This window comes from Bos taurus, chromosome 16, assembly GCF_002263795.3.
Source record: "Bos taurus isolate L1 Dominette 01449 registration number 42190680 breed Hereford chromosome 16, ARS-UCD2.0, whole genome shotgun sequence".
NCBI lineage: Eukaryota > Metazoa > Chordata > Mammalia > Artiodactyla > Bovidae > Bos > Bos taurus.
The window spans coordinates 40,781,721-40,853,809 of NC_037343.1; the positions used below are offsets into that span (position 1 = coordinate 40,781,721).

At 39.9% G+C, this 72,089-nt stretch overlaps 1 protein-coding gene and 1 long non-coding RNA gene across 3 annotated transcripts; one reads left to right on the forward strand and one right to left on the reverse strand.

Moving 5' to 3' along the window:
- Nucleotides 1–21,635: 21,635 nt before the first annotated feature.
- LOC112441832 (uncharacterized) lies at nucleotides 21,636–39,509 on the forward strand. The gene is made up of 3 exons (XR_003029727.2): nucleotides 21,636–21,770; nucleotides 33,513–33,671; nucleotides 37,769–39,509. It is a non-coding gene; the product is annotated as an uncharacterized lncRNA (long non-coding RNA).
- TNFSF4 (TNF superfamily member 4) lies at nucleotides 35,620–56,457 on the reverse strand. 2 transcript variants are annotated; one of them, XM_010813221.4, is made up of 3 exons: nucleotides 54,524–55,302; nucleotides 39,036–39,084; nucleotides 35,620–37,294 (listed from the first exon to the last, which is right to left on the reverse strand). In XM_010813221.4, exons 1-3 carry the CDS (start codon nucleotides 54,542–54,544, stop codon nucleotides 36,945–36,947), a joined length of 420 nt encoding a protein of 139 aa, XP_010811523.1. In that variant the 5' UTR covers nucleotides 54,545–55,302; the 3' UTR covers nucleotides 35,620–36,944. The 2 variants fall into 2 exon arrangements, with proteins under 2 accessions (XP_010811523.1, NP_001192644.1); NM_001205715.1 differs by lacking the exon at nucleotides 54,524–55,302 and adding an exon at nucleotides 56,308–56,457 and having other exon boundaries at nucleotides 36,945–37,294.
- Between the last annotated feature and the right edge of the window lie 15,632 nt (nucleotides 56,458–72,089).

The window sequence follows — 72,089 nt, forward strand, 5'->3', positions numbered from 1 at the left end:
CCTGCATGGCAGGCAGATTCTTTGCCATCTGAGCCACCAAGGAAGCCCCCTACTTGGTATATATCTCTATAAAAATTTATATCATATGTATTAATCTATTTAAATATACACATATTTAATACATTTAAAATATATTTATACTTACAAATATATTTAAACATAAGTTTAAAGGAGCCTATAGCTCTAAGATTTTCTTGTAAGCATCTGTGGGTGATTGTTTACAAGCTTGCATTTAAGAGTCACTGTCCAAAATCAAGATTTCAGGAAACATTGATGGGGAAAAAATAAGGTCAAAGGACCCACAATCATATCACTGGTGTCAACAGTTCCTCAACTTAATAACACTTGCATCATGTCTGCAGGAGAATATAAGAATATGAGCTATTTTTAGAATTTTGTTTCTCATGTTCTGACAAAAACCCTTCCCTTTTCTCTCTCTCTCTCTTTTTTTTTCCAAGTCAATGGTTTTGAGTGGAAAACACCCTAGAGCAGTAAGAGGAGGAAGGAAGCTCCAGACAGTCTCAGTGATGAGAACAGGAGTTCCAGTTTTTACAGGAATCCTGTGTGGCTCTGTGCATGTGTATGCATGTGTTTTTTGACGATGGAATAGAAAACAAAGAGGGTGGAGTGCAGAGGGCTTTATCCTTCTCTCTTAATTCTCAACACACCCAGGACAGGGGAAAACTTCAGGAAGGACATAAGAAAACATGGGAGGTCAGATACAAGCTGAGGCCCAATATGAAAACCTATATAAGACCCCCTGGCCTTAAACCAACAAGAAAGTAAAGGTCAGCCAGCGGTCAGGTTTGAAAGTCTCTGTTCACCTCAGACAGTGGACTTTATGCTGGAAATCACCAGGCCTTTATTCAGAAAGAAGAGAAGGATAGCCTACGGGGAGAAAATCTTTCTAAGCAGATGTCTACTCCTAATAGTCTCAAGTCCAGATGTGAAAACATAAGTTGAGACTCACGAACCACATTCTACATACTTGAGAGTTCAGAGTAGAGGCTTTTACATTAAATATGTTTTATCATCTTATGAGGATTAGAATAGTTTGGAAAACCAGTTCAAAATCCAGATTTTCAGACTCTGCTCAGTTTTACTCTTGAATGTGGTAGCATGACAGAGCTGGTCCCTGGACCACAGTCAGCTCCCCCATTCCACCTCTGGTTCTGTTCCACAAGGTGATGAGCCATGAGCACATGTGAGGACTCCAGCCTGCCTACACAGCTCTCTCTGTACCCACTACGAATAACGATTCTCTGCCTAGCCCTTGGGCCTAGGCTTCAGTCATCCCTTGGGTGAATTTTAGAGAGAGAAAGAGGGAGGAAGAGGATGAGCCACAGCACAAGGTACTGTGCCTGTGAAGAGAAGTGTCAGGGGAGAATGAGTGCCCAAGGGACACTATGTTTTAATTAAATTTAGGGTGAGAATACTTTCTTTGATTCAGCCTTGGATTTTACACATGACCAGATGAAACAAGAGGATGAAACAAGAGGAAGTCCAGGATAAACAGTTGTTTTTAGTAAGGATGAGTCAAGCTCCATGAGAGTTGAAAGAACTTTACTATGGAAACTCAGAACACTGAATTGTGGTCCCACATCTATCACTCATCACAGGTCCATCCCCCAGATTTGTGGCGTCATGGGAAAGAGTAAAAATGATGATCCTCACACTACACATCTAGTTATGTGAAACTTAAACTCAAGTAACAATTTAACTGTTAAATATGTCCTATCCTATCAGTCTGACAAATATGCCTTCATAATTATCTGGAAGGCCAGGCACAAATTCAGAATTCTTGGCCTCTTCAAATTTGGTGTGGAAAATAATGGTGCCCAGAGCCGCCCCTTGTCCTGTACCCTTACCCTTGCTCTTTCACCCCTAGGCTCCTTCCTACACATTGAGGGATCTCACACACATGTGTTGACACCTTAAATTACACATCTGAGATATGTCCACACATCCCCCCACCGCAACACTTCCTACCTGTTCCCATCCTTGATGCAAACTGCTGCCCTGATCACTCAGAGACCTAAAAAAGGCACACCACCAGCATGGTTCACTCACTGGAGGACTAGTCCAGGGAAAAGCCTAGGCAAGTAAGCCTGGAAGCAGGTATAGTCCACAGGCTCTAGGTAGACATATCCACTTGGCCCTGCCAGCTCCTCACCAGGAAAGGGTGCAGCCAAGGAAAGGCTAGCACATGGCCCCTGACCTGTCAGTACTACTACACATGTACCTGGCTCCCAGGAACAACCTACCCTCCGTGGCCCGTGTCAGGCATCTGAACTATATCATTGACCCCAAGGAGCAGCATCTGAATGAAATGTTGCTTTTTGAGTCACTACTATTCAGGATTCATGACCTTCTTATACCCTGAAAATTCATCTAGTGGGACAGGAAACTGGACACTGAAAAGCTTGACCAATTCAGACTATCTGCTGAGGCAACAGCCATCAGCTATTGAGAAGACATGATCGTCTAAATCTCAGGGCTGTAGCTCTTTATCTTGGGACAAGAGGTTATAGCTGTGGCATTTAATAGCAAATAGTGGAAATGAAAGAAATTTTTCCAGCTTCTATTAATAAAAAACAAATTTTGTATTGGGATAAGGATAGATGAATGGCACATAATAGAAAGCCCAGAAGTAGACCCACATGATACAGCCGTCTGACCTCTGACAAAGGCAGAAGTGGTACAATGGAATAAAGATGGTACCTTCAACAAATGGTGGGGAAACAACTGGACATCCACATGCCTCCACCCCCCAAAAAATAAAATATAAACGCAGACATTACACTCTTCACAAAAATTAACTAAAAGTGGACCACAGATCTAAATGATAAAGGAACAACTGTTAAACTCCTAGAAGATAACAGAAAACACAAGAGAAATGACCTCAGATTTGGTGATGACTTTTTAGGTACCACACCAAAGGCATGATCCAGGAAAGAACTGAAAAACTGGACTTCATTAAAACCAGAATTTTCTGCTTTGTGAAAAATACTGTCAAGATAATGAAAAGATAGATCACAGACTGGGAAAAAAAATATTTGCAAAAGTTATGTCTGACAAAGGACTATTATCTGAAATATACGAAGAACTCAAAATTTAACAATAAGAAAACAAACCCAATTTAAAACTAGGCCATTTAACAGATACCTCAATGGCAACCCACTCCAGTATCCTTGCCTGGAAAATCCGATGGACGGAGAAGCCTGGTAGGCTACAGTCCATGGGGTTGCAAAGAGTCGGACACAACTGAGCGACTTCACTTCACTTCAACAGATACCTCACCAAATAAGATATACAGATGGCAAATAGGTACATGGAAAAATGTTTCATATTACATCAGGAAAACACAATTCTTTTTTAAATGAGTATGACACACCTATGAGAAATGACCAAAATTCAGAAAAACTGACATCAAATGTTCACGAGGATGTGAAGAAACAGGAACTCTCATTTACTGTGGCTGGAAATACAAAATGGTACAGCCACTTTGACATACAATTTGGCAGTTTCTTACAAAATTAAACATACTCTTGCCATCAGTTCAGTTTAGTTTAGTCACTCAGTCGTGTCCAACTCTTTGTGACTGCAGCACACCAGGCCTCCCCGTCCATCACCAACCCCCAGAGTTTACTCAGACTCATGTCCATTGAGTCAGTGATGCCATCCAACAATCTCATCCTACACTTTCCCTTTCTCCTCCCACCTTCAATCTTTCCCAGCATCAGGATCTTTTCAAATGAATCAGTTCTTTACATCAGGTGGTCAAAGTGTTGGAGTTTCAGCTTCAGTATCAGTCCTTCCAATGAATATTCAGGACTGATTTCCTTTAGGATCGACTGGTTGGATCTCCTTGCTGTTCAAGGCAATTGCACTCCTTGGTATTTTCTTGCCAAAACTGAAAAGTTATATCCATACAAAAACCTACACATGCATGCCTATAGTAGCTTTGTTCATGACTGCCAAAATGTGGAAGTAACCAAGATACCTTCCAGGAAGATGATGAATAAATAAACTGTAGTACATTCAGACAATGGAATATTATTCAACACTAAAAGACATGAGGTATCACACCATGAAAAGACATGGAGGAAACTTAAATGCACATTACCAAGTCAGATAAGCAATCTTAAAAAGTTACATAATGTATGGTCTCAACATTTTGGAAAAATCAAAACTAAAGAGATAATCACCCCGAAATCATAGTATACATAAGATTGGGCTTCCCTTGTAGCTCAGCTGGTAAAGAATCCACCTGCAATGTGGGAGACCTGGGTTTGATCCCTGGGTTGGGAAGATCCCCTGGAGAAGGGAAAGGCTACCCACTCCAGTATTCTGGCCTAGAGAATTCCATGGACTGTATAGTCCATAGGGTCACAAAGAGTCGGACACGACTAAGAGACTTTCACTTCACTTCACTTCATAGAGATAACAAACAGGTCAGTGGTTTCCAGGGGTTAGTGGGGAACAAAGGATTTTAGGACAATGAAGCTACTTTGTGTCTGTATTTTTTTTTTTTTGGTCGTGTCACATGGCATGCAGAATCTTGGTTCCCCAATCAGGGACTAAACCATGCCCCCTGTAGTAGAAGCGTAGAGTCTTAATCACTGGATCTCCAGGGAAGTCCTGAAACTACTCTGTACACTTCAGTTATTACAAAGGATTCATAAAATATACAACACCAAGAGCAAGCTCTTATGTATACTATGATTTTGAGGTGATTATGATATTTCAGTGTAAGTTCATCAATTATAACAAATGTATCACTCTGGTGAGGGTTGTTAATAATGGTTGACACTACGCATATGTAGGGGTAGATAGAATATAGGAATATATAGAAATCTCCTTCCAAGTATGCTGTGAACATAAGACTGCTCTAAAAAGTAGTCTATAATTTAAAAGTATCTAGACAAAAGAGAAGCCAAAAAAATTTTTTTGATCTGCCATGCTAGAAAAAGATTGAATTGTCCTTCTATTCTCTCTATAGAGAGTACTATCAATAATACTTAGCAGAAAGAGATGATAGAGTATGCATCTCATGTAGAGATACTAATGGAGGAATGTAAGACAGACACTGTTTCAATCTCATGTTTAAAGAGATATTGCTATATACTGATTTGTGTCCCCTCAAAATTCACATGCTGAAATCTTAAGCTTGGATGTGATGGTATTAGGAGGTGGGGCCTTTGGGAGATGATTAGGTCGTGAGGGTGGAGCCCTCATGAACAGGATTGGTGCACTAATAAAAGAGACCCCCCCACCCCTCCAAGAGTTCCCTCAGGCTTCCCAGGTGGCAGTAGTGATAAAGAACCTGCCTGCCAATGCAGAAGACAAAAGAGACATGGGTTTGATCCCTGGGTCAGGAGGATCCCTTGGAGAAGGGTATGGCAACCCACTCCAGTATTCTTGCCTGGAGAATCCCATGGACAGAGGAGCCTGGTGGGCTACAGTCCATGGGGTCACAAAGAGTCTGACATGACTGAAGCGATTTAGCACACACAAGAGTTCCCTCACCCCTTCTACTATGTGAAGACACAGAGAAGACAGCTGTCTGTGAACCAGAAATCCATACAAAACACGAAATCTGCCAGTGCCACAATCTTGAACTCCCCAGCCTCCAGAACTGTGAGATATAAATGTCTGTCATTTACAAGCCTCGCGGTTTATAGTTTTCTGTTATAGGAGTCCGAACAGACTAAGGAAGAAATCTTAGTACGATTTATTAGGAATAAAAAAATAAAAATAAAACACCCACTCCTACCAGTTTCTGTATGCTGCTGCTACTGCTGCTAAGTCACTTCAATCATGTCTGACTCTGTGCGACCCCATAGACGGCAGCCCACCAGACTCCCCCATCCCTGGGATTCTCCAGGCAAGAACACTGAAGTGGGTTGCCATTTCCTTCTCCAATGCATGAAAGTGAAATGTGAAAGTAAAGTCACTCAGTCGTGTCCAACTCTTAGCAACCCCATGGACTGCAGCCTACCAGGCACCTCTGTCCATGGGATTTTCCAGGCAAAAGTACTGGAGTGGGTTGCCATTGCCTTCTCTTAGTTTCTGTATAATAACTGTTAATAGTTTTTAAGTGTTCCCTATTTGAACTGTGGTGTTGGAGAAGACTCTTGAGAGTCCCTTGGACTGCAAGGAGATCCAACCAGTCCATTCTGAAGGAGATCAGCCCTGGGATTTCTTTGGAAGGAATGATGCTAAAGCTGAAACTCCAGGACTTTGGCCACCTCATGCAAAGAGCTGACTCATTGGAAAAGACTCTGATGCTGGGAGGGATTGGGGGCAGGAGGAGAAGGGGACGACAGAGGATGAGATGGCTGGATGGCATCACTGACTCGATGGACGTGAGTCTGAGTGAACTCCGGGAGTTGGTGATGGACAAGGAGGCCTGGCGTGCTGCGATTCATGGGGTCGCAAGGAGTCAGACACGACTGAGCGACTGATTTAATCTGATCTGATCTGATCTGATATTCCAGATATTAGCGTACTTGCTCTATAAATTACCTCATGCAATCTTCTTGATCCCCATTTCAGAGATGGGGCAGGAAGTGGTTAAAGAATGTACCAGAAGGCACACAGGTAGTACTTGATGGTACCAGGACTTGAACCCAGCTGCCTGGTTCTTTAGGACACAGTCTTAAGCACTGGGCCACTCTGTCTTCCTGGATCCTCACTGGGCATGGAAAGAAAAGGCTGTATCCTAAGCCTATCTTCTAGTCCTGCAATTCTGGGCTGATGTATTTAACCTTTGTCCTCATTTATAAAACAGAGGAAAGAGTACCACTCCTAGGGCTGTTCTAAGAACTGGAGGAAATAAAATAGGATAAGTCTCCAGCACATGACAGCATTGCTAGGTATCCAGTAAGTGCTGGTTCCTCTCTTCCCTCTTTCCTTCTGTTGGGCTACACTCCTCAGGCCTATAAAGCTGGTACCTGCCAAGCTTTAAAACTACAGAAAGCCTAGAGACAACAACAGAGACATCAATGGTTTCATGGATGGCGGAACTTACACATTTAAAGCAAAACCTTGGAGCAACCTCCCCCAGCGACCAGCAGGACATGGCAGCAGGCTTCTTTCCTGAGAAGAAGGGGAGACTGCCAGTTATAGTGAAATTGAGGTCAGGTTGGCTCATCAGTTACCAGGGAAACTAGCAGAGGAGCAGGCCCCTCACTTACCCCTTTGATAAGAACAATTATCAGCTGGGGTCTGAGGTAAGCATGTATCAACAGGAAGGTCAGTCATGTGAGTCGGATGTAAGTGAAGCAGGACTAGTCTGTGGGGGATGTACAGAGAGCAAGAGAGCAACCATCTTGAGTGGCCTGAACATATACCTTCCTTCCTTCTTTCTTTGGCTATTTGGCTATTTTCTTTGACCGCTTTCTTTTAGCTCCCTGAATGTGCAATTCACGGAAATAATATTGACTTTCCTTTTGGCATTTTTACCAACCAAACATGTCTTTCTACCTGTCTTATCTTGTTTCTACTGTGATCATTGGAGGTGAACATGGATGGGTCATTTTATTAGCTTTTGTAATTAGTAGGTGACCAAAGATTTTTTTTCCAAGAGGGAAGAGAAGGCAGGATGTGATTTATAAGTTAAGGAAAGGAAAGTATGAGGCCCCATGGTCCATCGTAACTGTCATCACTACTGGAAATGATCTTGCAAAGTGCGTGTCCTTTTCACCGAAGTCAGCAGTTCTGTTTTGACACAGAAGGACAGAGTAAACCCCTGAGGAAGTCTGTTCTTCAGTTCCTGCACAAGCAGTTTAAGGGCTGGCATTTGTTTAGTCTGGGCTGTCTACTTTCTGTAACTATGAGCCTCTTGTGAGCTGCAGCATCCCTGCTTTCCAGGTGGGTCACAAATCAGGCACGTGAAATAAAGGTGATGGCACAGATCCAGAGGATCAATTTTCTTCCCTGAGGAGAAAAAGCGATTTTATCCTTTGCTTAAGGTGGTTAAAAAAAATAAATCTTCCATAGAGTGGGGGGGGGGCGGAAATCTACTCCTTAAAGTCAGAGGAGCAGAGTGGATTCATCCCCTGCAGCTGTGTCTCCATTCAGTGGGTGTTCAAGAAAGCAAAAGTCTGAATGCTTACTCCTCCCCTGGACAAGGATGCCACTTTTTTCTTTCTGAAAGGAAAGACGGTTCCACCCACCAGAGATTCCTTGTGGGCTGGCCCAAGCTATTTGCATCACAGCTGCTCTGTCTCAGCCCCAGTTGCATCATTGAAGCAGAAGCCCCGGAGGGATCTTATCGCTGCCAGTTTCTCTAAGTTGTTATTACTTCAAAAAGTGAAACCAAATATCTGCTTCCTTCACTTAGCACATTCTAGAGGAGCTGCAGCTACTTGCTAGAAGAACCAGGGTGAGGCAGGAGCCTCAGGCTCAGAGCATGGCCAGACTCCTCCATTCATGCTTCAGAGCTCAGTCCTGTCTCAAACTTTCATTTACCTGCCTCTATCCCCTCCACTGCCAGGTTCTTCAGATGTCCCATGAGGTCCTGCCTCCTTAATACCTGAATAAGGAGATTGAGCCTTGTTCCTGGAGAGATTGAGGGGCTGGAAGTAGACCCCAGGGTTTTGGTGTCAGGGTGATTCCAGCACCTTGAGGACTTGGAATAATGATCCCTGAAATCATGCAAAATAGGCCAGTGGAACACTGACTTGAGCCTAATTAAAGGCAAGAGACTTCCAGAAAAACATCTATTTCTGCTTGATTGACTATGCCAAAGCCTTTGACTGTGTGGACCACAATAAACTGTGGAAAATTCTGAAAGAGATGGGAATACCAAACCACCTGACCTGCCTCTTGAGAAACCTATATGCAGGTCAGGAAGCAACAGTTAGAACTGGACATGGAACAACAGACTGGTTCCAAAGAGGAAAAGGAGTACGTCAAGGCTGTATACTGTCACTCTGCTTATTTAACTTATATGCAGAGTACATCATGAGAAACGCTGGGCTGGAAGAAGCACAAGTTGGAATCAAGATTGCCGGGAGAAATATCAATAACCTCAGATATGCAGACGACACCACCCTTATAGCAGAAAGCGAAGAGGAACTAAAAAGCCTCTTGATGAAGGTGAAAGAGGAGAGTGAAAAAGTTGGCTTAAAGCTCAACATTCAGAAAACGAAGATCATGGCATCTGGTCCTATCACTTCATGGGAAATAGATGGGGAAACAGTGGAAACAGTGTCAGACTTTATTTTTCTGGGCTCCAAAATCACTGCAGATGGTGACTGCAGCCATGAAATTAAAAGACGCTTACTCCTTGGAAGGAAAGTTATGACCAACCTAGATAGCATATTCAAAAGTAGAGACATTACTTTGCAACAAAGGTCTGTCTAGTCAAGGCTATGGTTTTTCCAGTGGTCATGTATGGATGTGAGAGTTGGACTGTGAAGAAAGCTGAGAGCCGAAGAATTAATGTTTTTGAACTGTGGTGTTGGAGAAGACTCTTGAGAGTCCCTTGGACTGCAAGGAAATCCAACCAGTCTATTCTGAAGGAGATCAGCCCTGGGTGTTCTTTGGAAGGAATGATGCTAAAGCTGAAACCAGTACTTTGGCCACCTCATGTGAAGAGTTGACTCATTGGAAAAGACTCTGATGCTGGGAGGGATTGGGGGCAGGAGGAGAAGGGGACGACAGAGAATGAGATGGCTGGATGGCATCGCCGACTCAATGGACATGAGTTTGAGTGAACTCCGGGAGTTGGTGATGGACAGGGAGGCCTGGCATGCTGCGATTCATGGGGTCGCAGAGTTGGACACGACTGAGCAACTGAACTGAACTGAACTTCCAGGTACTGAGTCTGCCCCCTTCCCTTTTTTTTATTTCTTTGTTATGTAAAGGCTGAGAAGGATTTTTTTTTTTTTTTTTTTAATGAAGAAAGGAACCCAGAACCCAGCATGTTCTCCTTAACCTTTGGTGTTCCTGTAGGTTGAGGGGGACTCCAGTCTGAAGAGTTGGCCCTAAACATCCTATGACACTGATCCAGCGCCCTGCGCCTATCCTCTCATTCTGCCCACTTCTCTTTCGGGTTTGGTTCTACTGAACTAGTGGTTCCCCTCTCAGCTGCATTCTGTGGAGCTACGTCACCGACTTCCTGCCTGGGTATGCTGGCTCTGTACAGACTCCTCAGTCACCTCCTGCCCCGAGGTGGGGAGAGCAGAGTCGGGTTCTTATGAATGAAAAGAAAGGAATCGTCACCAGGCATGCCTCTGCACCTTTTCTCAACCGGCTTCCCAGGTAATAACTTGTGCTGACAACGAAAGAGAAATTTCCTGGGTGTATGTTTCCACACTCCCACTTCAAACAGCACAAGCTTGCTTAATCCTGAAGCCTAACAGGCATGCTTTGTAGGTAATCAATGATGTCTAATTTAATTCCTTAGATTCTTTCTTGCATTCCAAACATTGCTAGCCTGGACTTGGACCTAAGGAGCAGTTTTTTCCCTTGAATGCTCCAACATGTCACTTTTTCCAAATTCAAGTTACCAGGTATTTTCCTAAAGCCCAGGGTCTTATCTTAATTGCTAAGAAGAATTAGCCTCAATATATAAATATATATATATATATATATTTGCAAAGTAAATAAAAGTCTCAAGAAATTAAAAAAAAATAACTTTCTTTGAGCATTTTTTTTTTTTTTTTGTCAAGGACAAAATTAAAAATAACTGGATGTCTTCAGGTCCTTCAGGCATATGCTACTCCAAGCCGACCAAACTGAAGGGAGTGCTCCAGGTGGCACGCTTTTTATGGCACCCTCACTGGAGATCAGAAACTCACATCCTTATTTCTGTGAAATTCTCCCACACAACACTTAAGGATAAGAGTTAGCCAGTTCAACAATGTAATAAAACCCACCCGGAGCTGGGTACTCACTGCTGCCAAGAGTCCATGTGCAGAGATATGTGACAAAGACTGAAAGAACCTCACCCTCTCTCATTGATGAGTGGTTTTCTCCACATTTGGGTTGACTTCTTGAGTTTGACTTCTTGCAACTTCTTTTACCAGAGATGGTCTAATTGATCTCTATCTTTCTCCCCTCAAGCCCAAAAGTCCTTGGGCAAAGAATTCACTGATTCAGGTTAGGAGACTAGAGCATGGTCTACTCTGAACAGACACTTGGAACAATGAACGATGGTCATGGTCAACCAAAATGTTTTGAGTGGTTGCAATGGGGAAGTAAGCAGTGGTTAAGATCATGAATTGTCTTCCACAGCAGACCTGAGTTTTACTTTGAAGGTAATGAAGGAGTCATTGAAGGATTTTAAACAGGGTAGTGGCAGGACAAGAGTATGTTTTAATGAGCACACTGTAATGGGGCAGAGAGAGCTAGGAAGGGATTGAGTCAATGCAGCCATTACCAGCGGATTTTGTCTCTCTTCTACTCATCTGTGTCTCATGTAAGATGCAGGCCCAGAGCAGCCATGATCTGCCCCAGCATTTGCCTTTGGCCAGATCAACTGCCAAGCTGCTTGCTGCTTTTTTTTTTTGTTTTTCAATAATTTATTTTTAAGTTTGCAAAATAGATTTTCAAACATTTATGACAGTACAGAAAACAGTATAACGAACTACCATGCACCCATCTTCCAGTCACAATTTTCATAATATGGTCAATCTTATTTCACAACTCCATAATATCATCAAATGTCTTTATCACTGTTCATGTTTCTGATTTTATTTTACACTGCTTCATTTTTTTGAATAGGGGTCCAAATATGATCTATATACTATGACGATTAATACATCTCATAAGTCTGGTAAACCACTGATTATTTCTTTCATCTTTTTTCTCTTTACTTTTCTTTCTTTTTTTGAAGAAACTTTCTGCTTTAACTGGGCAGGCAGAATCTAGTGAAGTACATATATTCCCAACCCAGGAGATAAGGAGAAACTGTCTGTGGGTTCTGAGCCAAAGGAGGCTCTGTCACCATGCCCTTTGCCCTCTGCCCTCTGCCCTCTGCCCTCTGCTAGCTGTGAGAGAATGCACGTAAGGGGGTCAGGTCCTAGAGGGCAGCCTTCATATCTTTTGCTGGAATCATCAAGGCCCTGAAATGAGGGGGAAAATTATTTTTAATTGCATGTTTATGAACTATTGCAGGAGAGGGAAGTGTAGGAGAGGGAAAAGTGTTCATCCACCCTCTTAGGTTCCCTGGCTGGCCTGAAAAGTAAACTCACAAGGACATTATTAATAGGAGAAAAAAACTATACACATTTGTTGAATGTAAGTTTTACATGACTCTGGAGCGAGCCTTTTTATGAAAATGAAAACCTGTAGAAATAGTTCAGCCTGAGTCTTCCTATACTAGGTTTGATGAGGAGTGGAAAGTCATGGAGAAACATGACATTTTAAAGGGCCATGAGCTAAAGGTGGTAAACAGAGAAACTTAGCAAGACATATTCCTCTGGGCTCCTCTCAGCATCCCTCCATCTTTGGAAATAAGAATTCCTTTTTCTTCCAGGTAGAGAAAGGGCTGCTTTAGGGGAGAAGGGGGTATGCAGATTTCTCCCTGCACCAGCCAGTTCTCAAATTCCTCCAGCTTCCAATATTTGATAAGCCAAGGCACCATGTTCAGAGTCATGAGTTCTGAATGCCATGCAGTAACCTCTGTGGGAGGCTGTTTTGCACCTTTTCCCTAATGTGGCCTCTTGAGGAATAGAATCATGTCATTTACATTGTCTAATTGCTGTAGGTCAGATTGTTGGCTGCTTTCTTCTCAGAAATACTACTGTTATTTCTGATTAATGGTTCATGCCTAGCCACTTGAGGACGAGAGCAACTTGAATCGTCTGTACCACTCTTGAACCACACCACTGACAGGGTTAGAAAATGCTGAATGTAAACCTGCTTCTCTCTCCTGTCACTGAGAACTGATATCCTAATTATCTGTTTTCCTCTTTAATAAAAAATAAACTCTGACATATGCCATGGATCAATTTGTCTAAGAAATCTGGCCTTACCTGAAGACTATTTGAAGGCATCCTTGCTGGACCTGAGTGTTACCCTCAGCCAGCAAGTGTGGATCAGCCCTAGGCTTCCACAAAATCCATGAAGACAGCCCCATGAGCCCCATGGTCCCTCAGCTCCTGGCCTTTAAAGAACTCTCATGTTGAGGGGAGAGGAAACCAAGCATGTGATGAAACATACATTAGATTTCACTTCAGGACCATTTGTATTACTTATATCACTCATTAGAATCCAAATGAAAGGTTGAAAACAATCTAACATTTTGGGTAAATTACTCTTCCCCTTTTTTTCCCAGTGAGTCAATGGAGAGAAAGTTATGACAAATCTTTAGGGGTCAAAACCAAAAGAGTGGGAACCTAGAGAAGTCAGGCAATATGTGAGTGCGTAATGCCTGAGGTTTTTCCAGAATCGATAAAGCCATTTACTCTACAGTCTTATAAGTATAATTATAGCTCTTGGGTTTGTTGGTTCTACTTTAATATTTTTTGCTTAACGGTTAATTTTTTTGGCTTTTGTTTTACTTCATGTCTGCTGATTTTCTTAGGACTTTTAATGTGTGTTTCCCTCTATGTAACCATAACTATTTTCTCATTAATTTTTTTCACAGTGAAAGCATTTAAAACTATTAACTGACCTCAAAGTATTTCTTGACTCCATCCCCAGGATTTTCTGTATTACAAGTTCTAATTATTGCTATTTACTTCAAGATCTGTTATTAAGTAATTGGCTTATGTCTTATTTTAGCAGTTACATTGGAGATTTATAAACATTTGCCATATGGGTTTCTTGTTATTCATTTGAATTCTTACTTCAATAACAATAATAACAATAAAGTATTACTAATATGTTTTCTACCTTATTATACAGTGACCAGAGAATATAACCTGGAGAATTTCTTCTATTGCTAATTTATTCAGGTCCAAGGAAAATAATTTTACTCATTAAGAAATTCCTGGTGCTTGTCTTTTATTTTCCCTGAGAAAATTTAAGAAGCAAAAGTCTGGTTAGTACTCCTGATGTTCTCAGTCAATGTTCTCAAACATATGTAGACACCTCAAACTGAGCAAAGTATGCTGTTATCTGAAGCCATGAGCCTCCCAGATGTCACCTGAAGTGGAATCTAAAACTTCTCTTCAGGAAATGAAAGGGAAACTTCCCCTTCAATGAGCCAAATTCCTAGCATAATCTCTCTCAAAGTTTCCATATCATTCACACATCCAGACATTTCCATTGAGTTTGTGTGGTATACTCTCTCTTTATGTCATTACTCATTCCTTAATTATCTATTCCTCTGACCAGATCATTCCAGCAGAGTGACTTACATCACCAATTTCTCCTTGGTACATTCCATTTTGCAATTTGTTTGCAATTATAGATCTTCTACATGGGGAGGAAGTAACATGCTTTATCTACTGTTGCATCCCCAGGGGCTAACTCACTACCCACTGTACATATGCTTGCTGAATTTAGTTTATTTTCATCTTTAACAAAACACATATCTGTCTTTTACTTCTATAACAAGATGTTAGAAAGAGATTCCTGCCCCTTCACCTCACTCATAAGAGGGGTGTGGGCTTTCATGGGGCTACTGAAAGAGCTTAACATCTGACCACTAGAGGTCTTAAGGGTTTGTAGTCTAATACTACCCAGAGAATCTCAGCTCAAAATACAAGCTAAGTGCTCTGGTGGCAAGGTCAGGGGAAGAACTTCTATATTGAGATTAGCCAACACTATTGGAGTTTGTCAGGGCAAGCCATTTTGATGGGAACCAGGTGTGAGGGCTCATCTTGGGTGCTTGTCCTATACAGCATCCTAAAGAGGCAGCAGAACCCCAGCAGCAAAAAGCTGGAGATGAAAGCCAGATTACTAGAAACAAGAGGATGCACAAGCAACAATCCAGATTAGGGAAGTATCTTCTTAGAACAAGAGAATTTGTAGTCTGAGAGACTTGATCTTGGCCACCAAAGTGCTTCATGAAAGACTCTGCTTTAAACAGCTGACATACTTAAACTGACTTTATTTAGTCAGTTCAACTGATGCTTTTTCTATCCCTTTTATACTCTGTGACCAGCAAGTTGGGGAAGGATGAGAGGATAAGCAGATGGAGATGCAGCCAATCACATTCCTCTTTCCCTCCAGAAGCTTCTAGGCTAAAACAGGCTGATTCAGGAGTAGGAGATGATAAGCCATTAAATCACACTTTGATATCTATTTAATATCTTCTCCTGGATATTCTAATTACTGACATCAGAATGGGTTTGTTACTTACTTACCTCCTGAACATAAAAGCCTTGGGTTCCACCAGTTTTCACTGGAGAGTAGGAAAGAGTTCTTCTTCTGAATAAATATTAAATTTATTTTAGTATTAATTTAATATCATTAATACTAATTTAAATAAATTAAAATAAACATTAAAAGGATGTCATTAAAAGACAATGAACTTGTACTTGTCATGAATTATACATGGTCACTCTACTGCTTAGATTTCCTGTGATCCACTTGGTAACCAGTGAGGGATGAAGGGCAGTTCTAAAGCCAAGACCCACAAAGGTTATCTAAAGGCAACTAGTTCTCTTAGTTACAAAAAGAGGATCTCTAGTAGCTAGTTTAAGCAGAAAGGGAATTTATTATGGGATATTGGGTAGCTCAAGGGGCCAGAGAAATAAACTTATGGCTGAGATTCCAAAAACTCTTCCGAGAACTTCACCACAGAATAGCTCTTCCATCACAGGTCGCAGAACCAAGCCATTACCACCCATACCCAGCCCTGTTCCTCACATTATTTACTCCAAAGTTGCATGTCTGATTGGTGGAATCTAGATTACATGCCGGCAACATTCTATTCAACAAAGGTGGGAATTGTAACAGAACAGTTGAAGTATAGGGTCTATTTAAGACTTTGGACAGCCACAAATGACAGATGTCCTTATTATGGTTTATTCTGGCTTCCCATCCTGTTTATTTGCACTGTGGAGTAATTCTTGTCTTTTTTCTGGAAGCCTGAAGGAATGTCTAGGTTTTGTAACTTTTCTTGGCAATAGAAATTTTGTTCCCATTAGGCTTCATGAAGATTACAAGTCATAGGGCAAGCTGCCTAGCATTTTATTTATTTTTTCTGCTATTTAATCAGAAATCTCAACATTCAACTATAGCTTACCACACCCATGAAGATGTCTCAAGGAGCTCCAACTCACAATGACTTCTTTTGCCAATACAGCAGTAGTCCATGTCCATCCCATTCACCGCACTCATAGAATCTTCTACTATCTTGCTGTTTATTGTCTTATTTGTAAAAGTAACTGGAGTGGAGCGAAGAGAACTCCACCTGGGGATATTTGTCACAGACATTCATACATACACCTCCCATGCTTGATACCTGAGAAACACTCAGCAAATATTTGTATAATCATCACGTTTAGAAGTTGGGACACCACTGGGTAGTAAGCTTCTGAAAAACAATCCAGTCATGTGATCAGAGTCTCACCACTTTCCCAGCATGCGCCCAGCCCTACCTAGTGGCTTACTAGGATCCTGCCCAAGGAATGTACCCAACTCAGTGCTTGCTGCCCGTCACCCCTGTCTCAGTGTTTCTGTCCACTCCAGTGTCAATCAGAAGCACTGCTGGCTTCCAAGCTGTTTTTTCACAATTCTCCAAAGAAAGTTTCTATGGTACCAAAGTATGAAAAATGAGGACATGTCATAAATAAGCTGTGTGACAGAAGTTGTAGGTCAGTGTCTCCTGAAGAGCTTCTAAGACCTACGCAAGCCCTCACAAATAGCTGGGTCTGCATTAGCATCAGATGTTCTCCTGCCTTCTTCCTCATATGAGTTTCTTCTAACACTGTGTTTCCTAACCAGAGGAAATGGTTCTGTTTGTTGGGTTTGGTGCCTCTTTTTTCATGTTGTGGGATTTCCTTAGGTTTTTGTTCATCTTTGTGTTGGAGAACTTGGTTTGTTTTGCATAACAATTTTGTGTTAGTTATTTTAGACACAAGATCATTCCAAAAAATCATAAGCAATGTAATTCACTCTTGGCTAACAAATACTCCCAGCCAGGTTTCAGTCTCTCCAAGACACAGATCCCAAGGAGGGCTAACATTTGGCAAATTATCTCTTCAGGAGGGAAACAAAGATCATGAAAGTGTGGGTAACAAAAACTGGGGTGAAAAGTCAATCTTACACAAAGAGTCAATGGTATCTGTGCAGCACTGGACACATGGTGACATTCTCCTCTAAACCCATTACTTAATTTGAAAACAGCTAGTCTGATTCCTTAGGTTATGTTTGATTTATATTAGAGATGGTCTTTTCTCTGAAGAAATAGTCATCCTTGATTAAATTTTCCCCTAAACCATGCTATTTGGGAAGAGGAGGAGGAAGAGTAAAGAGTTCATATTGATAAAGGCAAATTACAGACAAAAGTGGAAATCTGCTGTCTTCTCTTGCTCCTGGGGGACAAGAGGCTGTATCATGTGATATCAGGGGAACCAAAAAGGACCACCAAGTTCTTACATAGGAGCTAAACTCTGACGTCTTTTTACAGTCAAAATAGCCCAACTAGAAGAAGTTCATTCAGATAAATCAAACATTTTCATTTTGGTATGAATTCATTCATTCATTCATTCACTAGTCACCACACATTTACTGATTGCCTCAAAGGTGCCAGGATTGCTGCTAGATTTTAGAAAGAGAACTGTAGACATGACATAACTCTTGCCTTCACTGACCTAAAACCTAGTAAAGAAAGCAGACAAGCAGTTTATTACTTCCAGTTGTCACCAGACAAGACAAAAAGTACAGCATTTAATGGAAATAGAAAGGGTAACTGTCTAGACTTAGAATGAAAAGGAAGCTTTCCTGGAATCAGCTAGTCAACATCTGGGCAAATCAAGTCAACACTGCATGTAACTCAACTCTTTGGATGTCACTCTACAACTGAGGAAGTTGGAGTGCTTATCCCATGATTTTTGAAATGCTATGAATCCATTCTAATTATATATGCACATCCATTTATATAATTTTATATAAATTTGTAAATAGGACTTCACAAATCCTGTTGTTTTCGATGAGGTATTTGATGCATGCAAAATAATATATACATTATAGAACATAGTGATAAAATACTCATTACTCCCTATCCAACTTAAGAATCAGAATGTTAGCAATACTTCCTTATGTTTAAAAGCCCTCACCCACAGACAGTCAAAATATCCATGCTTCTTGCTTACCTATGACCAATTCTTTATAGAAAGAGGTGACAGCAATATGAGACCTCAAAGGCCTCATATTTCCCCCAGTGCCATAAGTTACCCAAAAGCCATAACAATAAAACCATAAAAATAAAAACCATAACATTAGTTACCCTGATTCATAATCAGTGCTTACTGTATGCCAGGCAATCTTCTAAATGTTTTATGTACATGAATTACCTTAGTCTACTCAGTAACTCTGTGAAGTAAATATTACCACCCTCCTTCTTATTTTAGAGAACAAACTGAGGCATGGAGTAGTCCAGTATTTTGCCCAAGGTCACACAGCTAGTGAAGAGTAAAACCAAGATGCAAATAGGTCATCTGATTTTTGAGTCTGTTCTAGCCACACTATCCCACCGCTGCAGACAGGTGATAATGATGATGGCAATGGTGCTGAAGGCAGTGCTGGTGGTAACTTTTCCTCTTAAATATGGCTGGTCCTCTAGTAGAACGTTAGATTCAAAGTTTGAGGGAATATATCAACAGATTCATCCGTCCCATAGATTTAGAACTTCTTGACAATAAGAATTAGGATGAGAAATTATAGATCTAAGGCCCATGGTTGTGAAGTGAGTGGCAGACTTTGTTCTGGAACCGGAGGATCTTACCTTAAGTACATCACTCATTCTAGAACACCAGATTGGCTAGGTTTCACAGGATACCTTAACTCTTGACTTGGAAATAAAGCACAAGTAATGAATTAAACCAGAAAAGTCAATGGTGAAGTTTTCATCTCTCTGCTTGATCACTACTGCAAGGAATCTAGAGATATTATATTTGTAAAAATTTCAAGTGAGTCATTTTAAATCTCTTTGGAGCAAAGATGTGGACTCTCAGATCTTTTTGGGGTAGTGGTGGATAGGGTTCTACTCCAGGCACCTAGAACAGTACCTGCACTGTTCCATGAAGTATAAGTTCCATGAAAATCAATTGCTAACATCATAACCACTATTCTATGATTTCAAAGTAGGAAAAGGCCCTTGGAAAATAATTAATTTGAAGATCTCACTGCTGTTTGTATTCAAGACTTTAATGGTTGTATTAAATATTTAGATTTCTGAAGAATAATTTGTAGTACTGCCATATTGTATGAATTAATCTGTATAATGACATTAGAAACTACACAAAACAAAGCATCACTTGACTACAAGAGTGATGGAAAGCTTGCATTTGACCACTTGTATTTTTAAGACAAATATAAACATGATTACTCCCCACCAACATGCATTAACCTCAGCACAATTAGAAACCAGACCAAGCACAGTTTTATAAGTTTCAAGCTACGTCTAAAAATATAATAGGTGTAAAAATGATAAGGTAGATTTGAGCTGATTCCTTGATATTTTGAGGTTTTTAACATGGCTCTGTGAGTTGTTCTTTATGCAGTCAATTTCTTATTCTCTCCAACTGTTTTAGCTGAGCAATCCTAGTTACTGTGAAAAAAAAAAAAAAAAAGAAAACCCAGACGCTCAATAACTTAAAGCAGTGGAAATTTCTTGTGTGTGTAGACCAAAAAGGTGTTTCTGATTGGTGATGAGAAAGGGGAAAGATATTCTATTGCATGTAGTTTACAGACCTAGGCTGAACAGGGTTCAAAGTTGCCCTGGAGATCAATATCCAGTCCGTATATATGAGAAGAACATGGATGATGCCAAGTAGGAAGGGCTATGACTCACATTTCATTGGTCAGAACTCAGTCACATGGCCACCTCCAACTGTGAGGGGGCTGAGAGTACCAGAGAGAAAAGAAGACAGTTTTGTCAATTATTTAGTAGCCTCTGCCAAGGCAAATCTTTGTTTTCTCATCTGTAAAATGATAAATCTGTCTTTTTTTAAAACTTTCTTAAGCCTATTTGTGTGTGTTAGTTGCTCCGTTGTGTCTGACTCTATGCAACCTCATGGACTGTAGCCCACCAGGCTCCTCTGTCCATGGCAAGAATACTGGAGTGGATAGCCATTTCCTTCTCCAGGGAATCTTCCCGACCCAGGGATCAAACACAGGTCTCCTGCATGGCAGGCAGATTCTTTACTGTCTGAGCTATCAGGAAAGCTTGACATGAAAGTCACTCAGTCATGTCCGACTCTCTGCGACCCCGTGGACTAAAGGGTCCATGAAATTCTCCAGGCCAGAATATTGGAGTGGGTAGCCTTTCCCTTCTCCAGGGGATCTTCCCAACCCAGGCACTGAACCCACATCTCCCACCTTTCAGGAGGGTTCTTTACCATCTGAGCCACAAGTGAAGCCTTCAGGAAAGCTTAAGCCTATATAATTTTCAATAATAAAACAAAAAGCTACAGGCCCACTGCTTCATACAGATCATAAAGTCTTTGCTATTTGCCAGTGATGCAAAATATTCAATTTATCTTATTCATCTTTCTTGCAAACCCACAAATTATTCTCTCTCTCTGCTTATTTAAGAAGCTCTTATATCTCTGATTTCTGTTACATAAGACACTACAGGTAGTGACTAAAGATTACTAAATATCTTGAAAATGTCATGAACTGAACTGTGCTTAGGGCTTCATTTCACCTGCACAACAATCCAGTCAGATAGGTTTCATTATCCCTATTTGTACAGTGGTAGAGCAGAGGGGGCAATGAGTAGGGGACCTACAACTAAATAATAGCCAAAGAACACAGCTCATAAGTAAAGGTAAAATCTCAACTTGAAGTTAAGCCTCTGTTGATTCCAAATCTTGGGTTTATACCAATAAAATCACTCTGCTTCCTTTTTATATATCTCTCTCAGATTTTCCAGAATACCTACAAATGTCAGGCACCTAGTGAAAGAAATTGAACAAATACCCGTTCAAATAAACTGAATTGAAATAATAATAAACCTTTATTGTAAACCTCAAGTTTAATAAGCCTCTATTATAAATCTATGCTCTTAAAGGACATTTACACTGTCCCTTCCTAGATTTTTTTGTCTTCTCCATGCCAGTTTTATATTTGCTTTTACTTCATTGCATTCCCTCATTCCCTTTCTCAGTGCCCCCAAGGGCCATCTTAAGCCTTTCTAAGAAGGAAGCTTTTATTTAGGAAGTTATATCATACATTGTGCTGACTGCCACTTTGCCACTCAAGAATTTCTGGCAAAAGTCTTATGAAGAGTGTGACTTACAATAATTTGAGAAAGTTTCATATCTTATTTAACTTTATGGGAAAAACTAATTCAATGGAATGTGGATTTAGACTCAACTGTCTGCTTGTCTAGACTTAGCTTGGATCATTCAGTTCCTTGTCTCCTTAGCTAGACATTTATTCCTTTTCCAGAAATATTCCTGTTGCATACTAAATGAGTTATATTTTCAATTGACACGAAATTAATAGGGAAGTCAGCCAAGCCAGAGGAAAATCTTTTTTTTTTCCTAGTCTAAGAGCAGCCAGCAGAAGCTTCCTGTTACAACTGTCTTCTGCGTGTAAGCACATGACCAGGCTACAGACTCAGAATGAATTCTATCGCTACTTTACAGTCTGTATAAAGTAACCTGTTCTATGCACAAAGATGCTGTGGGCAGGTGAGTAATAATGGTATGATTTTGTGTGGGGGTGGGTAGCTAATTATGGTTTATGAGACTTGTCTAACAAATTGTATCCATAGGAACTAACTACCTTCAGAAAACAATAAAAGTATGGGTCCTTAGGGACCTATTTCCATACTACCAATGTAAGTAAAAACAAATCACTTGGAGGCAGGATTCAGGCTTATATAAGAAACATTTCATTATTTCATAAACTGACATTATTAACAAAGATACTCTATTGTTCAGACATTGCAACATTTTGGAAAGCAAGAAATGTGGACCCATTTTATTAGCAATATCAATGTATTATCTCTGTATCTGCTGTTTCTTCCAGGTAAATCATTTATGTACTCACAAAAAATTATGCACTGGCCAACCTTATATACTCAGCACTGTGCCAGGTATAGAAACTCATCATTATGTTGCTTGAGAAAAAAACTTGCTTCAAATCACTATAGCAAAAAAATTTTAAATAATGTGTCATAAAAATAATTGTATAATGAGAATTTAAAGATAGGAAAAGAGCTCTTCTTCCTAGTAGAATTAAAGGAGGACTTAACAGAGGAGCTTTCTTTGAGTTAATTCTTAAATGATGATTGTACCTTTATTTTATTCCACATTTCCACAACAGTTTCAAAATACTAATATAACTACCACCAATACAGTTAATAAGATCAGTTTAAAATATATTTTTAATATATCTTCCCCTTCCCATTTTAAAGTTATGGTGTCAGAGGATATAGCCATTGTATAGGATAACCTCCTCCTTTCAAGTCTTATCTCCGATGTCCATCAGCAGATGAATGGATAAGAAAGCTGTGGTACATATACACAATGGAGTATTCCTCAGCCATTAAAAAGAATACATTTGAATCAGTTCTAATGAGGTGGATGAAACTGGAGCCTATTATACAGAGTGAAGTAAGCCAGAAAGAAAAACACCAATACAGTATACTAATGCATATATATGGAATTTAGAAAGATGGTAACGATAACCCTGTATACGAGACAGCAAAAGAGACACTGACGTATAGAACAGTCTTATGGACTTTGTGGGAGAGGGAGAGGGTGGGAAGATTTGGGAGAATGGCATTGAAACATGTAAAATATCATGTATGAAACGAGATGCCAGTCCAGGTTCAATGCATGATACTGGATGCTTGGGGCTAGTGCACTGGGACGACCCAGAGGGATGGTATGGGGAGGGAGGAGGGAGGAGGGTTCAGGATGGGGAACACATGTATACCTGTGGTGGATTCATTTTGATATTTGGCAATACTAATACAATTATGTAAAGTTTAAAAATAAAATAAAATTAATTAAAAAAGAAAAAAAAAAAAAACTTGGTTTCTCAGATCACAAGTCCCTAGGTCAAAGTCTATCTAGTTATTATAGTTTATTTTCTAATAGATTCTTCAAGAAGGGTTCATGGGAACAATATTTCCTGAGTTTTTAAAGTTGAAAGCAATTTTTCTATGCCCATTGTACTTGAATGTTATTTTTGCTGGATATAAAATTTTTGTCTTGTATTTTCTTGAGTATTTTAAATGTTCTCCATTTTCTTCTGGCTGTGTGTTTTTAGTAGACTGTATAATGCCTCTCCCCACTCAAAAATCTCCATTTCCTAATATCTGCAACCTGTGTATATGTCAACTTATATGGCAAAAGGGATGTGGCAGATGTGATTGAGAGTCTTGACATGGGGAGGTTACCCTAGATTTTCCAGATGGACCTAAATGTAATCACAGGTATCCTTATGAGAGGAAGGCAGAGGCAGATTTGACTACAAAAAAAGAGAGAAGGCAATGTGATGATTGAAGCAAGGGGAGAAAATGTGAAGTGAGCCAGGGTTACTGACCAACGAATGAGAACAGCCTCTAGTAGTTGGAAAAAGCAAAGAAATGGATTCTCCCTGAGAGCCTCCAGAAGAGTCAGCCCTTCTGCCATCTTGATCTTAGCTCTATAGGATTCATGTCAGACTTCTGGCCTCTAGAATTGTTAAGAGAATAGATTTCCGTTGTTTTAAGCCCACTAGTTTCTGATAATCTTTTACAGCAGAAAAAGAAAATGAATAAAGTGTTAGTCTCAAAGAGTCTGGTGAAAACATTTTTGCCTAGATGCCTATTGTTTTCTTTTTTTACATTCAGTAATTTTACTATGTCTTGGTATTGGTCCTTCAGGGTCAGTATTCCCATGCATGTAATATGCGGTTTCAAATTTTATCATTTCAGAAGAGATTTTTTAAACTATAGTTTTGGACACATTTTTCTGTTTTTAAAATTGGTTTCTTCCTCAAGGACTCCTATTATCTTACATATTGGAGCTTCCTTGCCTTTTCTCCATGCTGTCACTTTCCCTTGAATACTGGACCCAGAAAGATAACATTTTTATACCTTTGAGTATAAAAATAGCTGCTCCTTCATTTCCACCTTCTAAATTTCACGCAGTCTTCTCCCTGCAAGCACACAGGAAAAAGAAAGCGAGGAATTAAACTTCAAGGTTAGCTAACTTGTACTAATACAAACCCTCCACAGTTCACCCAGTGTCAACACAGCATCTTTCAATCATAGTAACTTCCAAATAAAAAGAATACCAAAATGATGCTTCCACCCAATGATGGATCTATTCCTTGTATAACCAAAAGCATGTTAACTCTCTCCCACAAATAAGATACAAAGTTCACTTATTCATTTTTGGATGATGTTCATTGCTCTTCCAGCTGAGTCACACTAATATATAAAGTTAACACTGTGAACACAGCTACAGTGTTCACAGTGGAAGGAATGGGAAAGTGGAAGGAAAAGAGTGGTTAATTTATGCGTGTGCTGTGCTGTACTTAATCACTCAGTCATATCCGACTCTGCGACCTCATGGACTGTAGCATACCATGCTCTTCTGTCCATGGGGATTCTCCAGGCCAGAATGCGGGAGTGGGTTGCCATGTCCTCCTCCAGTAATATATACATAAACATGGTCATATCAAAATAAGAGAAATACTCATAATTATTATAGTTCTTATTTACAAAGTTGGTCACATGGTCATAGAAGTGACCAATTTTTTAACTTCCTTTTTCATAATCCACCCCCACCTCATTGGCCCCTACCAACATGTTTTGCTTCAAACAGCTAGTTTCTTCAGATTTTCAGATCTTGAGTTAAATGGCATCTCCTCAACAAGGTCTCTTCCCCATTTAAAGTCAATAACCTCACACTTTTTTTCTCATAGCATTAACATTTTTATTTCTTTTGTTTTCACTTGTTTCTTATTTCTTCATGACTCTCAAAATATTAGTTTTAATGAATGAACAAATGAATTCCTCACCACAAAATCTACCACTTACATCCTACCAATCAACAGGTCCTATTAGTTTTCATTCCTGATATCTTTCAAATCGATTCCTTTCTTTATAGTTATCAACATCAGTTTTTATCTGACATCTTGATATCAGATATCTAGCTTCTCCTCACTCCACTTAGTGCTACATACTATATTCAATACTTACTGAAAAGAACCGATTCTGTATTTTTCTTTATATTTTGACTACCTAGCATAGTAGGCACACCATAATGCAAAGTAGGAATTCAACAATTATCTGTAGATGAATAATAATAATAATGATATGCTGCTGCTGCTACTGCTAAGTCGCTTCAGTCATGTCCAACTCTGTGGGACCCCACAGACGGCAGCCCACCAGGCTCCCCCATCCCTGGGATTCTCCAGGCAAGAACACTAAGGAATGCTATATAAGAAATCAGGCTTCCCCGGTGCCTCACTGGGAGTAAAAATCCATCTGCAATGCAGGAGATGCAGGTTCGATTCCTGGATCAGGAAATCCCCTGGAGGGCATGACAACCCACTCCAGTATTCTTGCCTGGAGGCTCCCATGGACAGAGGAGCCTGGCAGGCTACAGTCCATAGGGTCACAAAGACACAACTGAAGCAACTGAGCAGGCATGCATGCATATAAGAAATGTATTAACTCAGTCTCTAGTCTCTTTATCTTATAATTCAACATTCTAAAAATGAAAATTCATAGACAAACTTATTTTGAACTTTCAGATGTCTGCTCTTTCAAAAATGCTATGTATTTGATCTCTAATAAAGTAAGATTTAATTGTAAATGGAATGAGAATTGCTTATTGCCTAAAAGAGTGTGTTTGCATAGATTTTAAGAGTTTAAAATAGTATCAACATGACTAAATGGAGAGAAATAGTATAAATGAAAAATATACAAATAATGTATACTTTATCAATTTTGTATTGACTGAATAATATTCTACAGTGCATCTGGATAATATATGAGTGCTGCTGCTACTGCTAAGTCACTTCAGTCACGTCCAACTCTGTGCAACCCCATAGACGGCAGCCTACCAGGCTTCCCCGTCCCTGGGATTCTCTAGGCAAGAACACTGGAGTGGGTTGCCATTTCCTTCTCCAGTGCATGAAAGTGAAAAGTGAAAGTGAAGTAGCTCAGTCATGTCCGACTCTTATTGGACTGCAGCCACCATGGACTGCAGCCCAGCAGACTCCTCCGTCCATGGGATTTTCCAGGCAAGAGTACTAGAATGGGGTGCCATTGTCTTCTCCAACATGAATGCTAGGAGAGGCATAAACAATAGACAGAACAGCAGCAAGTATTTGGGGTTTGAGAGTAAAAGATCAAAAATAATGGCCTATTTTCATTTCTTTTTTGTGTATTATTATTTTTTTAACTTTACAATATTGTATTGGTTTTGCCATATATAAACATGAATCCACCACAGGTATACACATGTTCCCCATCCTGAGCCCTCCTCCCTCCTCCCTCCTCGTACCATCCCTCCGGGTCATCCCAGTGCACCAGCCCCTAGCTTCCAGTATCGTGCATCGAACCTGGACTGGCAACTCATTTCATATATGGTATTATACATGTTTCAATGCCATTCTCCCAAATCATCCCACCCTCTCCCTCTCCCACAGAGTCCAACAGACTGTTCTATACATCTGTGTCTCTTTTGCTGTCTCATATACAGGGTTATTGTTACCATCTTTCTAAATTCCATATATATGTGTTAGTATACTGTATTGGTGTTTTTCTTTCTGGCTTACTTCACTCTGTATAATAGGCTCCAGTTTCATCCACCTCATTAGAACTGATTCAAATGTATTCTTTTTAATGGCTGAGGAATACTCCATTGTGTATATGTACCACAGCTTTCTTATCCATTCATCTGATGGACATCTAGGTTGCTTCCATGTCCTGGCTATTATAAACAGTGCTGCAATGAACATTGGGGTACACGTGTCTCTTTCAATTCTGGTTTCCTTGATGTGTATGCCCAGCAGGGGGATTGCTGGGTCATATGGCAGTTCTATTTCCAGTTTTTTAAGGAATCTCCACACTGTTCTCCATAGTGGCTGTACTAGTTTGCATTCCCACCAACAGTGTAAGAGGGTTCCCTTTTCTCCACACCCTCTCCAGCATTTATTGCTTGTAGACTTTTGGATAGCAGCCATTCTGACTGGCGTGAAATAGTACCTCACAGTGGTTTTGATTTGCATTTCTCTGATAACGAGTGATGTTGAGCATCTTTTCATTTGTTTGTTAGCCATCTGTATGTCTTTGGAGAAATGTCTATTTAGTTCTTTGGCCCATTTTTTCATTGGGTCATTTATTTTTCTGGAATTGAGCTGCAGGAGTTGCTTGTATATTTTTGAGATTAGTTGTCAGTTGCTTCATTTGCTATTATTTTCTCCCATTCTGAAGGCTGTCTTTTCACCTTGCTTATAGTTTCCTTTGTTGTGCAGAAGCTTTTAAGTTTAATTAGGTCCCATTTGTTTATTTTTGCTTTTATTTCCAATATTCTGGGAGGTGGGTCATAGAGGATCCTGCTGTGATATGTGTCGGAAAGTGTTTTGCCTATGTTTTCCTCTAGGAGTTTTATAGTTTCTGGTTTTACGTTTAGATCTTTAATCCATTTTGAGTTTATTTTTGTGTATGGTGTTAGAAAGTGTTCTAGTTTCATTCTTTTACAAGTGGCTGACCAGTTTTCCCAGCACCACTTGTTAAAGATATTGTCTTTAACCCATTGTATATTTTTGCCTCCTTTGTCAAAGATAAGGTGTCCATAGGAGTGTGGATTTATCTCTGGGCTTTCTATTTTGTTCCATTGATCTATATTTCTGTCTTTGTGCCAGTACCATACTGTCTTGATGACTGTGGCTTTGTAGTAGAGCCTGAAGTCAGGTAGGTTGATTCCTCCAGTTCCATTCTTCTTTCTCAAGATTGCTTTGGCTATTCAAGGTTTTTTGTATTTCCATACACATTGTGAAATTATTTGTTCTAGCCCTGTGAAGAATACCGTTGGTAGCTTGATAGGGATTGCATTGAATCTATAAATTGCTTTGGATAGTATACTCATTTTCACTATATTGATTCTTCCAATCCATGAACATGGTATATTTCTCCATCTATTAGTGTCCTCTTTGATTTCTTTCACCAGTGTTTTATAGTTTTCTATATATAGGTCTTTAGTTTCTTTAGGTAGATATATTCCTAAGTATTTTATTCTTTTAGTTGCAATGGTGAATGGAATTGTTTCCTTAATTTCCCTTTCTATTTTCTCATTATTAGTGTATAGGAATGCAAGGGATTTCTGTGTGTTGATTTTATATCCTGAAACTTTACTATATTCATTGATTAGTTCTAGTAATTTTCTGGTGGAGTCTTTAGGGTTTTCTGTATAGAGGATCATGTCATCTGCAAACAGTGAGGGTTTTACTTCTTCTTTTCCAATTTGGATTCCTTTTATTTCTTTTTCTTCTCTGATTGCTGTGGCCAAAACTTCCAAAACTATGTTGAATAGTAATGGTGAAAGTGGGCACCCTTGTCTTGTCCCTGACTTTAGGGGAAATGCTTTCAATTTTTCACCATTGAGGATAATGTTTGCTGTAGGTTTTTCATATATAGCTTTTATTATGTTGAGATATGTTCCTTCTATTCCTGCTTTCTGGAGAGTTTTTATCATAAATGGATGTTGAATTTTGTCAAAGGCTTCCTCTGCATCTATTGAGATAATCATATGGTTTTTATTTTTCAATTTGTTAATGTGGTGTATTACATTGATTGATTTGCAGATATTGAAGAATCCTTGCATCCCTTGGGTAAAGCCCACTTGGTCATGGTGTATGATCTTTTTAATGTGTTGTTGGATTCTGATTGCTAGAATTTTGTTAAGGATTTTTGCATCTATGTTCATCAGTGATATTGGCCTGTAGTTCTTTTTGTGGCATCTTTGTCAGGTTTTGGTATTAGGGTGATGGTGGCCTTGTAGAATGAGTTTGGAAGTTTACCTTCCCCCGAAATTTTCTGGAAGAGTTTGTTAGCTCTTCTCTAAATTTTTGGTAGAATTCAGCTGTGAAGCTGTCTGGACCTGGGCTTTTGTTTGCTGGAAGATTTCTGATTACAGTTTCAATTTCTGTGCTTGTGATGGGTCTATTAAGATTTTCTACTTCTTTTTGGTTCGTTTCTGTTTTCCAGTTTTGGAAAGTTGTACTTTTCTAAGGATTTGTCCATTTCTTCCACGTTGTCCATTTTATTGGCATATAATTGCTGATAGTAGTCTCTTATGATCCTTTGTATTTGTGTGTTGTCTGTTGTGATCTCTCCATTTTCATTTCTAATTTTATTGATTTGATTTTTCTCCCTTTGTTTCTTGATGAGTCTGGCTAATGGTTTGTCAATTTTATTTATTCTTTCAAAGAACCAGCTTTTGGCTTTGTTGATTTTTGCTATGGTCTCTTTTGTTTCTTTTGCATTTATTTCTGCCCTAATTTTTAAGATTTCTTTCCTTCTGCTAACCCTGGGGTTCTTCATTTCTTCCTTTTCTAGTTGCTTTAGGTGTAGAGTTAGGTTATTTATTTGACTTGTTTCTTGAGGTATGCCTGTATTGCTATGAACTTTCCCCTTAGGACTGCTTTTACAGTGTCCCACAGGTTTTGGGTTGTTGTGTTTTCATTTTCATTTGTTTCTATGCAAATTTTGATTTCTTTTTTTATTTCTTCTGTGATTTGCTGGTTATTCAGCAGCGTGTTGTTCAGCCTCCATATGTTGGAATTTTTAATAGTTTTTCTCCTGTAATTGAGATCTAATCTTACTGCACTGTGGTCAGAAAAGATGCTTGGAATGATTTCAATTTTTTTGAATTTACCAAGGCTAGATTTATGGCCCAGGATGTGATCTATCCTGGAGAAGGTTCCGTGTGTGCTTGAGAAAAAAGTGAAATTCATTGTTTTGGGGTGAAATGTCCTATAGATATCAATTATGTCTAACTGGTCTATTGTATCATTTAAAGTTTGTGTTTCCTTGTTAATTTTCTGTTTAGTTGATCTATCCATAGGTGTGAGTGGGGTATTAAAGTCTCCCACTGTTATTGTGTTATTGTTAATTTCCCCTTTCATACTTGTTAGCATTTGTCTTACATATTGAGGTGCTCCTATGTTGGGTGCATATATAACTGTTATATCTTCTTCTTGGATTGATCCTTTGATCATTATGTAGTGACCTTCTTTGTCTCTCTTCACAGCCTTTGTTTTAAAGTCTATTTTATCTGATATGAGTGTTGCTACTCCTGCTTTCTTTTGATCTCTATTTGCATGGAAAATCTTTTTCCAGCCCTTCACTTTCAGTCTGTATGTGTCCCCTGTTTTGAGGTGGGTCTCTTGTAGACAACATATGTAGGGGTCTTGTTTTTCTATCCATTCAGCCAGTCTTTGTCTTTTGGTTGGGGGATTCAACACATTTATGTTTAAGGTAATTATTGCTAAGTATGACCCCGTTGCCATTTACTTTATTGGTTTGGGTTCGAGAAGAAAGGTATCACTAAATGCTAAGTACAATGTGTGGTATATAGTAGTGGTAGAGCACAGTTATACTGACTGCCTATTGCTTAATTTATAATAGTGAATGAGATTTTTATAAATTCAAAGTTTCAAGTTGCCTTACTTAAAGAACAGTCAAAGGACAGCAGAATATTAACTCTTAAAACTGATTATAGGGGGTGGATATAGATTGTCATATCTTAAAAATCACTAAGATGATAAATGTCCTTACTAATAAATAGTACACCCTAAATAAACGTAAAGAGCTGGGTTGAAATGACCTTTAGAAATTATTTCCTGCTTGTATTTCTAGAAACATATTACTTTGTTACTGTTCTACTTTTAACCTCAAACCTCAAAAACTAAAGGTCAAGACTGAATAAATCAGGAGAAAAATAAAAGGTCTTTTGTATCTATCATCAATAAAGAGTATGTATGTGAATGTAAAAGTCTTTTTTCAGCCTTGGCATGACTCCAAGAAAACCCAAATGCTGAGGTCTGTTTCAGTCCTAGCATTCCTCTGTTCCTCTCACAGACAGACCATAGAAAGATGAACAAAGTCAACAAGTTCCATTAATCAAAATGCTGGTCAAGGTCCATGTTTAAACACACCCCTAGGCACCGTGGCTTCAGATTTCTGAAAGGCTATGTCAGAATGATAGGATAACCTGGAAGTTCAACATTCTCTTCCTAAGGCAATTCCCTGACTGCTTCTGGATTCAGTGCTACCCTAGTTGTCCCCCAGGCATCAGTCAGAGCTAAAGGTCCTTACATCCCACACCCTCAAGACTGGAATGAATCATATGACCAGCTTTTGGTTGGGGGTAAAGTGGTGGTGATAAAGCATTAACAGGCTCACATATCAGCTCTCCTAAGTAATATTTACACTTAAATTTTAACAAATCCTTCCATGTCTTGATCCCATGGATTATGCATTGAATGAGTGGCCATAACAGCCACAATGACTAATTACTAAGGATGTTCTTGAGAAAGGTTCCAAGCTACCCACACATTCTATGAGGTAGGCTATTTCAGGGGGAAAGTACAATAGTTAGATGACTGATGAGTGATAGATGGATAGGTAGACAGATGGTAAGCAATTCCAAAGCACTGCTGAAAACTAAATAGTTTAAGTTATAAACAAAAAAATGTTCATGGTGCTTGAATTCTTCAGTGATTATTTTTTTAGTGCTCATAATATCTCATTGATATCCTAATATATGACTTATAAAATTTTAATTAATATTTTAAAAACCATTATGGTCTTTATTAAACAATAATTTGTAATCTTTTGCCAAAAGTATTAAAAACTTGGGTTTTATGACATTTGTTTTTCTTATTTTCATCTAGAAGTAATTCAAAGCTTTTGTTCAATTGACAGAGAATAAGGTATTCATATAAATTGGGTCAAAATGAAAAGTGATATTGACAAGAACTTAGGTTCTGTCCCCAAATCATGATAAATTCTCTTTATTCAAAAACACTGAGTGTCTCCCTTTATAGGCCATGATCCAAAATTCTTAGCTATGTCTTTAATGCCTCCAATATTTTATCCTCAAATTACTCATTAATCCTTACCTTCAACCATGACTAAACACAGGTTTCTATCCTGGAAAATAGAATATGTTCAAATTAAAAAATGAGAGAATGAATGTCATAAGCACAGTGAAAGCTCCCTGTCCCCAGAAAGTACCATGAGAATTCCCACCTCAGAGACATTCACATACACTGTTCTCCTCTATCTTCTCCTTTCCTCTTCTCCAATCTAAACTCTGCAAAGCTCTTCCATTTGCTTGAGTGATCTCTCCATCTCTAAACCAGATAAATTTCATTATTCATTTGGCAATCACTTTCTGTCTTGTGGATGTGACTTTTGTAAATTAATAATTATTATAGAGACCAACTATGTTCCGGGCAATATACTAGATACTCTAATACTCAAAATAGCTCGAGATATGTGTTAACATCCCTTTTTTATTGATAAAGAAAGTGAAGATTCAAAGAGTTTAAAAAAAAACACTTGCCAAAGTCAGCCAGCTAGTGAATGGCAGAGTGAAGATTTAAAACTAGGCTCCAAATATCACAAGCTTTCCACCATGGCATTCTGCTTCATTTTGTCCATTGATTTCATTCATTTATTGAAACAGAGGATATCATTCTCTTAATCCAATGAGAACTCACTGAGACATGCAGGCCTTGTGAGAGGTCACTGCAAAAGGAGAAGCCAAAGACCACAAGCTTGTGGGTGGGGGCTGGGAAAAAGAGGAAAATAGGATGACACCGGGGCTTCTGGCTTCAGTATTGGTTACGATGCCTTTAAACAACAGCATGAATTAGGAAGAGGAGTGGGTTTTGTAAAGGAGAGGACATTCTTTTGTGAGCATCCTGAGTAAAGTACCCATTACTTCCATATGGAGTTGCCCAGAGGCAGGGAAACAGTGGTTAAAAGCATGGTCTTTGGTGTCAACCAGCCTTGGTCTTGAATCTGAGCTCCACCACTTCTTAGATTCATGTCTTGGGACAAATTACTTCACCTCTGAGGGTTTGTTTCTCATATGTAAAACAGGAATAATACCTACCACAAAGAGCTGTTAGAAACACAGAATTAAATTCATATAACTAGCAGAAAGTTGATGTATAGCACACAGGGAGGCCAGTCTGGTGCTCTGTGATGACCTGGAGGGGTGGGATTGGGGGGACAGGAAGGCTCAAGAGGGAGGGATATATATATTGTTATAATTGATATACATTGAGGTACAGCAGAAACCATCACAATATTGTAAAACAATTATCCTCCAATTAAAAAAACAATTCATATAAAATGGCTAATATGTCTGGCATATACGTACTCATTATATGTTATTACAATTATACAGATGATTAAAGTAAGTGTGACCCTGGAGTGGGAGACATCTGAGCTGGAGAATGAATGGAGGTGTCATTGGTGTAGGAGCAGTGGTTGAAGGCATAAGAATCAATGAAACAGGCAAGTCGTTGAAGCAGAGATCACAACTCGAATGCCCCATGGCCAGAAAGTGAGTGAAGTGAGTTGGTGTAAGCATATTTGCACACAGAATGAACTGGGGGGACTCTAGAGAAATGGAGAGTGCATAGTTTCTCTAAAGAGGGAGGCTGCTACCCAGACTGAGATGATTTCTGTCATGTCAAAATTGGGCCCAGCATCACCAGATCTTCTGTTTTGCATTGTTTTGTCAAAACAAGTCAAAAATTTCCCAGTGTTTAAGTGTTGGTGACTAAATTCAAACTTAATAAGTAAACTGAACACATACATAAGCTAGATTGTGGCTTGTCAGCTGCCAGATTGTGACCCCCATTGTGTAGAGAAAGAGGGCTGAGGATGGAGCTCTATAGAGCATTATCACAAAAGAGATAGGCAGAGAAAGAGGAGGGGTAAAAGGAGATCAGACAGGCAGAGAACAGAGATGGAAAGAGTGGCCTGGAAAGAGGTTAATTCAAAGAAAGTCAAGGAAGAGGAGCATTCAGGAAGAAGAGGAGTTAACACCATCGCAGGTGGCACAGGGATCACTGTGACCAGACTGTGCACACAAACTCATTAAGAGCTGGGACCTCTGCTTAAGACTGCAGATGCAATGACTTTGAAGGAGAGGGGATGTAATACTCACGGAGATCATCCCAGACTTAGAAACAAGACAAGCAGTACTGAGGGAAAGGGTAACAGTAAATAGAATTCTATTTGAATCCACCTCTTGAACCAGGAAGAGGAGCCCTGAGAACTTATGGTGAATACGTTTTCAAAAGCAAAGGCGGAGTCTGGCAGGTCAACCATCCCTTGGATATAATTCCAATGGCTGAAACTGGAGGCAGATAGGAAACCAGAAAGTTTGCCCTGTCCTCCCCTATTCCGGGAATTAGCTGATCAGAACATGGAAAGGAAGAAAAAGATAAATAAAAACTCTCAACACTCTAACCAGTAGTGAATTCTAAGATCTTTTATTTGTTTCCATGTAAATATCAATATTATTATTAGCTATATTATTAATATTAATATTAACACTCTCTGAGAGCCAGGAGAGCACTAAATACAAAACTATGATTTAAAATAGGGGACCTGCCCGATATGCTTAAGAACAAATTATGATTTGAATCAAGACTGGAATCCTTTCAGTCATTCCCTAAACAGAAAGTCACTAAGTAACAACTGGCAACTGTTCTCAAAGGAATCGGGGCCTCCCCGATGGTTCAGCGGGCAAAGAATCCGCCTGCAATGCAGAAGACACAGGAGACATCGGTTTGATCCCGGGTTGGGAAGATTCCCTGGAGAATGAAATGGCAACCCATTTCAGTATTCTTGCCTTGAATATTCCATGGATAGAAGAGCCTGGTGGGCTACAGCCCATGGGGTTGCAAACAGTCAGACACGACAGCATGCATGCATGCTCACAGAAATCACCAAAAACGCTGAGGGAAAATACTAGGTTGTCGAGAAAAAAAAAAAATTATTCCACACATTAAAAGAGATTATACATCTTGACTCACAGCGACCAGTACATAGGAATTTACTATGTACATTCACATTTAGCTTTATGAGCATAAGATTCTAAAATGATCATTCATTTTAGAGACAAGAGAAAAAAGCAGGATCCCAAAATAGGAAATTAGTTGTCCAGGGTCCAGGGTCCTGTGGCCAGTTAGCAACAGAGTCAAAATTAGAATTCCAATCTCCTGACTTTTCATTTACACAAAACTCCACTGTTTTCAGAAAAAGGTTTATTATCCCTTTGATTGAATGATTTAAATGGGACACATGTACTTTGATGGGTGGAAGCTGGAAGAAGTGTCCCTGTGTTGCTGAAGGAGGCCAGCATGGGAGAAGCAGGCCATGTGTACCTAAAAGGAGGGGGCACCTGTGAGGAGAGGCCATAGCACAAAAGACAGCCAACTCACAAAACAATTAAGCTTTGGCCTGGAATGCATATGTCCAGAAAAAATACAGTCAGAAACTCTAAACTTAAAAAACATGTATTTTCTTAAATATTGTCTACAGTGATAAACATGTACTTATTAGCAACCACTCTGAATAACTTTGACTTTGCAGAACAGTCAATAACAAACAAGTAGACACACACACACACACACACACACACATTTAAATCCTCTAAGTAGTCAAGACACGTATCATAGAATATCTTGCTCAGAACAATTCATGTCGGGGACCTCCCTGGCAGTCCAATGGTTAGGACTTGGCACTTTCACTGCTGTGGGCCTGGGTTCAGTCCCTGGTTGGGGAACTAAGATCCTGTAAGCCATGCAGCACAGCCCAAGGGTGGGGGGACAATTCACCGAAAGCAATTTTTTGAAACTAGCAAGGTGGTACCTGAGCACAAGATGTGGGGCTGAGTATGTATCTCAGCATTAGGCATGCGTTACACTGCCTCTCTGTGGCAAACGTGATTTCCTCCCCAGACTATTCAAATGTCCACTGACTTATCCTGAGAGGTGCGGTTTCACTGCACTCCGGTGTGATAAAGATAACCCTCACAATAAATTATCTCACTCTCCCAGCTTAGAAAAGTCTCATCAGCTTTCCTTAAATCACTGATTAGGTTTTTCAAGCATCACACCCCCGAGACGGTTCTTTGAAGGTAAATTTCTATCAAGAACATTTGGAGGCTGGGAGAGCAAAATGGAGAAAACAAGGGGGAAAAAAAAAGCCCAGAGCAGAGTATTACTTAGCCAGCTATCTTCATCAAGTCCTGACAGCTGTTGATGAGGTGATTTTCCTTTTGAATTCCTCCACATGAGACAGAGATTGGGGCACTATGCAGACTACAACAAATCTCACCTTGGAGAGGCACCTCTGCTTGCAAGCAGTCAGTCCACTGGCTTTGGCAGATTCAAAACCCCTCTCCCTGGTCTTCTTCATTTTGACAGTGTCAGATGACAAATGGTAGTCAAGTGTCTTTTTCAATAATGAAAGTTTATTACGATAATTTCCTGACCAAAGGAACAACATCTTGAGGAAGAGGCACCTTTTTTCTCACTCTGGCGGAGGTGCCTAACAGGCTTGAGGCAATCTTGAGGGATGAGGAGGGTTAGGTGATTTAGAAGATACAGGATAAATACATAAAGTTAATTGGTATGTAAAAATAAGTTTTAAATATCCCTGAGTGGGGGTAGGAGTGATCTGCTTCTGGTCACATCTCACGTGGCCAAATATGAGGGCTGAGCTGGGACAACACCTCCACTCCCAAGGAAGAATCAGGGTCCTGTCCACCCCCAGTGTGGCCTTCATGCTGGTTCCTGGCTTGGGTGCAGCCATCAGGTCCTCAGTAGACACAGAATCCACCAGGATTTTGATGAATGAGAATCAACTCCCCACCATTCACCTGGATGTCTTCACAGGAGGCATTCTGAGTGGTCATATTCAGGTAGACTTTGTCCTTAAAACGCAGATAGGCCACTGTGACAGAGTCAACAATTTTGACCATGTTCAGGGAGAAGAGAGGTTCCCGACCCTTCCGGTACAGAAGCCTGAGGCTGAGTTCCTGGGAGAAGTAGCCCTTCAGAGAGATGAGATAGAACCCATCACAGGTGATGATGATTGAGTTGTTCTGCACCTTCATGGTTCCATCCGCGTCTGGGGATGTGATGATGAAACCGTTCTCATTCTCACACTCTAAGGAGGGTAGGGTAAAAGAAAAAAAAACAAAGAATGACTCCTTAACTCAGCATTAAGCAACAATCATCCAATATGTCTAGAAACATACGAAGAGAAAATGATAAGGACAGATTTTGAAAAGAATAAAAGTAAGAGAAGACTATGTTTCTACATGAGGGTTGGAATCCACTTTCCCTGTGGAATGGAAAAGGCAAAGCTAATACTAGTAGCCAAGAGAGTTTCAGAGGGGGCTGGGATTCAAGAGTGGAAAGATTACAGCAACTGGCAGTTGTCACAACACACCTGTGGCAGGAAATGGACTCTCAAGGTTTCCCTGATTTTTTCAAAATCAGGAGGTATTGGCAACTTCAGTGCTGCCTTCTTTGTTCAATGGATTGATTAGGGCAAAGGGTGGTGGAAGTGCCTCTTGCCTGGGTCCTGCACACCCCGTCCACACAAAGTAATCGCTTTAACTCTTTATCCTCTCTCCAGGCTTCCCTGGTGGCTCAGATGGTAAAGAATCTGCCTGCAACACAGGAGACCTGGGTTTGATCCCTCGGTTGGGAAGATCCTCTGGAGAAGGGAATGGCTACCCATTCCAGTATTCTTGCCTGGAGAATTCCACGGACAGAGGAGCCTGATGGGCTACAGTCCATTGGGTTGCAAAGAGTTGGACACAACAGAGTGAATAACACTTTCACTTTTCTTTTATTCTTCTCTCCATGTCACCATGAAATGAAAATTCTTCACATGCCCTGGCAACTAGACTTCCCAACAACATGTATTACTGGCCTTCGTCAACAATCACTTAAGCTTAGTTATGCTTCAATACTAAGTAAAGCTTAGTCTGTGGGTTCAGGTTCTGATATAAGAGCTCAAGAACATAGACTTATTTCTCCCTTCTACCTTTTTATTGTCAGTTTTTACTGGAAGGTGCCTTGGGAATAGTGGTTGCCACAGGAAAAAGAAAAGGAAGAGCAGCAGAACACAGAATGATAACTTTAACAGCTTTGTGTGGGGCCATTTCAAGCATAAATCAAAAACTAAATGTCTTCCATTTCCATGGCAGCCTCAGTATCACCCGGAATGGTCAAGTAACGACACTTCAAAATCTCCACTCTGGACCATGTCCCTCGGTGATAGGAAAGAGTAAGTTCCCACTGCTGGGCACAATTCAGTAATTCTTGCTGTGAATCAAGTCCCTGAGAAATACTTCGAATTGAAAACAAGGATCACTTATAGAAGGCAAGATATACTTTCCTTTGGCTCAAGAGGACTTAATAAATGAATATCCATACATAAACCACTGGTGGTTGTCCTAGTATTAATCTTGGATCCAAATAATGTTCTCTTGTTAGAGTTATCACATTGCCTTTAAGTCCCCCAACTCTCATTAAGGTAAAATTTTGTCCTGTAATAGAATTACTGGGGAATGACATATCTTACAGCCAGACAGACTTGTAAGAAGCCTTTGTTTTCTTACCTAAAAAAAGTGAGAGTAATTTCTACTCAAAGGGTTCCTAGGAGGATTAAGTGAGGAATATAATGTAATCTGTATAGTGACAAGCACTTATCTGTTAACTAATTACTCCCCTTTTCTTCTTTGACCTTAATGAAAATAATATGCAGGCCCCAACAATTTCAGGATTTAATGTTTCCCTAAGAAAATGGAGAGATCTTATGTTCTAGGGGAAATTAAGAAGCTGGAGAGAAGATTCTTTTAAAACTATGAACCAACTAAACTGTTGACAATACTTACTGGTAAACTGTACTCTGATACTCTGGATTGGAGGGTACTGAGATGGCACCTAAAGAAAGAAAAAGGATATATTTTTAGGGAAAAAAAATGAACAAGTAGAATTGACGAGTCACATCCATCCTATGAAGCAGAAATGCAGCAGGTAAAGGGACTGACTTGAGAAGAGACTTGCCTTTTTTCTATGTGAGTTAGACGCAGCCTTCCGCCTGCCCCCATTGCTTTTCTGTAACATCTCATAAGGTAAGTTAGGAGTCTTCTGCTCTTTCATGCAAGCATCTAAGTAAGATCTGTCCTCACTTGCCAAACTCTTCCTTGGTATATTATTTTGGCTCCCTGAGCCCCAATTTCCCATTTTAGATAATAGAGCACTTAAAAGTTATCTTGTTAAGAAACCCATTCAGTCATAGAGATTCTTCATGGACAAGGTTGTGACCAGTCAATCCTTCATGGTCACAGACTTCCAGAATGGACTAGGAGTGAAGTCTGGGAGCCTCCTGGCTGCTCTCTTTTTCACTGTAAAACAGGATTAAGAGTGTCCTACCTTCAGGGCCCACAGGCAATAAAAACTCTTCAAACCCTTCAGAGATGAGTAGATCTGTGTGTAAATTTTTTAAATGTTGGATCTTTCTCTACTCTTTAGTCATGTGTAAAACCTAACTTGAACTCGAAAGCAAGAAAGAAGTAAAGCAACAAAGAAAGAAAAGTTAATAGATAAAACATCTGTGGAAATTTGGTGGTTAAAAGAACAAACTTCAATATGGGGCAAACTCCAAAATATATTAAGTGAAAAAAGCCAAAGCAAAGGGGAGAATAAAGTACATTTCCATTTGTGTTCAAAGAAAAAAAAGTTTTTGTGAGGGCACAGAATTTATCTAGAAGAATAAAGCGCTGCCTCTGGAGAAAGGAACTAGAAGCCTGAGGACAGGAGTGGGAGGCACATGTATTTTCCATGGCTTACTTTCTTGTATTTTTAAAATTTTACATTACCTACTAAGAAGGGAAATAGAAACTAACAAACAAACAGAAAAACCTACCACCTATTGTGCCTGCAGAGAACAGCAGCTCCTCCCACCGGGTTATTTTTGGCAAGATGTCCGGATCAAAGGTCTGGGGAGGAATTTGTTTTCATGCTCTGGGGTGTGGAGTCCCTGCTTCCCACTTTTCTGGCACACTCATAGCAGCAGTCAAATGGAGTCCACTGGGGCCTGCCCACGCGGATGAAGAATCCCCTACTTCCCTTGTACGTAAAGTCACAAGCCTCATCAAGCTGAAACCAACAGGCGGTGTAGGAAGAAGGGAGAGCCTGGCTGAGCCCTGCCGGTGGCTGGGCCCCTAGAGCAATATTAGTCAGTGGTGAGCACACAGAGAGGTGCTGACTCAGGACGACAGTCTTTGGCTCTCTCCCCTCTGTGGACTGTTTGTGAGACTGGACTAGTGTCCTTCATGCTTAAAGCGATGTTCTAGAAGAAGGCCTCTCAAAAGGTACATTACCCAAACACCATAATTCCCTGGGTAAATGAATGCCCCTACTGCTCTCCGGGCAGGCTGGTCTCTTGGCCACCTTGTTGAAGTTAGAAACAGCCTGTGCAGCTGCACAAAGAGCACAGCGCTCAGCATGCAGCAACCTGGTCCTAACACCAGCCAGGCAAGTACTCAGGCAAGTTGCATAACCTCTGGGTGTCAGTTTTTTCCATCTTTAGAAATTCCTCAAAGATCAGAGACATCCCTTTTACCACTGTTAACGATTTAAATTTTAAAAGTTGCAACCCTACACCAATTTCAATGAAAGAGAGAAACAGGAAGCCTCTTCATCCCAAATTTACGTCAAACTCTCTGACTTAAAAGTCCTCATGATCTGATTATTTGACTGACTGTGTAAACTTTCCATAAGGTTCCTGCAAAACAATGACATTTCCCAATGTTCTGAAATACTGTGATGGAGAAGTCAGAGCGGTAATGATCAAGAAGACATTCTGAGACCAAGATGCTGACAGGCAGCAAGGAAAGTACATAGGACTTCCTCTTTTAGGTAGATTCACTCGACCCCAGGCTTCCTTTCCTCCTGAAGGTTACCCAGGATTAGAAATTCACATTTTCTCATCTTCCTAGCGTCAACACCACCAGGCCTTGGCCATTTTGTGAAATAAGATGATTCTTTCTCTTGTTCCATGACCTTCCACAACCTTGCCCTTCATCCTCCAAACCTGATTACTTCATGCTGACTACCCCACTGCCCAGAAATACCCCCACAGTGCCCACTTCAAGGCCTTCTATGGCCTGGTGCCAACCTCCTTGTCAAGCATTACTGCTACCTATATCCTTTCTGTGCTTTATGCTCGAATCAACTATTTCCTCTAATCCTTTAAATAAAGCCTGGTAGGACAAAACAAGAGGGTGCAGGCCTGGAAATAAAATTTTGTTCAAATTGTAACTTCTCTAGTTCTGTTGAATTTGGATGTTATATACCACTTCTGAGCTTTAGCTTTCACGTCTGTAAAAATAAGGAATATTATTATTGGAATGCTCAAGGAGATGACTGTAAAGCTCAAATAAGTTAACATATGTGAAAATACTCAGGAGTTTGCCTGGCACGTGGTAAGCATTAAAAAAATACTTGCTTCCTTTGTTCTCTCCACCAAGAATGTCCCTTCATCTATGTCTACCCATGAAAATATCAACTTCAAGGCCTAAATCAAATCCCTGGCTTCTGGTCTCCCATAGCAAGTACTTAAAAATTACTCTATTCACATGGATGTTTATAATAGCTTTGTTTCTTATTGTTAAAACTTGTCAAGGAAAAGCAATCAAGATATCCCTCTGTAGGTTGAATGGATAAACAGACTGTGATATATCCAAACAATGGAGTAACACTCAGTGTTAAAAAGAAATGAGCTTTCAAGCCACGGAAAGACATGGACACAGTTTAAATGTATATTACTAAGTAAAAGAAGACAATCTGAAAAGACTACATAATGTATGATTTCAAATGTGTGATGTTTTGGAAAAGGCAAGACTACAGAGACAGTTCAAGAGCAGTGGTTACCAGGGGTGAGGCAGGAGGGAGAGATGAATAGGTGAAGATAGAAGATTTTTAGAGCAGTGAAACTATTCTGCACTATACTCTAATGGTGGGTACATGTTATTGTTCATTTGTTAAAATCCATAAAATGTATAATACCAAGAGTGAACCCTGATGTAAGAAAAAAACTTAAATCACTCTACTGATTTTCATTCTACCACCACCAGATACACGTCTCCTCTCTGCTGCAAGACTACCTAGCTGTGTGCTCTTGGGAAAATGTCATTACCTTGCTGACTTTTAGCTCGTTCATCTATAAAATGGAAAGAGTAAACCCAGTATCTCAGAAGGTTGTTGTGAATGAGATCACATACGTAAATTTTTAGCACCTGACCTGGAACACTGTAAGGAGCTAATAAATGTCAGCTATTATTCTTGGATGCTCATGGGAGACAAGATCCATGTCATGTTCTTAATTTAGCCTATATAACACTAATTTAGCTTTATATATGACTACAGAATGAGAGAACTAATAAAAAAGAAAGGAAGTACAACCAAATCCCTAAAATACCAGCTCTTTGTAGCCCAGAAGAACACCACAAAATGATTCTGGCTTTATAAGAAAAATTACCAGAAAAGAAAAATCAGATAATATTAATTTTACCCACAGGCATAGTTTTATATATATATATATATATATAAAGAAAATAAAAATCCTCATATCTTCACCAGATAATAGAAAAAAATGGACTATATCAAAGATCCCAAAGGACTTTCATGTAAGGACAAGCTACAGAACAAAGTTTCTTCAATCTGCAAAGTCTGAAGAGCTCATACTATCTTCAAAGGGGACTAGAAATTCTTGTAAGTCAGTACACCAGGATCAAAGTACAGTCCTGAAGTTTCAGTGAGATGGCCTCAGAAGCATGAGTATAAAAGAAGTCATCTTCCAACTGAACACTATTCTACAGATGAAGAAAATGAGACCCACAGAAGGAAAGGGATTCAACTCCAGCCCCCTGGAATCCAGAACAACTTTCATTGTTTCACACAACAACAGTTTTTCTTCTCCTCATGCAAATTTAAAGTGGAGGGAAATTTCTTTGAAGATTTTACTAATAGTCCATTCCTTGTGTCCACTTTAGTGCCAGGTTGGAGGAAGGAAGATGTGATCATGCACAGCAGATTGGCAGGGTGATGGTCTCATGATGAGCTCATCATGGGAATCCAAAAGTTTAGGCTTCCCTCCTAGGCTTGCGGGCTGTCATAAATAAAGCCAAGAACACAGAGTACTCAGAGGCAGCTGATACATGGGCTATCTGACCAACTGCCTGAGTAATGTGTATGCCCTGTCTAGGAGCTGCTGATGATGCAACTGAAGGTCAGCTGGTCCAGCGTTATCCTTTACATTAGAGTCACCTGGGAAATCTGTAAAAATGTGTAGACTTTCAGTTTATTCATAAAGATTCTGATTCAAAAGGTCTAGATGGACGCAGTAATCTCATTTTTACAAACACCCAAGGTTCAAGATTTGAGAATTACTACACTCTACTGTGAACTCCTGAAGGTCCAAATCCAGAAAATATATCTTCAACCATTCCCTTGGCAAAAATCATGCCTGTCCTAAAGCTGGTGCTCAACTATCAGTATTATTTAATAGTTGATTGAATAGATTAGATGATTGTCATATTACTGGTGACTTGAAATAGCATTGATAACTACTGAGTACCTACTATTTGGCAGATATTACATTCAACTCTAAGAACACAAAGGGAAAGAATACACAGTCCTTAGTTTTGACAAACTTGTATGTCAATTGGGGAGATAATTCCTCCACATAAAACCACTGGTAAAGACCAATAGGCAATTTATGCCACAAGGTTCCAGAGAACAGAAAAAACCACTGCAGGCTTTGGCAGCTCAAGGAGGAAAGATGTGGGCTTAGGCCTTGAAAGAGAAAGAGGACCCAGAGAATCCAAAGGCACTGCCTAGAGGAAGGGTCTAGAAATTAGACCATTTTTGGTATATTCAAGAAAAACAGTAAAAACTTACTCAGAACTTAAAACACGCCATGCAGTGCATTACTCTTTCTGAAACTCATTAACTTTTGCTTTCAAAATAATACCATTAAGCAGAAATAATAATTACTCATGTTTTATAGATAGAAATGAGAATCAGTGTTGTTAGGAACTTGCTCAGGAATAAACAGGTATTAACTTGAGTTTGATTGAACCTCAAGTTCATGATAACATCCTTTCTTTTTATTCTATTCTATCTTGAGAATAAAAAACCCCTATGAAAACATTTTTCTGAGAGTTCAAGATTAATTTATTTTTAATTTTAAACTCTAAACAAGATTAAAAGATTAGGTTTTTGATAGTTGTCAAAATACTCAGATGTATCTCAAAGTATCTAAACATTCTTCAGAAAAGAGCTCTTTAGTCAACTCTCCAAGGTTGTTTGTATAGTTCAGGTTGACAAAGCCATTAGCTGGACTCTAATTAGACGCATCTGTTCTGGCAAGGGGCAGCAGGACAAATAAAGTAGGCAGCAAGTAGGTGATGCAAAGAAGAGTCAGAATAATGTCCTTTTTCCTGACCTCTCTCAGTACCTGAAACACTGAACTATCTGAGAACAAAGATGGGAAATGTCTGATATACAGCATTTATCCAGCAGCCTGTACCATGTTCCCCAAAAGGTGCTGCTTGCTTCATGAGCTCATCTCTAGAATGTGTGAATTTCTTATTCTGACTCACTGGGATGTGGCATGAGGCTGCCTTATACTCATGTGGCATTTGTCCTGGAGGGGGTGTATCTGTGGCAGGAGGGAATGATACTCATCAAATGTGAAACCAGGAAGTGGGCTCTGCATTCACTATGTGGGCCTTGCCCTTCCTCACTTGCTATCAGTCAAGATCCCAGGCTGGAGTGGGATGAGATGTGAGTCAGTGGAGGACAGTGCAGAAACAGATATGCGATGGGAATCGTGGTTCAGCATGCAACCTTCACAGGGATATGAATGTCTCCTCCCCCAGCAATGGGCTTCACGTCAATCAGAGAAGACCTGAGAGATTGTGAAAGCAAAGTCTTATAGGCTCTGAGGGTGTTTCTGAATGAGCCTCCGAAGAGGAAGATGGAATTTTCCATATTTACCCATTACAGTGGGTTGGGAAGGCAGACTCTTCTCCTGGTGGATTTAGTGTATACTCGATGGAAACTCCCTTACAAAGAGAAGGGCCCCCACTTCTGATCAGGAAAGTTCAGAATCCAACTCAGAGAAAGGAATAGAAATGAACAAAAACTGGTTATTTGACCAGTCTTCCATAATCAGGAAAGTTTATCCTCAAAGTGATATTTCTTAGACATGAAGATGTGTGACTTTGAAAATCATGTTGAATAAAGAGTCTATTAAGATGAAAGAACACAAAGAAAAGCCATTTTAAATGTCATTTGAGACTTTCTTTTCTCTATCACCACCCTTCACCATGGCTGCCAGCACCTTTTTGCTGTAATCCCTCTTTTTAAATTCTTACTATACTCTCTACTACACAGCCCATGTGATATTCTAATATAGCCCCCTCTCTCTAACCACTTGCATTTTTCTTGTCAAATTTATTTAGTAATGGCCAGCCTCTACTTACTGACCCTCTCCTCTCTATCTCAGAGAACAGGAACTGTGGTTTCACTGTCCCAAACGCTTAGCAATTAATGGATCGCTAAAAGGAGTATCAGGTATTCAGAAAAACAACCAAATGAACCAAAAGCATCCATGTGACATGAACGCACCTTCAAAATTTTGTGATTTGCAATTCTGCATGTCCTCAAGGGGAAGATTTTCTTTTATCTGGGTTTCCCTTTCCACATTTGCTTGTAAATTCCTCAAGTACACTAACAGAGGGGTCTGCCAAAACATTTCTAAGAACTCCCATAGAATAGTGAATATAACAAAAAAAAAAAAAAAGAAACAGACTCACAAATATAGAGAACAAAAAACTGGTTACCAGTGAGAGGAGAGGGAAGTAGGAACTGTAAAGTACAAACTACCTTGTGTAAAATAAGCTACTAGCATGTACCGTACAATACAAGGAGTAAAACCAACATTTTATAATAACAATTAATGAAATACAATCTTTAAAAATTGTGAATCACTATCATACACCTGAAAAAACTTACATAATCTTGTACATTGACTATACCTCAATTTTAAAAAATTAAATTGAAAAAAAAGAAACAACTCCCTTCCTCACCTTGGGAATCAGGTAATTTTCAAAATATCCTAGTCTTTACCTTGGTGGCTCAGCAGTAAAGAATCTGCCTCCAATGCAGGAGACCTAGGTTGGATCCCTGGGTCGAGAAGATCCCCTGGAGGAAGGCACGGCAACCCACTCGAATACTCTCGCCTAGAGAATCCCATGGACAGAGGAGCCTGGCAGGCTGCAGTCCATAGAGCTACACAGAGTCGGACACAACTGAAGCGACTCAGCAGCAGCAGCAGCAAAGCAACTGGAAAAGTTGGCTTACAAGGTACCCACTGCATTATCATAAATCTTACAATGCCTTAAACATAATGGCATTTATAAATAAATGGTTACTGAGTCTCTTAGACTGTACCCTGACACTTGCTCTGTGCTATGCATAGTCACTCAGTCATGTACAACTCTTTGCAACCCCATGAACTGTACCCCATCAGGCTCCTCTGTCCATGGAAAATCTCCAGGCAAAAATACTGGAGTGGGTTGCCATGCCCTCTTCCAGGGGACACTAGCCAAAACCATATGTGGCTCGAGGTTTTTTTTAAACTGCCCCATTCATCCTTGAGTACAAAGGGGATAGCACAATTATTATGATCAGTATCTTTCTATCTGAAGTTACTCATTCCCCATCTCATTGGCCGTATAAAAGAGTAGGCACTGTTGCCTTGGAAAGGCAACCTAGTAGAAATGGACCAGGCATTGGGCTGGGAATAGAACACTCAGGTCTGGTCGTAAGCCAGAACAAGTCCTTCCTTTTCTCAGTTTTGAATTTCCTTATTTTTATGTCCTCATTTTTTAACTCTCAATTAAGATGGTTGAATAAGCAGAGTGGAATAGGGACTATCAAAGGACTTTTTCAATACCAGAGATTAGGAAAATCATAACATTCAAAAGAAAAAAACCAAATTATTGGTGGATAAGAAGATCATTTGAACCCAAGATCTTTTCAACACAATAATACACGATAATAAATCCCTCAGCCGTAACAAAAGAACAGGTTTTCTCCCCAAGTGGCTCCCTCTGATAGTTAATAAAGAATCATGAGTATCTTTTGTATTGTTTATGCAATGAGGCTCTTAGCCTCATTTGCAGTAAAGCTGAATAATCCTCAAGCTACATTATGGTGTGAACTAAGACTGGTGACTAGTAAAAATCATCACAGAACAGCAGTGGAACGATGATGGTGGTGGCAATAACAATAATGATAATGACATTTTAAACTAAAGCCTTCCTGCTAAATAATGGAAGAGAAATGAAGCACCTGAGGCAAAAATCAAAGTATGCTCGCTTTATAATCCCAATCAAGAAACTAGCTATTGAATCTAGCCCTCTGTGAAATTCTTACTGAAGAGCTGTATTCAACTAGGTTACCCAGTACTATCAAGCCAGGGAACGCTTAGGATTGCTGGGAGCCCTCAGAAGCTAGAAAAAGGCACAGAAGGATCCTGGAGGATTCTTCCCTATGGCCTTCAGACACAGCAGGGCACTGCTGACACATTGACTTTGAATACTTATCCTCCAAAACTGTGAAAGGTTACATTTCTTTTAAGCCACCAAATTTGCAGTGCCACCCTGGTTGAAAAGATATTTGCATATAGTGTAAAATCACACTTACAACATTAAAATAATTCTTCAAATCAGTCTGACAGAACTATAAAGGCCCATGGAGATTATATAGTCTCATCTCCTGTTTAAAAAAAAAAAAGTAGAGCTTGGAGTGGATAAATGACTGAGCCAATGCCCCAATCCCAGTCCCCTTTCTCTTCTATGAATGAATAATACATGGCAATGATTTGTTTTATCAAACTAACCTATAAGGTATCACACATTTGTTAAAGCTTCATTGATTGTGTTATTTGAATTTGTGGCAGGAGATTCTTTTTTTAAAAGAATCTTTCTCCCTTTGATTCCAGGTTATAAATCTTCCCCCATTTTTTCTACATAAGCAATTAATGTCAGGAAAGGAAAAAATTTTAAAACAGCCAGGTAAAATGCTTACAGCTTAGAGCTACGGAGTCTTGGCCAGGTGTAATGGAAAGAGATAGGACTAGAATTTAAACCTAGTCCTGATTTATAACCAGACCTTCCTATATTGACCTAGACAAGTCTCTATGCCTCAGATTTCCTCATTGTAAAACTGCCTACGAATATCTATCACCATCCAAGGTCAGAGTGAAGAAGTAAGGACAATGCAGGGACAAGATCACAAAACCAGAGATGGTATTGCAAGTTAGCACCAGGAGTGATGCCTGTCAACCTCTCCCTAAAAAGAGCTGGGTTTCCAGCCTTCATCATACCACATTCAGGGCCAGATTAAGATTTTTACAGGCCTTGGAAATTAAAAACATTAACCACCCAACACACTGCTAACTCAAAATATACTTTACATTACTGAGCAGTAAAACATGTCTTTTACGACTTCTTTTATAACCCAGTAAAGATTTTATAATTTCCCTTGGTGGCTATTTTGATGCTTATAATTTTTTGCAATGTTAATTGTCATTTTCATTTTGATCTTAGGTTCTGTAGGCTCATGCTATGTGACCTACAGGACAGCCCAGCCGGAGGGTATATCATTTACACTCATCCCCCCAGATACCCACCTATATAACATCCTAGGAGTGAAGCTTTCTATCCATAGCCCTTATTCAATTAGTACTGGAAGAACTAAAGTTTGGGTCTACTTGCTGCTCTTTCTGTCAGAGTGTGTTCTTAACTAGCATTTTCAATGTCATCAAAGCGAGACAAATTTATACAAATTAATAACACATCAAACTTGCCTTACTTGGCAACCAAGTTATTAGAGAATTGGATGAACTACATTAATGTAAGGGGAGCTGGAACCCATCTGGGCCATGTGTTCTAAGTGTGTCATTTTAGATTTCTGAGCCACTTTCAGACACTAACCTGATAATATTTTATATGCTCATAAATTCTCCCCTTCATTTTTACTTTGCTAATACAGCCATGGCCATCTTAATTAGACATCTAAATTCAAATAAACTAAAATTATTTCAAGGGGTTTTTCTTAATCTTAAAAATTACAGTAGGAAAGCCAAATTCATGAAGTTAAGGTTGACCCTACCTATGATATGCTTTCTGAGATCTGAGTTATGGCATTGCATGTGTGCTACAAGGTAAACATTTTAGTGGGTGTTATGCTTATAGAAGCATGTTTATAAATAATAGTAAATTTAACATTTACAAAGCTCTGTAACAGATTTGTTCCTCACAATAATCAAATTCCAGTTTTGGAGATGATTACATTGATACTTGGGGAATTTCAGGGAATTTACCCAGAGTCACAAAGCTAAAACACTGGACTGAATCTTCTAGTTCCTGATCCAATGTATTCTCTCCTATACCTCAATGACTTCCCTAAAATTTTGAGAAGATATGTTGCATTTTTTTATAAAAAGTGTTTTAATTCCTTCATTTAGCTACAAACAAAACACACAAGCCATGAGATATTGGGGAATCCAATTCCATCCCAACACTACCATATATTTTATCTGTGACTATGAGAAACAACCTTTCTACTTTGCTATTCAGCTGCTATCCTTTCATTTCCTAAATAGGAATAACAACACTGTACCTGCCTCCTGAGAAATCTGTATGCAGGTCAAGAAACAACAGTTAGAACCAGATGTGGGACAACAGACTGGTTCCAAATTGGGAAAGGAGTACATCAAAGCTGTATATTGTCACCCTGCATATTTAACTTATATGCAGAGTACACCATGAGAAATGCTGGACTGGATGAAGCACAAGCTGGAATCAAGATTGCCGGGAGAAATATCAATAACCTCAGATATGCAGATGACACCACCCTTATGGAAGAAAGCAAAGAAGAACTAAAGAGCCTCTTGATGAAAGTGAAAGAGGAGAGTGAAAAAGTTGGCTTAAAACTCAACATTCAGAAAATGAAGATCATGGTACCTGGTCCCATTACTTCATGGCAAATAGATGGGAAACAATGAAAACAGTGACAGATTTTTAACTTTTGGGGCTCCAAAATCACTGCAGATGGTGACTGTAGCCATGAAATTAAGACACTTGCTCCTTGGAAGAAAAGTTATGACCAACCTAGACAGCATATTAAAAAGCAGAGACATTACTTTGCCAACAAAGGCCCATCTAATCAAAGCTATGGTTTTTCCAGTAGTCATGTATGGATGTGAGAGTTGGACTATAAAGAAAGCTGAGTGCCAAAGAATTGATGCTTTTGAACTGTGGTGTTGAAGGAGACTCTTGAGAGTCCCTTGGACTGCAAGGAGATCAAACCAGTCCATCCTAAAGGAAATTAGTCCTGAATATTCATTGGAAGGACTGATGCTAAAGCTGAAACTCCCAATAGTTTGGCCACCTGATGCGAATAACTGACTCATTTGAAAAGACCCTGATGCTGGGAAAGACTGAAGGCGGGAGGAGAAGGGGATGACATAGGATGAGATGGTTGGATGGCATCACCAACTCAATGGACGTGAGTTTGAGTAAACTCTGGGAGTTGGTGATAGACAGAGAAGTCTGGCGTGCTGCAGTCCATGGGGTCACAAAGAGTCGGACACGACTGAGCGACTGAACTGAACTGAACTGAACTGAATACTGTACATGGCTCCCTCAACCTAAATGGTCCCAGAAGATTAACATTCATTAGCCATGAATGCAAAATTCCTGAAGTGGGTGGGAACCTGCGGGTTCTCTGAGAGTGAGGGATACAGAAATAATTTCTATTAAAAGAAACAGAATTGGAAGGGCAATGTGGTCAGCCATTAGGCAAGGCTAAGTCTACTCAGGGCTAGCAGCTAGGAGCTGATGTCAGAGGAATAGGGAGGTTATATTCCAAGGTCTATACCAAGAGCCTCTCTGCTCACTTTACATCTCTCCTCTGAGTCTGTGCATTTGTTTCTATTCATGTGTATATACTTGACATTTTCCAGCATGATTCCTGTCCAATCTCTGTCCTATTTTGAGTACTTGGGTCAGAACCGATATCTAAATTTTTCTTGTAGAAAATATCATCACTGCATAAACAGTGAACAATATTAGGTGCTCCTGATATTGTCCATCCTCTTACACATGGATGAGCACTTGGCTTCTTGAGAAAAGTGTTCTAATCTTAACTCCTCAGGAAAAAAAAAAAGAGTGGGTTCTCTTTAAAAGTTATTTGAGAACTGTTAGTTTTACTGTGGTGCCCCCTAGCGCTACGTGAGATGAGACACATTTTCTGTATTTGCCTGCATGTAGACCATGTAAGCGGAGAAGGCACTGGCGACCCACTCCAGTACTCTTGCCTGGGAAATCCCATGGATGGAGGAGCCTGGTGGGCTGCAGTCCATGGGGTCGCAGAGTCTGACACGACTGAGCAACTTCACTTTCACTTTTCACTTTCATGCATCGGAGAAGGAAATGGCAACCCACTCCAGTGTTCTTGCCTGGAGAATCCCAGGGACGGGGGAGCCTGCTGGGCTGCCATCTATGGGGTCGCACAGAGTTGGACACGACTGAAGTGACTTAGCAGCAGCAGCAGACCATGCAAAAGAAGTGAAATCTGGAGAAGCAACAACTTGGGTAATTTTTCCTGTATTTTCTTTTATACAGAATGGAATGCCGTTTGTTCCGTTAGCACACGTCACAAGACCCTTTGTGTCCTGTCTCCACCTAGATTTTCAACTTCATCTTCGTCCACTTTCTCCAATGAACACTCACCTGCAACCATTCTGAACAACTTGCCTTTTTACCTAGAAAGCCTTCTGCCCCTACCCAGCCACCATCATTCCTCTTGTCTATTTAAAGAATTTCTACTATTTTTTAAGACTTTTTGATGTGGATCATTTTTTGTCTCTACTGAATTTATTACAAGACTGTCTTTGCTTTATGTTTTGGTTTTTTGGCCCCAAGGTATGTGGGATCCTAGTTCCCCGACCAGGGATCAAACCTGCACCCGCTACATTGGGAGGCAAAGTCTTAACCACCGGACCACCAGGAAGTCCCTCTACTCCTAATATCAGCTGAAGCATCACCTCCTTCTCCAGCTTCTATCCTCCCTGAGTTTCTGTTTTCCTATCTGCAAGTGGACTGTGTCTAATGCCTGTTCAACCTAATAAGTCTATACATTTTCAGTAGTATCTCCTTTAAGAGCCTCAAAATACTTAATGACAAATCAGTTCAATACTTCAGGTGTTTCTTTTTAATTCCCATAAAATTGCCATTCCCTCCTCCAGGGGGATTTTTCCAACCAGGGATCGAACCTGGATCTCCTGTATTGTATTTAGGCAGATTCTTTACCATCTCAACCATCAGGGAAGCCCATAAAATTGCTTCAGTTGAGTTCAGTCACTCAGTCACGTCTGACTCTTTGCAACTCTGTGGACTACATTGTGCCAGGCTTCTGAGGCCCAAGAATATGGGAGTGGGTAGCCTATCTCTTCTCCAGGGGATCGTCCCAACCCAGGAATTGAACCGGGGTCTCCCGCATTGCAGGCAGATTCTTTACCAACTGAGCTATCAGGGAAGCCCATAAAACTGCTTATAAAATGCAAATTCAATTGCACTGAAAATTATTTATTTCCATGTCTATCATTAAAAATGTCTTTAAAAACTTGTTAAAATCACATGGGGACACATTTAATTTGACCTAAAATCTGAGACAAAAATTTTTAAGCAAAAATGCCTCTTATTCTTTCTAAAGGATATAAAGTCCAAGTTATAGTCTGAAACTTCACCAAGAAACTGAATTTTAACTCTGGCCATTGTTGATACAGAACTGGTCAGCTCAATGACCTCCCTTTCTGTCTTCTCCAGGAATAAAAGCGGTAAGAATATAAACTTTTAACTGTGGGTGGGATTTGCTGACAAATAATCACTAAAAGCACATCTTTCAAGTGCTCTGATACAGATCTTGGAAGAGCCCAGCTTCAATAGCTCTGAGATACATGGGTATAATTTACAAAAGCTTCTCACCTTATACATCAGCTTTTTTCTGCCATCATTCCCAGCTGAAGTTACAGGGAAGCCTGGAAGCCTGATACTTTAAGCGGCAGCCCCAATAATTGTATTGGTTTTTGTGACTCAATTTTGTAACTTGCATCATGGATATTATTCTAGTGTCTATTTCTTTCCCCTTTCTAAATAAGGTGTTTTGCTTATCCAGAATAAGTTATTTAGAAATGTGCATAGTATATGAATAAATACAGATTACATGTATATGTACAAATCTGATTTCCTCCAGTCCCTTCTTAGGAACCAGGGTTTCTATAAGCTTAGGCACAAAAATCTGTTCACTTAGATTTGTATTTCTCAGATCCTCATACCCATTTTATGAGTATTCACAGGATATTGACCTGGAAGAGATATTTCTGACCATTTGATCCAACTGCCTCATTTTTCAGATGAGAAAATCAGGGTCCAAAGAGGGAAGTGAATTATATAAGGAGTGGGTAAGGTCTTTTTATCTGCCATCTCAAAAACAAAAACTTCTGCTTTTCACATAGTAAAACTTAACCAAGTGGTAAGAAAACAAAGATTACTAAATAAACTTGATTGAAAGGAAGGCTGACTGCCAAATGGAGTTTAACAGTTAAATATCTTTTTTTTTTTTTCACAGAGTCATCCACACAGGAAAATTTTTATGAAGTTAAAAATTAAATCTAAGAAATGAGGAAAAATCATGATTATTCCCCAAATATCTTTCTCCTACAATAAGAGATCCAATTTAACTAGGTAAATGATGAGTATTTCAGCTCTATTTCACCTCCTCTATAGATCACTGTAATACAATGTCTTATAAAAGTAGAGCTTTGATAGGCATCCCCACCTATCTATCCTTCAACCAAAATCCAAAACAATCTTACCTATGAATTTAGAAAACCTCCTAGTCTATGTTCCTTCTTCAGCAGTTACTTTATACTCTTTTCTCTCAGTCTCTCTCCTCTACACACTGCTGCCACCATGACTGATCAAGTTCTGGGAAAAACACACATGACCTCTCTAAGCTATTTTTTCCCTTAACAAAGTGTATGAGATTACGATTAAGGACACATCGTGCTGCCTTGGGTCTCCTTAATAGTATAAGAAACTGTGTTAGCTAAAACAGTCTAGTGAGAAATAAGAAAATAATTAATGTCAAGTGAACAATTTCAAATATCTGAGCCACAGAAAATTTTGTATCTAGAGTATATAAGAAGACATTTTTTGAGCAAACAGCTCAAACGTACCTCTTCCATCTTTGCTTCCATTTCTGTGCCAGGACCAGAGAAAGCTAATTCTCTCCCAAAGATCAGCTCACCGTGAATTCCAGTATCCTAGAAGCCAGCATTCAGCTGTCCTTCCACGATCTAGCACAGAATTGCTGGGTGACTTGCTAGAAAGAACCCCTCTCCTCTGCCTCCTCTGGGTATTGATATTCCAGGGTGGCCCCCTGCCACCAGCTAGCTACACATCTGTATGTTTCATGTTTTGCTCTCTCCCATTCTCTGAGCCCTAGTGCAATTAACTGTTGAGACTTGACTGGGGCCATCTGTTCTGTTTTGTTTTGTTTTTTTTAATCATCCCACAGTGCAAGGAAATATGTAACACTGCGGTTGTTTCAAAAAGCAGTCTCAGGGCTCCCAGACCTGGTGAATAAACTCAGCTGTTCTATTTTGGGTTACTCTCTTTGTTTTCTTCTCGGAAGAGCCTAATTCCGGTCTTTGTCTTGGGCATCCTGCCATGGACACTTTGCTCCTCCCCCGACACCCTCTCCCCAAAATCACCTACTCTAATTTCACCCAAAGGGTTCTGCGCAGAGAAGGAAATGTGTGGCGTGATGAAGACAGTATGGGTGTGCTGGGGTGCTCACTGGTCTGCAGACTTGAGCATGACACTAGAACCCTTCGGGAATTTGGAGACACGAGCACCCTCTGTGGGACAGCGATCACGACCGCACCCCCATTAGACTGCAGGAACCGAAAACCCGTTTCCTGTAGACAGAGACAAGCCCAGGCATCTTCTAGGACTCTGCTCATCTTATCCTGATCTAATTTGAGGTACCCAGTCTCTGACCTGGCCATCAGAAATGAAAGTTCTCATTGTCTGACCTATACCAGTGAGAGTCTTTTCTAACCAAGAGCAACCACCAGGCAAACAAGAATTATCAGACTAGCCCCAATAAGGGAACACAAGGCCACTACACATTTATTTTCTTTTTCAGTGGAATCTCCTGCAGTCAAGAACATCCTTAAAAAGCTAATAATGTTTTTATATATGAACAACTATGAAAAAAATAATAATGTAAACGGGACCAGAATAAAGAGACGGAAAAATGGAAAGAATTTCTTCATTAAGGGGTGGGAGGGAATACTAAAATGATGATCCTCCACTACATAATGTATTGGACAAAGTGATGTCAGTAAGTTGTGATTGGTAGAGAAAGACTGAAAAACAATATCTGATTAAGTTGTTGGGATAAACGTTCAGCCATGTGCACATACAGACATGAACATATATATCTCTGCTCTTAAATATATACAGGTTAGCTATTTAAAAGAACTTAATATTGATACCTTCAGCATTCTTCAGAAAGCATATCTCCTTGAGTCTATGGTGTTTATGAATACAATGAGAAAGTATAATAATGTAAAAAGGAAATAAAAAATTTATTATTTCCTTTTTACATTAATTCCCTGATCAGTCGCTTACTAGCAGAACAGATAAACCAAGTAGGTATGTCAGGGACTCAAAGCTTGAAAGTGATAGTTCACAAAAGAATACCAGGATTTTTGTGTTTTAAAGAAAAAGATTAATTCAGAAGCAGTGCCCCTGCCCTATCTCCACTGTGCCTCACCACGGCCACTGCTGAAAAAAAGGAAGGAAAAGAGAGACACAAGGGTGCTTGACCACATTTTACAATATTTGAGCAGAAAAGGGAAAACAATTTTGGTGTCAGACTATTTCCAAGTGACATTTGGAGCTGCCATCAGCCTGAGCTGGAGGAAAGGACATGTTGGTTGGTGCATCTTACCTGAGCATAGAAGTGCAGACAGATGTAGGTGAGACACAGGAGAAGCCCCAGCCCCTGAATTATGGAGGCCACCAGCAATAGCTTGTTCCTCAAGAATCTCCGGCCTGGTACATTTCCCACATTCTCGTCCAGGGGTTGGACCCCTTCCATCTTCATAATCTGGATGCAGGGACGATGAAAACCGTGACAGGGGGAAACCTGAGGGAGAACCGACTTCTTCCCCACAAAGAAGGAGATGAAGCCAACACAAGGTGTATCAATCAGAAGACACACAGAGGTCCCAGGGCCAGAGATAAGAGGCGATTGAAAGAGCAGAGAGGACTCTCTCAGTTTTAATGCTTCAGCTTTTGCAGGCAGGCGGGGGAACTTCTTTGTGACTAATCTGAATTTCCCCTTTACTTTCTTTCTTTTTTTTTCTCTGGGCTAACAGGGAGTTGTTTTTGTGGCATTCCAGTTCTGATTTGAGTGACTGTGAAAAGACAGTCATAAAAGTGTGCTATTTTCTTAATTTCTCATTGCACCAGTAACCAAATTGTGGGTCACTTGATAAAGATAAAAATCATCATCCGTTGATGTAGAAGCTCACCTATCTCTTCCCCAAGGTGTCTTAAATCATAGAAGAAATTTAAGGAAAATTCTAGCTTAAGTCCTTGCCTGAACTTCATTGGGTAACTAAGCATAGAACCCATTCTACAGATTCAGGAAAAAAAGGCACACAAAGACCATCCTTGAAGTGAAAAAAAGAAAAAGAAAAGATGAAGATAGGATGGCAAATTATGCAGAATAAAGGAGTGCGATCCTCTAGTTTTAGTTCAAGGTATTATAATAAATAAACTAGTATATACTGAGCATATACAATGTGTCAGACACTGTGCTAAACAGTCTACTATCTTTTTCTCATTTCATCTTTGAGGCAAATTCAGTAAATACTTATATGACTAATTTTAAGCATAGCAGGAAAGAAGCAGAAGAGTATCCTGACTTTTTCCCCTCTTCTCTACTTTACATTTCTTCATACATAATTTTTGCGTGAATGAACAAATGAATAGCTTCAAATAAGCTTTGAAGGTTGTATCTTTCTTTGAGGCCAGGGGTAGACTTAGAATTTGGAAAGTAAGAGTACGCTACCAGTAGGCACTACTTACCCTTTACCACTGAAATGAATGATTAAATGAAATAAATGATAAAATTATTGATAATGGCAAGTTCAAATTAATAGATATTTACTGAGTACACAGTAAGTGCTATGCTATACTGGACAGCACAGGTACACTGGAAGGGGCTGTTTAAGATACAACAACTCTTCCACGGGCCAGTATGTCTCTCTGAGCTCCCCAACAGCTGCTCAACAGATATTTAAAGAAGGGAAGGGAGAAAAATTTTTTAATATCAACAAAATAAATGAGCTGTCATATGCAACCTATTTTTATAGAAAATTGGTTATGAGGCACAATCAAAAGGGAAACAGCTTATAGGAAATGGAAAGTACATTTATTAATACAATAACAGTTTGAATCAATTAGTATATGAATTGATACCCTCATTATAATCATCTTACCTTGCATTTGCAGAACATACTGGTCTTTAAGTTTTCGTCTGAATTATGCGGTGACTAAGACACTACACTACATACTCCAAGCCAAAACTGGAAGTCAAGTTCCATCTAAACTTAATTCTAAACAGTTATTCCTATGAGAGTCTAATTCTTGAGTAGTAGTTAATAGTTCTAAATAAATAAACATTAAAATTGGTAACTATTTCAAAAACTGACTAGAAAAGCCACAGCAACAACAACAACAAAAAAGCCTAATATAACTGTTGGAAACAATAGAGACCATCTGAAAAATAAATAGTGAAAACTATTAAGGCTGAAAATTAAAAAATATTTTTAAATAAAAAAATAAATATTTACAGAGTTCACCCTTGTGGCCTAAGCAGCATGTTTTCTCATTGTTAACGTTAGCTTGGCTTCTATGAAGCAAAATGGACAATACTGATATACAAATTACTGTCTTTACAGACCAATGAAAACTCTGCAACAGAATGAATTTCCAGTTTGGTGATGTCCCAGGAAAGTTAAACCAACTATACCAACACTTGGGCCTGCACACCTGAGGCACACCTCCCATCTCCTACCTGCCATGTTTTACCTACTTACAATTTTTTATTGACACTTAAATGATGTTTTACAGTTAACTGTTTCTTTTTAAACTGAATACATTCTCACAACTTTTTCACATTCTTTGTGGAAAGAGGAGAAACACACATGGAAAGATAAATAGCAACTGGGTTGGGGGTTCTGGGCAAGAACTTTTGACAAGATTATGAAAGCATTTCAAAAGTTCATCATTAGGCTGCTCTAAACATTTGGAACAAATGAAGCCATCAATCAGAGATCAGTATTGGGCAGATGGACACACTCCTCTATCTCCAAAGTTGACATGTTTTTTAGAGGTCAAGTATGTCACCAAAATCACTACAGATGGTAATTGCAGCCATGAAATTAAGACACTTACTCCTTGGAAGGAAAGTTATGACCAATGTAGATAGCATATTCAAAAGCAAAGACATTATTTTGCCGACAAAGGTCTGTCTAGTCAAGGCTATGGTTTTTCCAGTAGTCATGTATGGATGTGAGAGTTGGACTGTGAAGAAAGCTGAGCGCCAAAAAATTGATGCTTTTGAACTGTGGTGTTGGAGGAGACTCTTGAGAGTCCCTTGGACTGCAAGGAGATCAAACCAGTCCATCCTAAAAGAAATCAGCCCTGGGTGTTCTTTGGAAGGAATGATGCTAAAGCTGAAACTCCAGTACTTTGGCTACCTCATGTGAAGAGTGACTCATTGGAAAAGACTCTGATGCTGGGAGGGATTGGGGGCAAGAGGAGAAGGGGACGACAGAGGATAGGATGGCTGGATGGCATCACTGACTCGATGGATGTGAGTCTGGGTGCACTCCGGGAGTTGGTGATGGACAGGGAGGCCTGGCGCGCTGCGATTCATGGGGTCGCAAAGAGTCAGACACGACTGAGCGACTGAACTGAACTGAACTGATGTCACCTGAATCTGTGTGCAATTTTTTAAAAGCATTTCACAAAGATCCAATACACAGACCCGCCAGAGCAAATCAGCCTTGGATTGGCAGCCTCAGATTTCATTCAAAGCAATTATCTTCTCACAGATCTTCAATCTCCAAATAAACAGCCACTTCAAGACTACAGAAAAGTATAGCGGAAGGGGTTAAGAAAAAGCTTTGACAACTGACAGAATACATCGTGTTTAGGAAGCAGCAAAACTTTTTTGTGTAGGAGGGTGGTGTCTGCCTTTTTTGTTGTTTAGTTTGGGGGAAAACTGTTTTGATTTGGGGGGGTGGTAAAATCCACACTTTTCACTTGTTTCTTAAGTCATCAGTCTATTTGACAGGCATGAGCCAGGTGCCTACACTGTGGTGCTGGGGGAAAATAAATGAACAAAAAGGAAGGGAGAACTAGCAGAGTCAGGAAAGGACTGTGTCCAAGGTGGTTCTACAGGGCTGGGTTAAGAACTTTGAACTGTATCCTGAAGGCACTGGGGAAATATGGAAAGCAGGACACAACAGTATTACATTTTAGGGAAAAATCACTGAATGAAACAAAAATGGCAGGGTGGGATCCATAAAATCAACTGGGGGACTTTTCCAGGGTGTTCTGTGCCAGTTGAGGGGATGGGTAAGCCTAAAAGCCCACCTCTGCACTCGGCTCTCCATGCCTGCTGACCTAGAATAGGAGGTTTCATTCTATGAAGGGGAGCCTTTACCTTCCCACAAAGGTGTACCCTGCTTCCCAAGTCCTGAACAAAGGGTTGCCTCCACACATATAACTGTACCCTTCTCTAATTCATAAACTCAGACAGGGCTCCTTGTTCTAACTCACCCAAAGAATGGGAGCTAGGGTAAGAGCAGGGGTGGTCCTCAAGCCTATAATTATTCAAGAGAAATATTACAAGGTCCTGGTCTAGAGCAGAGAGATTAAGAGAGAAGATATTCACAGCGGATATACAAATTCATCAAACATTTTCAGCGCTTACTTTGTGCTACCCTAAAGTGTACAAAGGGAGTCATAACTAAGCTCTGACCTGGGACAGGTGACAGAGTAAGATGGGAGGTGATAGAAACAAATGCATTTCAAATATCAGAAACACCTGATCTGCCATCTGCTGTCACAATCTTCTCTTGATCTTAATGTTCCCATTCTAGTTAACTTAACGTTAACTTAGCACTCCAAAATCTCAAAACGCCAGAATCAGCTTTCATTCCTCCTTGCCTCAATCAGTCAGACTTCTAGGCCTAACCCTTGCAATACAGATCATATTTACTGAACTAAGCTTTGCTTCTGTCCCAAGTCCGTATTACATCTCATTTGAATCTCTGAATTAAACCTACAGCTACTTCCATTCTCTCCCTATTTCCATACTTCTCCCTACTTCCATTCTCCTTGATGTCTAATCCACATTGCTTTGACAGGATCAGTATCTATCTCACAGAGGATTAAGTTGAAATTCTTTAGCACAACACTCAAGTCACTCTGTAATGAAACCCCAAGTCTCCAAATTTATCTCCATTTTCTGTTTATTTCTGATGATCATTTTGCCTCAAATATCCTTATCCTCCATCTCTGATGATCAAAATCCTACACCCTACACACTTTCCATGAAGGACTAGCTGCCTTGTAGGTAGTGAGCTTATGGTACTCCAAAGGGTCTAAACAAAAATCCTGAAGGGATGAGTACTAGTCACAGAATTCTGGCACTGAGTAGGGGATTTGTAGGATCAGAAGTTCGCAAAGCCTAGTTGATCATCAGAATCACTGGGAGAGCTTTTGAAAAGTCAGATTCCTAATCCCTATCTCTAGAAACTCTATAAGTTTGGAATAATGCCTGTGAATCTGTATTTCTAAAAGCTTCCATAAGAGCCAAAATTGTGAATCTCCCCAAATGACTACTTAAAGTCTGTTTCATTGTTACAGTTCTATGATATAAATCCTTCCTCAGGGCCTCCCAGAAGGATGCGGTTGTTCCTGCTCCTGTGTAGACAGCATTTTTCATGCTCTGTCTTGTCTTACACAACTATTCAAATCTGTTTCCATCCCCCCGCCCCCGCCTCCATGATACTGAAAGATCTTGAGGTCAAGAGTCTTCTATTGCACACACTCACATGGCCAAAGTAGTATAGTCTTTCTATAAAGATTTGCCAAATTAAATTAAATTTGCTTGCAACAGATGTGAAGTATGCTATTTTCAGGACCAAAGAAGAATGAGAGTCTAAACAAAACTGAAAATGGCACGATTAAATACAGAAGTCTCCTGATAAGTGGACTTTGATCTTAGATGTGAAAGATTAGCAAACCTGAAATGTGTACTTTTCATTGAAACCGGATGCACACCATTAGTACGAATGTACATGTGAACTCGTATAATGATATTCCGTTGGGTTTCAGACTCATTAGCCCCTTATTTGTCAACTTCTCTTCTTCCGATACTGATTTTCCCTTTCATTCTTCATGTTTGTTCCTTTTCTTTATCTTGAATCGACCACTGGAAGTTATTTTAGGGCATGATGATAGATTCTAAAACTTAGTGGCAGAGAACTGCTGCAGAATCTTTTTCTCTCTATGGAAATATCCCCGTGAAGTACTACACCATTATGAAAAGCAAATATATAGACAGTATTTTTGGCTCATAAAATTACATTTTAAGCTGTGCATTTAAAATATGTATGCAATGCCAAGAATATATAAAAAATTGTAAGCAAATCTTTCAACTAATAACAGTATAGGCCATTTTTTAAAAATCAACTTTACAGAAATAGTTACAGATAAAACTGTATCTACTTCAAGTTAACAATTAGATGAATTTTGACAGTTGTACACTCTCAAGAAAACCACCGTCACATACAGAACATTTACTCATTCCCAAAAGAAAATTCTCTTTAAATAACAATCATTCCACAAACAAATTTAAACTGAATACATAAGAAATTCCCTTCTCTTTCCAAAATATTTTAAATTGGGTATAAATTGTGTAAACCAGTGATTCTCAACTGGGTGATTTTAACTGTTCCACCCGAGGAGTCATTTGGCAATATCTGGAGATGGTTTTTGTTACCCGGATTTGGGGTGGGTGCTACTGACATCCAGTGGTTAGAGGCTGGGCATGCTTGCTGCTAACATCCTACAATGTACAGGACGGCGCCCACTACCACAAAAGATTATTGGCCTAAAATATAAGTAATGCTGAGGTTGAGAAACCCTAGTATAGATGTCCATGTCCATAACTGATTAAATGAGGCAATACAATATTCACTTTCTGAGTCTTTACATTTGCTTATTGTCCTGCCTTAAATGTCTCTCCAATGCCCAAAAACAAACCTATGAAGACGGCACTATTTTCTTCCCCATTTTATAATTGAAAGAAACTGAGGCTTAGAGAGGTGAACTAACTTGGTCAAGGTCACACAGTAAGTGTGTAGCAGGGCTGGGATTTGAAACCTGGTTCTTTTACTCCAGAGCCTGTTCTTAAATTCCACTATTTATTTTTGTAACACTATTGATTTTTCTAAATAAAGATATAAGCTCTGTGTCTCAACTCAGTAAACAGTCAATACATCTAAACAGATATTAACATGCCAAATGTATACAACCACTATTCAATAAGAGAAAATAACTTCTTTTTATCAGAGATTTTTTTTCAATTATTTTCAAATTATTGGTGAATGGGAGTATATCTTATGTTCTTATATGTCTTGTTTGTACATAGCACTAAAGCCTCTCTTCATTCCATCTTCCTAGGAACACTGTGCATGGTAATTACTAACCACATCTTTAACATGAGGAACCAGAGTCTCAGAGAAAATTAACCACAACAGTGTTGGGATTTAAACCAAGATCATCTGGGTTTGTCTGTTCATTTAATTGTACCAAACCCTCAATAGTTGGTATTTTAAAATGAAAGTCTGCATCCCTCCAAAATCTGTATGTTGAAGCACTAACCCCCAATATGATGGTATTTTGATATACGGCCTTTGGGAGGTAATAGATCCTGAGGGCAGGACCCTGATCAGATGGGATAAATGCTCTTAGAAGTACCAGTTGCTTTTTCTCTCTACTGCCAAGCGAAGCCACAGTGAGAAGGCAGACATCTGCAAGCCAGGCAGAGAGCTCTCATCAGAAGCTGACCATTGCTGGCTCTTTAATGGCCTTCTAGGCTCCAAACTGTGAAAAAAAAAAAATGAATTTCTGTTGTTTAAGCACCCACTCTACAGTATTCTGTTATGGCAACCCAACCAGACCAAGACAGCTGAAAATAATAAAAACTGTACCAGAAGAGCACTGTTTCTTAAACTCTCGTTTCTACCCTTAGATATACCCACTCTAACGAATTTCACCCTGTCATCTTCAATGTCCTTCTAAGAATTCTTTTCTGAATGTTCTCCTATGTGGTAGCTAGAATGAAATAAGCTATACAATACACCAAGCAATGTGTCTAGACAGAGTAGGCCCTAAATAGCCGGTATTGTTTTGTGTTTTTTTAAACCTGTAAGTGCTTTTCAGTGTTTATCCTTTCACTGATATTTTACATTAACCACTCCTTAAAGCTTCTGGAAGGTTCAATCAGCAGTTTCTCTCTTTGTGAATGTAGTACTCCCTATGTCTCTATCCCCAATACCACTGTATATGGTTTGTTCACTCATTTCTGCCTCCCTAAACTGTACTGGTAAGCCCTTGGGGTATATCTTTCTGCAAAAATCACACACACACACACACACAAAAACCCCTACAGCTTTATGCAAATCAGCTTAGGGAATTCCTCCAGGCCTCCCCTTCCTACTTTCTGCTGTGTTCCTTGGTGCTTTCTGCAGTTCCTTCCATTTTTCTTCCTGCATTAGCTCAAACTTATCTTGGTTAAATTTGGGGCCTAGATCTCAACTTCCTGTTTTATAACTGATCCTGAAGTCCCAAAGGATGTCATGCTAGGAACTGCTCATGCTCCAGGTCCCTCCAATCCCTCTGCCCAAGTGTGCGGTTCTTCACCACACCACCTTCCTCCTGCTCTAGGCTAAGTCTGGGGAAGATGGATTAGGCTCTTCTTTTATCACACATCACAGTCTGCCCTATGTCAGAGTTCTGCGTGTGTGTGCCTGTCTTGCCACATGGAAGAGAGTCCACGCCCTCTTCATTCTCATATGCCTTTGCTCCCCCAGCACCTGTCCATGGCTGTGCTCAAAACTGTAGGTGAATCAGACTGAACTGGGGCTACAACTGTACTCCAGCTCTTTAGAGCTTTTAGCCTTCTTTTCTTCTATCCTTCTAGCTTCTTCTTTGATTCCACTTTGCCTTTATTCTTGACACTTTGGACAAAAGTCAGAAGACTTGTATGCAAATCAAAGCTTTGCTACTTGCCGTTGGACAAGTTATTTAACCTCCCAGCCTTCATGCACTCATCTACTACAGGTCAGAGTGAGTATCTAAGTTAGCATTCAACAATTGTTAATTGTCACTGTTAGTATCATTATTGTAACTTGAAAATTGCCATGGTGAGAGTATTTATATCACTGAAATTAGTTAACACTTGGGATTTTTTTTTTCAGACAGCTGCTTTACCAGCACACCATTAGGCTAGTACTGTATATTGAAATGATGATACATTTGATCTATTAGGTTAAATAATTATTAAAATTAATTTCACTTGTTTCTTTTTACTTTTTAAATATGGCTACTAAAGAATTTTAGATTACATTGCGATGTTCTTTTTGGATAGTGCTGGGCTATACAGACCCTTACCCACATGCTAGCATGAACCCATCAACACCCCAGAATGTGGTTCCCAGGTATTTTGGGGCATCCAGGGAGAGTGCAGGTGCTCCAAAAAATGGTCCACGTTGATATCTGCCACCTTTATCAGCAGTTCTGTCTGTGAACCATTGTTCTTCCTGAGTCATCATCCAATCACCTTGACATTCCAGACTGATCTCTCTATATTCTTGTTCAATTTGCTGTGGGTTAGGTCCCTTCCATAGTTATTAGAAATGTCTACTCACAGGACCCAAGAGCCCAGGATCTCTATTTTAAGGGTCTCTATCCACTTCATCACAGTTCCAGGTGGCAAGGTAAGAGACAACTCAGTGCCCACCAATGAAAAAATCCTGCTGCTGCTACGTCACTTCAGTTGTGTCCAACTCTGTGCGACCCCACAGACGGCAGGCCACTAGGCTCCTCTGTCCCTGGGATTCTCCAGGCAAGAATACTGGAGTGGGTTGCCATTTCCTTCTCCAATGCATGAAAGTGAAAAGTGGAAGTGAAGTCGTTCAGTCGAGCCCGACTCTTAGCGACCCCATGGACTGCAGCCCACCAGGCTCCTCCGTCCATGGGATTTTCCAGGCAAGAGTACTGGAGTGGGATGCCATTGCCTTCTCCAGAAAAAATCCTAAGGCTCCTTATACACATAAGTCCCTTCTTCTTTTACACTCTCTCCCCAGTTACTGTGACCTCATGATCTATTCCTGGCCCAGAGAGAGGAGAAAATTCCACAAGGGACAAAATTACCCTAACATACAAAAAACTGCTTTGGATGTTAACTACTGCCCCCATCTCTAACTTGTTCATTAAAGCTGCTTCATAATGTGTTAAATATGAGGTTCTGTTATTGAAAGTTTAGTAAAAATAATGTTTTTCCTGAGTCTTTTAGTTACTGCTTAGATAAATAAGAGGGAGAAAGATTTACTTCTTTTTTTTTTTACCTGCTTATTAATACTTATAGAAGCAGTTAAGACCCAGTAGTCGAGGTATGATGTGAAGTGGCTTGACTACTTGGGTCATGGTAATAGAGATGGTGACAAATGACCAGATGTGGGCTAGACTCTGCAGGCAGAACACTAAGGCTTACAGGATTAGATGTGGTAGGTGAAGGAAATCAAGGACTCAAAGGTGATTTCTGAGTGATTTGGCTGAGTCGTTGTGCAGTGGTATCATTAACTGAGCATAAGAGGAAGACAGGAGAAGCAGACAAGGGAGGCAGTTTGCAAGTCAGGAACTCTGCTTTGGACAGTTCCTCATTCAAACACCAGAAAGGTGTTTAAAAGGACTCCAGGCCTCATTTTATTTTCCCCATTTTACAGATGAGGAAAATAAATCACAGAGAGGTTATGTAATTTGACCAAGATCATCTGGCTAACTCACTCCATGTGATATTTCCCTTTACACAGCAGCCCAGAGGTTAAGATTGCTGAATCTGAATCCCAGTACCACCATATACTAGTCGTGCGACCCTCTGACAAGGCATTTAATTTCTCTGAGGTGTGATTTTTGTCCTCATGAAAATGGAGAGTTTCAGGATCCGTGTGAGGGTTAAGTGAGACAAGACAAGCAATGTGCAAGACACAGCATACAATAAATGTTGGCTAAACATTAGCGAATACTATAGTTGGTCGCTTTCAAAGTCAGCAATATTGCAGCACTATGATCTTGGGTGTACTCCAACTAAAAAGACCCATCTAGGAGGTATATTGCCTGGAGAATCCCAGGGATGGGGTAGCCTGGTGGGCTGCCGTCTGTGGGGTCCCACAGTGTCAGACACGACTGAAGTGACTTAGCAGTAGCAGCAGTAGGAGGTATATTTTCTCTATCCAACTGTCCTTCAGCTTTGGCACTAGCTGAAGACTGGTTATGACTCATTATGAAGACTACATACCAGAATGACAACTTAGTTGCCTATGATGTATATATTCTAACATCTAAAAATTAGGTGGGGTGGGAGGAAGGGGACAGAGATGTACTAAATGAAACCTGAAATAAAGCCTGACTAAGTAAAGGAAACATCAGAGACAAAAGACAAGATACAAAAACTCCACTGAACAGGTCTGAAATGACCAAAGAGAAAAAGTCCCAACCTTAATCAGGGAAAGTTAGTTGCATCAGTGAAAAAAAAATAACCACACACACGATACAATCATGCAGTAGAGATCTTGATACTGGAAAACCAAAGGTGAGGAGTATTCAAGAGCCTGTCCCCTAGTCTGACCTCACAGGAAAAACTGGTTCAAAATTAGCAAGATTGAGACATTCTAGTTTAAATGCCTGGAAAATTCCTTCCCTGAGTAGCAACCTCTTCCACCATCCCAATGGATACCCTAACTCCAGAATGTTTTCGGTGATATCATCACTTCTCCATCAACGGCCAAAAACACCAGCAGTAAAAAATCAGTGACAACGGAGAGCAGGGATAGGGAAGGGGAATGACCCACTACACAGTCACCAAAATGGTGCCTTTTCAATAACTTAGAAAAGTAAATCGAGTATTAATTTTGGTATGAAAAGCTATGAGAGGAAGTAGGGCAAAAGCAAGACCACAAAGAGACAAGTGAAAATGGCTGATGTGTCATGCCTTTTTTCAGAAGTATAGGGTCCACCCCACCCCAGGCAGGTTTCCTCCAGGCTGGATCCTGGCTACACCTCTGGGTGGGTCTCTGGTGCCTGCAGTCTGGGGAGACAGTCTAGTAGAACTATTAAGAGCAAGAGTTCTGGAGGCAGGCTGCCTGAGTCTGAATTCCAAGCTTTATAGTCATAATGGAAGAATTATTGGAGTAACTGGACAAATTACTTAACCTTTTAAAGCCTTTGTTTTTCTCAATAATAAATGAGGGAAAGATACAGTGACTGAATCTAGTATCTAACTCTGCAAGGTTGCTGTGAGATGTCAGTGAGATAATGCATGTAAAGTACCTGGCACATAGCTTTTAATAGGCATTTACATTATTATATCATTATCTGTGGTTTCATTCTGATTAAACCAGGATTTCTCAGTAGGAATAAGTCTTAAAAAATAAAAAAGTCAAGAATTTGTTCCTTTTCAGTCCACTTCTGTGGCTTGCCACCACTCTAGAAACGAATATTTATTGAGCACTCACTAACGGCCACTCCAAAATTGCTTTAAAAAATTAGTAGGAAACCATTACTTAAAGTCCCAAAAATTTAAAAAACAGAGACAGGAAGACTGGACAGAAGTGTATTTCATGAGTTCTTTGAAAAAGAAGAATCAGTGAGGAGGGGTAAGAAAGGCCAACTTTTACATGCCTATGAAGGTTAAGATCATTTCTAATCTGTCGTAAAGAATCGTGACTTCCTCTTGTAAATTATTTTTATTCTTCTTCTTTCTTTTCCCAAACATATCAGAGGAAACCCAGGCAACCAGAAAAGCTGTGTTGGCTGGAAGCAAATATGAAAGGCAAGGGGAGAAACTATAATGTGTCTTTATCTTGTTTCAGTAAGAGCTCCAGGAGGAGAGAAACCCCAGGGGAAAGAGTAAGTGGTGACCGAAAGCAGACAGCCAGCCAGTCAATCCTGGGGACCCCCTGACAATAAAGACACAAACGAGGTGGTTGCCTGGGGGGATGCCTGTCAACTCCCCAGCTTCTCTGGAGGGATATGCCCCAGTCCAAAGCCCCCAGGTGATTTCCTCCCCAGAAAGGGCAGCGTGGGATCATAGCTAGAAAGCTAAGACTGGAGGGCAGGAAGGTAATGGCAGTACTAGGGTAACTTACTGCCAAAACAAGATTCTTTGTGAGGGAAAAGAAAGACTACTCAAAGTAATGCTGCTCAACAGCTCATACCAAGGGCAAGTCAAGACAAGCCCTCATCAACATCCATTGTCCTACTCTCTGCACAAACATGTAACTAGAAATCTAGAAGCTGAATGTTGGAGAACAAAGAAAAAGAGTAGAAGGCAGGAGGCAGGTTCAAGAAGGAGAGGACATACGTACGCCCGTGGCTGGTTGATGTTGATTTATGGCAGTGTGTGTGCTCAGTCTCTCAGTCGTGTCTGACTCTATGTGACCCTATGGACTGCAGCCGGCCAGGCTCTTCTGTCCATGGGATTTTCCAGGCAAGAACACTGGAGCACATTGCCATTTCCTACTCCAGGGGATCTTCCCAACCCAGAGATCAAACCCGCAACTCTTGTGTCTACTGCATTGCAGGCAGATTCTTTACCACTAGCGCCACCTGGGAAGCCCTATGTATGGCAAAAACCAATACAACACTGTAAAGTAATTATCCTCCAATTAAAAATAAGTAATTTTTTTCCAAAAAAGTGGATATGTAGAAGTTAACAAACATTTCCTTTTTATTTTTTCAAAACAACTTTTTATTGAAATATGGTTGATTTACAATGTGTTAGTTTCAACTGTACAGCAAGGTGATTCAGTTTTCAATATATTTGTACATTTTTTTATATATGTATATTTTTTTTCAGGTTTTTGGAAACAAACATTTTTTAAAGGCATTGCTGGTGTACCAGGCCTCTGTGGAGCAACTTCATGATCTCACATAATCCCAGCAGTGTGGGAACTCTAAGGGGAATGATATTGCTGGAATGTGAACTCGGGACTGTCTGAGGTTAAAACACTTTACCCCTTCTTGCTCCATCCTGCCACCTGGGTCCCAGTACTCATCATCGCACTGTCAGGCTGTATATGGCCATAGTATCTAGTCCTCCTGAGTACTTTGAAAACTCTACTGGATACATTGTATATGGTGGCTCATTACAATCATCAAAACCCTGCAAGGCAATAAGGAAACCTAGGTTCAGAGAGGTAAGGGCCACGTAGGGGTAAGTAGTGAAGCCAAAACTGAAACTCAGGTCTTTCTGGCTGCAAAGCTCCTGAGGCTGTAAACAGTAATGGGAATAAACTGAGAGTGGAAGAGCAGACCTGCAGGCCTGTGCAGCACAAGCAGATAGAGAGAGCATGGTTGCAAAAGCAAACCTTCCCACCCAGTCTTTGGCTCGAGCCAGGCTTGTCCTCCCTGACACTTCGGCCCCCTGTACACAGGGTCCTTGCCCCTTTTGCAATTAATTGGCCACACTATTCTCCCACTTATAACCATCTCCCCCTCCTCCCTGCCAATCTATAAATTAGCCTTTGTCATAGTTATACTTTATTTGCATCACAGTGTTTTACCAGTATGCTCTCTTTCTTGCTGGTCTCTGCAGGCTGAAACCTTTCTTTGGATAGACTCTAAGCGACTTTCACAACTGTGGCTCTTGGTCCCTTTGTCATCCCAGAGTGACTAGAAGGCTACCGTCATGTGGTGAGAGATTGGTTAAACCCTCTTGCATTAGGCCGCGTGTTTATAGTGCTCTTCCTCCCCTGACCCCAACATCGAAAGAGGAATTCCCCAGGAGAAACAGAAGCCACCCTTTCTCACACACACACATCCTCTTCTAAGTCTCTTCTGACTTCTAAACATCACCAACTCTTAATTTCCAAAGACCATGATGGAATGACAAATTCATCAAAATGAAAAATATAAATAACCCCCAGATTTTTAGTCATTAATTTTAGTCATTAATTTCTTCCTCCTCACTTTGAACCAATCTTTCAAAGTGACTTCTGTCTCTAACACATGCTTAACCCAAGTTTGACCTTGCTCTTGGGCCAGATATTTTTCAAAATGCACCAAAATTCACTAGATGATATGTTCCAAAAGGAGAAGGACTCGTGTTTCTCAGTGCCTGACATGTAGGTACTTTACAAATTTTTTAAATGAATAAGGTCCGAATGGATGATGGCTGTTTTAACAAACACCAGGTTAGACATAACCCTGATAATTTCTGTGTGCTGTGTAAGCCCCTAGAATTTAGGTTCGATCTGAGCAAAAAGAGGAACCATGAATTGAAATTAAGTGGCCATGCCTGGGCAAAAATAAGTAAAGGTTAAAAATAGAAATTAGGTTGGCTACAATTCTTGAACACAGAGATTGTGCAAGAAGACTCCTATCAGCTACAGATGTGGAGGAGGAATAAGAATCTTCTAGTCATTTTACTAGAAAATGAAAGAACGAAACAAAGACTATTAGGCACCCGGTAATCTAGTAAATCCTCAAAACAAGTTTATTTTACCTAAGTTACAAAATGTGAGTAATAGTGGTATGTATCCCTTATGATTATACCTTGGAAGTGAGAAATAGATTTAAGGGCCTAGATCTGATAGATAGAGTGCCTGATGAACTATGGAATGAGGTTCATGACATTGTACAGGAGACAGGGATCAAGACCATCCCCATGGAAAAGAAAGGCAAAACAGCAAAATGGCTGTCTGGAGAGGCCTTACAAATAGCTGTGAAAAGAAGAGAAGCAAAAAGCAAAGGAGAAAAGGAAAGATATAAACATCTGAATGCAGAGTTCCAAAGAATAGCAAGAAGAGATAAGAAAGCCTTTTTCAGTGATCAATGCAAAGATATAAAGGAAAACAACAGAATGGGAAAGACTAGGGATCTCTTCAAGAAAATGAGAGATACCAAAGGAACATTTCATGCAAAGATGGGCTCGATAAAGGACAGAAATGGTATGGACCTAACAGAAGCAGAAGATATTAAGAAGAGATGGCAAGAATACACAGAAGAACTGTACAAAAAAGATCTTCATGACCCAGATAATCACGATGGTGTGATCACTGACCTAGAGCCAGACATCCTGGAATGTGAAGTCAAGTGGGCCTTAGAAAGCATCACTATGAACAAAGCTAGTGGAGGTAACGGAATTCCAGTTGAGCTATTCCAAATCCTGAAAGATGATGCTGTGGAAGTGCTGCACTCAATATGCCAGCAAATTTGGAAAACTCAGCAGTGGCCACAGGACTGGAAAAGGTCTGTTTTCATTCCAATCCCAAAGAAAGGCAATGCCAAAGAATGCTCAAACTACCACACAATTGCACTCATCTCACACGCTAGTAAAGTAATGCTCAAAATTCTCCAAGC

Bases quoted from the DNA above. Each gene is read 5' to 3' on its own strand.
- TNFSF4 (NM_001205715.1), bottom strand. From the start codon at position 56,457: ATGGAAGGGGTCCAACCCCTGGACGAGAATGTGGGAAATGTACCAGGC. The intron at 39,085-56,307 runs GTAAGATGCACC...TTCTTTCTTTAG, and splicing joins GTCTGCACTTCTATGCTCAG to GTGCCATCTCAGTACCCTCC. The intron at 37,295-39,035 runs GTAAGTATTGTC...TACCCTCCTTAG, and splicing joins TATCAGAGTACAGTTTACCA to AGTGTGAGAATGAGAACGGT.